Consider the following 72,089-nt stretch of genomic DNA (forward strand, 5'->3'; position numbering starts at 1 on the left):
GATGGCCCTGCTATGTTGGTAGATGACGCACAGCTGAAGGCCTTTGGGTATGACCTATGGGTTGGGCATCATGCCCAGTTACATTTGCATGGGAGGGCACTGAAGCCTTGGCCTCACTCATCAGCTCAAGGCTAGGTTTTTAGTGGGTGTCCACAAACATTGCCAATGAGAATGAAGGGCAATTATTGCTCCAAATTAATGTGTGTTTCTTTATTTCAATAATTTCTAGAACTCTTCCAGTGCTTGGGGGTACCACTGCCAGCCACCATCACTTTTTAATGACAAGACTAACTGGAACACTTGGAATAGAAGTAGCCCTTGCTTCTTCCTTCACAGGTCAAAGCCTAGAGCATCCTGGCTGCCCAAACTCCATCCATTCACCCCATGACAGCTCCTTCCCTTCTCTCTGTGACTTGTTTTACTGGGTAGTTTCAATTGCATATCCACAACCCTTTGATTTACTACAGTTTAAAAAGGAAAGGAAAGGAAAAGAAAAAAAAAAAGAAAAGGAAAGGAAAGGAAGAAGCAAACCTTTAAATTGCTTCCTGGGAGGCAGGACAGTCACTAAAATTATTGAACCCCTAGAGATAGGGTGCCTTTCCTGATGATTAACAATGTTGAGCATATTTCCACATGTTTGTTATTCATAAATATTATCTTCAATATCTTCTTTGATAAAGTGCTCAGGTTTTTTGTTTTTTTAACTCCATCCCCAATCCTTTTTAAATTTTATTTTGGGACAGGGACTCATTAAGTTGCCCAGGCTGGCATCAAACTTGTGATCCTCCTGCCTCAACTTCCTGAGTAGCTGGGATTACAGATGTGCACCACTAAGACCAGCCCTTGCCCATTTTTGATTGAGCTTTAAGTCCTATTAAATTGTAAGGAGTACATATTATCATGTTATAAGTTTTTTTTTTTTTTAAACAGCATGTTGAGATATAATCCACATACCATACAGTTACCCATTAAAAGTGAGCAATTCAGTGTAATTTACAGAGTTGTACAACCATTGGCACAATTAATTTTAGAACATTTCATCCCCCCAAAAAGAATTCCCCCCCATCCTCTAGCTGTCAACCTTTTTTTTTTTTTTTTTGGTATTGGGGATTGAATCCAGGGCCACTTAATCACTGAGCTACATCCCCAGCCCTTTTTTGTATTTTATTTAGAGACAGGGTCTCACTGAGTTACTTAAAGCTTCACTAAGATGCTGAAGCTGGCTTTGAACTTGTGATTCTACTGTCTCAGCCTCCCAAGCCTCTGGGATTACAGGCATGCACTATCATACCCAGCTATCAACCCACTTTCTGCCCCTGCTGCCACCATCCCTAGGCAACTACTAATCTACTTTCCATGTATACAGATTTGCCTGGCCTGGACATTTCATATAAATGGTGTAGTAGTCTTTCATGTCTGGATTTTTTTTTTCATTCAGCATACTGTTTTCAAGGTTCATCCATGTAGCTTGCATCAGACTTCAGTTTTTAAAATTACAGAATAATATTCCATTGTACCGACACATCACAGCTTATCCACCCATTCTTCAGTTGATGGGTATAGGGTTGTTTTGACTTTCTGGTTATTATGAGTAATACCCCCATGAATATTTTTACAAGTTTTTATGTGCACATAATGTTTCATTTCCTCGTGGAATTTCTGGATCATATAGCAGCTCTCTGTTTAGCATTTTTAAGGAACTGCCAGGCTATTTATCAAAATAGCCACATCATTTTACATAAGCAGTAAGGGTTCAAATAGTCACTCATCTGTACCAACTCTTGCTATTATGTATCTTTTTTATTATTGCCATGTTAATGGGTAGAAAGTGATACCTTGTAGCTATAAAGTATCCTTTGAAGTACAATTTTTGTATTTTGAAGATCTTTTTTTTTCTTTTATAGGTTGTGCTTTTGTGTTGTATTTAAGAAATTGTGGACAAAATCCAAATTCCCTATGTATTTATTTTCTTTTTCCTGGAAGGGGTACAGTTTTAGCTCTCAAATATATGTATGTGTTCCATTTTGAGTTGACTTTTCTGTAATATATGAGGTTTTGCACATGGCTATCTAATTGTTTCAGAATCATTTATTACCTTGGTGAAAATCAAATGGAGGTTTATTCTAGTACTTTTATTTTCAAATTGTTTTAATCTAGTACAAGTTTTGCTCCAATACTGAGTCAATGGCTTTGGGGATTCACCTTGGGGATTCACCCCCAAGAAAAATTCACCTTTCAGGTGAATGGTTCTTTCCCTCACCTGTAAAATGGGGCTATGGAGCTCCTGTTGAGGATTCAGTAAGACGCTCCTTGTAAAGGGCTTAGTGCAGTGTCTGACACTTGGAATGTCGCTAAATCTGATGTTCATTTATCAGTGCTCACTCACCCAAGTTATCATTGACAATTCCCTGGGCTGATTATTTTCTTCCTTGAAAAAAAATTTTTTTTCCTCCTAGTGTCAGGTATGACACTCAGTTCTCCAATTGTCTTCTGTTGAATTTCTCTGTACATCTTTTGCTATTTAGACTTATTTTACAGGGGCACTCATCTAAGCTCATGGCCTAAAATTTTGTTTCTAAACTGAATATTCCCAAATTATATCTCTTGACTGGGACTTGACTTTGAATGACAACTTGTATATCCTGGTGTCTACTTACCATCTCCATGTGAATGTTTTGCTGATCTTTGCCCTTTTTTTTCCTCAGACTCATTCTCTCTCCTTCCCCTGCTCTATTCTGTGTTTCTGAAGGTGAAAGGGTCTGACCCTCAATGGCAGTGGCAGCTCCTCCTCCTCCTCCTCCCCTCCTCCTCCTCCTCCTCCTCTTCCTCCTCCTCCTCTTCCTCCTCCTCCTTCTTCTTCAACAGCCTTGCTCAATATCACAGAGCAAGTATTCTTCTTTTAGTTGTTGATATGTATTTATTTACTATATATGGTGCTGAGAATTGAATCCAGTACCTCACACATGCCAGGCAAGTGCGTGGCCACTAAACCACAATCCGAGCCCCTGGCTGCACTTCTTACACTCTTGCAGCAGTCAGCTTTAAGCTGTATTTGCTCTCTAGGAAAGACTAATGGGAGATTGGCGGGCAGAAGGAAAGGAAAGCATGGTATTTCTGGCTTCCCTCTTTTGTCCTTGAGTAGTGCATCTGGCAGAGGCAGCAGCTCAACTTTTGGTTTCTAATGACAGTATCTCCTTACCCTAGTCCTTCCACTGTTGCTAATAATCTTTGCAAAGCCTGCCCAAACTCTGGCTTCCCAGCCATTCCATTACCTATGTAACCATTTCCTGTGCTTGGAAAGCCTCAAGTGATTTCTTTTTCTGCTGTGGCTTCAGCTGGTAGAGTTCTCTAACAGGCATCTCAAAATCAACACATTTGAAACAAACTCTTGCATTAATTCTCAAGCTGCTCTTCTTGCACTTTGTCCATTTAAATTTATGGCACCCTATCTTAGTCATTGGAGTAGAGCCATCTTTGGCACTTTTCTTTTTCTCATACCAATTGCTATCCAATCTACTAGCAATCCTGTTGGCTTGTGGAGCATTTCTCTCCACCTCCACTGCCATCACCACCCTTGTCTAAGCCACAATATGTGCACATCATTTTCTTCCTCTTTTAAAAAATCTTTAATAATAATAAAAATAAGATGTACAGAAAGACTACTTGGTAATCTGAGCTAATGTGGAGTGTATGATTTGTTTTTATTTATAGAGTTCATGTACTCCATCCCAGAGTGTTCTGTCCCCATCATCACGTGGCTCCCAACATATTCTTTCCTGTTTGTTCTCCTGTGTCACTTAATCAGAGTCCCTTATTACTGCATATAGCATCTTTTTAGATTATTATTATCTCTTTACCTTATTTTATTATTCTTCATGGCACTTACCACCACCTTATCCATTATATAATTATTTATTCATGGTGTTTCTTCCCATTAAGATATAGGTGGGAACTTTGGCTGCTATACCACGTTTTAACAATGCCTGGCATTTAGTAGGTCCTCAATAAAACTTTCATCGAATGAAATTAGTAAACAAGATGTGCACAAATCATTTTCTTCCTCTTTTCAGAAATCTTTAATAATAAAAAAATAAGATGTACAGAAAGACTATTTGGTAATCTGAGCTAATATGAAGTGTATAATTTATTTGTAGCGTCCACGAACTCCATACCGGGTGTAATGGGTGCCAGCCCTGTAGGAGTTCCCGTGGCGGAGCAGGGGACAGCGGCTGAGAGACCTGGCTGGCACAGCCCGCGGGTAGAGCTGGGGAGGGGTGGGGCCTGGCGACCCACACGCGGCCGCCCCTTCTGCTCAACCTCTCACGGCGCATGCTCCTCTGGGGCCAGGCTCCTCGGCCGCTCGGAAGCGACCCGCCAGGGCCAGGGCGGAGTCGCCGGGGCACTTCCCGGTGACTGGCTGCTCTGGTTGGCTGTGCTAATAGCCTGAGCGGGTACCCGCCTTCCCACCAGGACCACCTCGTTCCCGGCGCCTGCAAGGAGACACTGCGACCAGGAACAGCGGCCCGGGACGACTGCACCGGGTGAGTGCCGACCCCAGCTGTGCGGGGTGTGTGCGATTGCGGGTCCACGTGGGGGTTGGCGGCTGCCTGCGTCCACGGGCCTGGAGACGGGGTTCAACGGCCCCGGGTACTGTGTCCCCGCGCGCCTGGGGCTCCCTGTTTGGCCCTCGGTGCATCTTAACCTGAGATGCCTGCGGGTTCCTTTTCTGCGGCGGGTGAGGCATCCCCCCCCCCCCCCCCAGCAATCTGAATTAGGGGCTTTCCGGAGTGGCTCACTGGTCCTTGGGCTCGCTCCAATTTCCTGCACAGGCCGGGGTCTCCGGTCAGAGAATTTGCCCAGGTCCCCTATTCTGCGGACACAGCTGAAATGCCTGATGGCCAGCCCTCCTTCCTCCTAATCCTTTCCTCCCCTTATCTCCCCCAGGTAGCCTGCCCTATGGCTCTTAATTTGGTAGCCAATTGAGTGGTCAAAAGCAGACTTGAGCATCAGTCCTGGTTAAAATTCCAGCGATACTGCTGTTTGACCAATGGGCACTTTGTTTCCTATGCTGGTGTGACCCGAAGTTTCCTGAAAAGTGGACTTAAGGGTACTGCCATGGGGGTGTTAACTGGCGAGGCAGCCAAAGCTCTGTTTAAGGTCTGACGCACTGCAACAGCTTAGCAGTTATTGTGTTGCTGCTCTTACTAGAGAAGTAAATGACAAGTTGTATTGGGGTCTTTTCTTTTGCCGTGAACCGTTGGACCGCCACATCCCATCATTCAAAACCTATATTGTGCATATAATATGTGCTTGACATTTGGCTTGAGTCCTGGGGATACAAAGATAAATCAACTTTAATCTCTGCCCTCTTGCCTGGGGTGAAATGAAGGCAGGCTAGCGGGCAATTAACTGATTATTACAAAGTAAAAGGAACTGAGATAAAGGTGCTAGGAACCCATAGTAGCACCCGGAGTTCAATCTAGAGGATTTTTTGTTTGTTTATTTTTTTTTCCTCTTTGAACTCAAACAATCTCTTCCTTGATTATAATTGCTCATTTAGAATGTTGAGAAATTAAGTGTTGTGGTGGGAAGAAAACTAACTGGGAGACACTGCATTGGAATAAACTTCAGCTGTCACTGTATGGAATGTCCCCTGGTTTGCTGGTCCAGATTCTTTAGAAAAGATGCTATGTGGACAGCAGCTGCTGCCAGAAATCTTCTTTATTTTAAATTCTGGTAATACTTTTTTTTTTCTTCTTTTCATTCTACTGCTTAATGTGTAGTTGTAATAGAATGGGGAGGTCATATTTATGATAAAAGGTAGCCCCGGGATTAACAGCCCTTCCTAACTGCATAAAGAAAGATACACTTGTAATTAAAAGCAGTGGGCTTGTGTGTCAATGTAGACTCAAGATGTAACATTCCTTCCTAGAATTTCAGGGTTCCCTATTGCTCAGAAAAATAACTCTAGGAGGAATTGCATTAGCAGAAGGGAATCAATTCACTTTTGCAATCTCCTAAGAACCAGTTTCTTAAGACTTGTGGAATATTTGATTTAAACACAAGTCTTTTGAGGTATTATTGACACACAATAGCAGGGCATATTTAAATTGTAGAAGTTTTTAGTTTTCACAAAGGCATTACCCTGTGATCCCATCAATAAATGGGATCTAAAATGTTCCTTGTGTACTCTCTTGGTAAAAATCCCTCCCTCCTGCCCCTGTTCTCCCCAGGTATTGGTCTGCTTTCTTTCAGTACAGATTAGATTTTATTTTCCAAAATTTATATATATGGTATCAAACAATATTTATTTTCTTTCTGTCTTTCTCTTTCTTTTTGGGGGTCTTTTTTATGTAGCATAATTATTTTGGCCACATTTTTGTGTATTTATTCCTTTATATTGTTAAGTAGTATTCATATTCCATAATTTGTTTATCCATTTGGAACATTTATGTTTTTCTAGTTTGGGGCTACTAACACACAAGCTGCTGTAAACATTTATGTACAAGTTTTTGTATGGGCATATGCGTGTAGGTCTTTGTAAGTGATTGTATTTATTTTTTAAAAATGTAGGAAGTCTGGGCCTAGTCCCAACATTTCCTCTAACCATTGGGGAATCCTTAAGAGAATCAATCCCTTCACCTTTACCACCCCCTAGTCTTTGCTATGCTGTCATTTTGAGTCAGAAACTAGGATGAGCTTTGTTGATGGTTGCAGAGTTTCAGGAAAAAGAGGAGCTGGCTCACTCCTTTGTTCTCTGAAGACTCTCTTGTCTTTCGTTTTCACTTTTTCTCTCTTGAATGACAAATTTGAATCCTAACATAATTTGGGGGCAAGAACAGAAGTGAGTAGATAATGGGAGGCAAGAGCTAATGGTGACCAAACTTAAAAACATTTAAATCACAAACAGACAGAGAAAGGTGGAAAATCAATAGTTTCCAGAATTTTCATGGCACGCCTTTTTTCTCATCCTGTCTGCTTCTAAGTTCTGCCTCCTGCTGTCTCTCTCTCTAGGAACAATTTAACTTTGTGGTGAGGAGGCAAGTGATTGTGCCGGGTTCCAAAGGGGATTGTGCCGGGTTATCTGGGGATGACATGCTGGAAGGGTTTTTTGTTGTTGTTGTTTATTTGTTTTTTTAAATATATTTTTTAGTTGTCAGTGGATCTTTATTTTTATTTTTTATTTATATGTGGTGCTGAAAATCAAACCCAGCACGCCACACGTGCCAGGCAAGTGCTCTACCACTGAGCCCTGTGTTTTTTGTTTTTTTTTTTTTAGTAAAAAAGACGTCGCCCTTTCTCCTTCCAGATACAGCTACAGTCATTTGCCTCATATTTATCTTTTACTTGCCCTAAACCTGGTTCAGAATGTTCTCTGAGAACCTCGATCTACCAGCACATTTTTGTGTAGTAAAATTTGGGCAAGTAACAATTAATTTTTTAAAAATACAGAGTGAAAATGCAGTTTTTGTGGTTGGTGGCCTGTTTCGTCCTTGGGATCCTGTATTCTGAGGGGCCCAGAGGGAAGGTGGCAGCTGTGGATCCTGAAGCAAACATGAATATAGTAAGTTTCTCAAAGTCACATACTTTTTAAATGCGACTTATGGTAACTGTTATTTCCTTAAATCCAGTCATGAGAACACAACGACATGAGACCACAACTGTAATGTCTTTATAACTCATTATATTTTTCTCTGAATCTTAGATTCTGTTTGCTAGACTGTTTCCAACAGGTGATATTTAGTTAATGAACCTAATGACTGTTGGAAGTTTCACAGCACCTATTGCAAGAACATAATTTCTGAGTGCTAGTTTTAGAATATATTGAAAAAAAGATCATTGTATAGAATGTTCAGGGAACATACTTAAATATAAAAGTCAAAGTATCTGAAAAAAATTTATTAGAAGAAATAAGCAAAAATAATCCTTTGATTATTTAATGCATTTCAAAGTTTTTAATCTTAAGAAACCATCAAATCTGGAAAAGCCTCATTTTGGCATAAAATATTGGAAAAATACAGGCTAAAGTAAACAGCAACTTTAATATAGAAAATGCAGTGATCCAACTGGAGAATCAGGTAACCTTAGAGACTGAGAAAAATTCATAGTAACCAAGAGAGTATGGCCCTATAATAATAGGGTCCCAAGGTTAAGTTAAGTTCTTATCCCAATACTTTTCTTTTACTTCCCTTTCTTTTAACAAATTCCTTCCCATAAGAATGATAAAATTAAATTCTTCCAAGTACTTATGGCAGAGAGGATAATAAGTACTTTTTATTACATTAATCTGTTAATTCATCTATATTCCATTAAACTACTGTGCCCTTTACAACTTTCCTTATGGAAAAGTGAATTTGATCGTAATTTTAGTTAAAATTTTATTTAAAAATTATTTGTTTTTTCAGCTTTTTTCCCCCTACTGCACCTTGATACTCTAGTGTAATTTTTTAGTTCATTGATAAAAGTGGATTAATTGTTTTATTCCTAGGATTAGAACTCTTAAAACAAGGAGATGTTAGCTGGTGTATTTATAAAAGAAAGGCAAAGAGTATTTATTTGTACCTTGTAATCCGGATGGAAACAATGAGGCCCAAAGCTGTGGTGAAATTTAGATAGCTTTGTGTAGAACATGCTAGAACGATGAAACTGAAGCTGAGCCCAACACCTGTGGCCATGAGAATTTACTCTTATGATGGAATTTTGACTTTAGAGTGAGCAGACTCATATGTGGGTAACAATTGATTTCTTAAATAAAGCCTGGGATATGTCGTTGATATATTGTCTTCTCCTTTGCCTGTTAATGTGGGAGATTGCCTCAGATTCTGTCCATAGAATGCTCTTTGTCCTTTTTCTTACCAGAGTGAAATCATCACTTACTGGGGATTCCCTGCTGAGGAACACCTAGTTGAGACAGAAGATGGGTATATTCTGTGCCTTTACCGAATCCCTCATGGGAGGAAGAATCATTTTGACAAAGGTATGGGTGTTTTCTGAAGCAAGATAGAAGAGCTCTTAAAAGTAATAACATTGCTGGAATTTGGCTTTAGTGTCAGTAACCAAGTTCAGATTTAACTGGGTGAGTTTTAGGCCAAAGTATTAAATGTATCATATTTATTTAATGCATAAAAAATGATTTTTAAAGAAGTAAAGATGACTCAACTAATTTCATATTTTGCTTAAAGGTTCATAGATCAAAGTCCTTTGAGGATATAATGAAATGTCTCCTTTCTTTGTCTTATAAGGAAGCATCTTATTTAATGAAATATTTTGAGTATTAAGTAGAATGAATTCACATAGTTCAAAAATCAAAGAGAATAAAAAGACACACAGTGAAATACCTCGCTCCTATCTCATTCCTCATTTCTCAATTTTTTATGTATGTTTCTGAAATCTCTTTAACATTTTCTGTTTATAAAAATTTTCTTTAGAAATGAGGGTTTAGATTAAATAGGTAACTGTCTCTTCTTTGACAGAAGTTTTATGTGGGGAGGCACATTCTTTACCTCATTGTCTTCCCAAATTGTTAAAATAAACTTAAAAGCCTTTTGTGTTAACATGAGCTTTGTGTCTCTATGTGCTTTGTTTATTCTTAATCTAATATTATTTACCTATTTTTTCCTCCCATAAATTCTAGCTAGAATAAGGTATTTAATAATGCTTAAGTGACTGTGAATAAATGTAATGTTCTTTTTGAAATTCAATTTCTTACTCTCAAAAATTTTTAGAGTTTGTTGCTACAGGGTATTAAGCTTTCTTTTTATAAATGTGGTAAAGAACCACATTTATAAAATGATGAACTGCAGTGGGGGCTTCTTATTTTCCCCTGCTCGGAACACACAAAGCATAAATTTTATGCCAGAGTGAGCATATGATCTTGGTTTTCATCCCTTTTTTATTTCCCTTTAAAGAACAATCCCCTATACTAATATTCATATCCCATATGAAGAAAATATATATGGATTTTTCCCCTCTTAAAATTATCTGACAAATATAACGTAAGTCATTGTTAAAAAGTGTAGAAACTTCAGTCAAACACACTGAGAGAATGTATTTCCTCTTGTCTTTCTGTGTCCACCTCCTGGCTTTTCTTTCTATCCACACAGGACTCTCTGCCCAAGGTGTATGTATCACACTTGCAGGTGAAGGCGTGGTGCCCTGGAAAACAAATAAAGCAAACATGAGTCTTGATAGAAAGGAAGGAAGAAGTGTCAGGTGATCTTAGTGCCAGAGTCGGGTCTGCCCCTGACTGCTCATGTGCTTCACCTCTGTGTGTCTGGGAGTCCTCCTCTGTAACAACAGTTGATTGACTGGGATGATCTCACAGTTCCTATTTAATTGTTATCACCCTCTGGTTCTCTGGGTTATATTTTTTTACTCTTTTTTTGTGGGGGTAGGGGTGTTGGTAAATGGGGAAGTCGGTTTTCAGAATAGGGAACATAGGCCAAAAGTGCTCTAAGCTAAGTGTGGCCATAGCATTAGATCCCCATCTTCTTTCTCTTTTCTGATGAGGTCCCCCCTCCCCAACAAAGGATCACTGACTTGGATATCACGCTTGCTGTGAGCTAAACTCAAAAGGAACTTTTCAAGGAAATCTGTGATGAAGAACTCAGTTCTCTAAAGGAATGTTGATCTTCCTAAGAACTGAATAGGTACTTTTGAGATTTGCTGGCCCAAGACAAAACTTGGGGCAGAGGCTCTTACTGTCTTTCATGTCTATTCAAGAGCAGTGTTTCTAGTGTTGTTTCTTTGGTTCATTAAAAAGCAAAATAGACAAAAAACAAAGCAAAACCCAAAAAAACCCATAAGTTTCTTAGACCCAAAACAGAACTCTTCTATTGCATGTCACTTCTGACTTCCTGTTAATAGCACCATTACCCTTCCAAAGACCTAGATTGGAAACTGCAGAATCATTCTCGATGACCATCTTTAAGCAGCTGTCAGGTCCTCTCTGAGCCACCCATGCTACATCTCATCAGTTCATCACTTTCTTGCTTTTCCTGACCACACCTTAAGTTCTTGTTGCCATTTAACTGGGCGCCCCTAAATAAGCTCAGAAGCCGAGAGAGGCCCAAGTGACTTCCATTTTCAAGTCCCCATATATTAAAGCAAAGAAAGAATTTCAAAATGGAAATGTGGAAATTTAGTATGATTTAAGAAATGAATGCTTTTAATATCCACAGAATAATGCTACACATCTGTACTATTTACAAGTAATTATAAGATATGTTAAAACATTATTCACTTTTTGGGACCCCATTCTTTGTGGCACATGAGTTTTCAGCTAAATGGTGAACATTTTTCAATTCTGTTATGGACTCCTCTGGTAGTGGGCATATCCTCACCCTGTTCTCATCTATCTTACATGGCTTTATAGGATGAAGTTACTTAAAACCCAACTATAATTATGTGTTTTTGCTAAGTGACAGTCTTCAGGGATCTAGTGGGTGAAGACACACACCTTTCTTTTATTTTTTTATTTTTATTTTTTTTATAATTTGTATTGTTGGTTGTTCAAAACATTACATAGTTCTTGATATATCATATTTCACAATTTGATTCAAGTGGGTTATGAGCTCCCATTTTTACCCCATATACAGATTGCAGAATCACATCAGTTACACATCCATTGATTTACATATTGCCATACTAGTGTCTGTTGTATTCTGCTGCCTTTCCTATCCTCTACTATCCCCCCTCCCCTCCCCTCCCCTCCCCTCTTCTCTCTCAGCCCCCTCTACTGACATTCGTTTGTCCCCCTTGTATTATTTTTCCCCTTCCCCTCACTTCCTCTTGTATGTACTTTTGTATAACTCTGAGGATCTCCTTCCATTTCCATGCATTTTCCCTTCTCTCTCCCTTTCCCTCCCACCTCTCATCCCTGTTTAATGTTAATCTTCTTCTCATGCTCTTCGACCCTACTCTGTTCTTAGTTACTCTCCTTATATCAAAGAAGACATTTGGCATTTGTTTTTTAGGGATTGGCTAGCTTCACTTAGCATAATCTGCTCTAATGCCATCCATTTCCCTGTAAATTCTATGATTTTGTCATTTTTTAATGCAGAGTAATACTCCATTGTGTATAAATGCCACATTATTTTTATCCATTCATCCATTGAAGGGCATCTAGGTTGGTTCCACAGTCTAGCTATTGTGAATTGTGCTGCTATGAACATCGATGTAGCAGTGTCCCTGTAGCATGCTCTTTTTAGGTCTTTAGGGAATAGACCGAGAAGGGGAATAGCTGGGTCAAATGGTGGCTCCATTCCCAGCTTTCCAAGAAATCTCCATACTGCTTTCCAAATTGGCTGCACCAATTTGCAGTCCCACCAGCAATGTACAAGTGTACCCTTTTCCCCACATCCTCGCCAGCACTTGTTGTTGTTTGACTTCATAATGGCTGCCAATCTAACTGGAGTGAGATGGTATCTTAGGGTGGTTTTGATTTGCATTTCTCTGACTGTTAGAGATGGTGAGCATTTTTTCATGTACTTGTTGATTGACTGTATGTCCTCCTCTGAGAAGTGTCTGTTCAGGTCCTTGGCCCATTTGTTGATTGGGTTGTTTGTTCTCTTATTGTCTAATTTTTTGAGTTCTTTGTATACTCTGGATATTAGGGCTCTATCTGAAGACACACCTTTCTTAATATTCTTCCTGGCCATTATCTGTAACTTTCACCTCCATCCTATGTGGTGGTGGTCCTTGGTTGGCTACTTGGAGTATTTGTGGGTTGTTTTCCACTGTTTGCTATTTGCTAATTCCTTAAAGGAACTGAAATTCAGAAATTAATCATTTATGAGGAAGTGATTCTATTTTCCATCTGCTCAGCCTATTTTAGAAAGTCATAGGACTAAAAAAATCTCAGATTTCTGCTTGGGTGCTCTGATTTAGAGAGCTTCTGGTTTTAACATACTCCCCTGGTAGATCTGAACGTATCTAGACCTTTGTGTTCTAGGACAGCAACCTCACTTTGTTGAGTGAGACAGCCAGGCTCAAAAGGCAAAAGAGATTTGTCTCAGGTCAAAGGGTAATCTGTCTTCCAGTCTGACTACAAATTCAGAGTTCCTTAATTTGAGAATGAAGCCTTATGTAATCAGTATTGAGCAAGTTGATCCCATGATAGTCATAATATGTATTTTATTTGGCTAAAACAAGTAAATGCTGGTTGAATATTCATCTAGGACCGAATATTAAGGAAGGAATATTTCTTAACCCATTAGACCCTTGCATTGTTTATTTTTAATTGGAGCATTAAAAATAAAATACATTAAACAGTAACAGGGACATGGATTACTCATTTCCTAATTGGGAAATCAGCCAATCAAAGAAAGCACCAGAATGGCACATGTGTCTCTGAGAAGTTATGTATCTGATGGCCCAGTGGGTGAAGTGGCATTCTGGACACTAAGGACCTGGAGTAACTACGGCAGCATGCAGGAACAGGCCTCTCAACTATGGCCTATGCAGACTCTTCAGGGGTTGTCCATTGAGCTTTTTGGGTCATCCATGAAAATCCACAGCATGGCTTATGAGTTAAGTTTTTGGAAGGGAAGGCCATCACCCTGTGTTTTGCTTTGCTTGTTTATTTTAGGATGCTGGATGGTTTCTGGATTTTTTCCTTCCTTGCAGAAACTCTTCCCTCCTAAAGAATCCATTTTTTAAAAATAAATTCTCTAATAAACTACATGTAGGCCTTGATTATCTGGTGTGTAATTCCTTGCCTGCAGGGGCATTGAACAGATGTGAGTTCATTAATTAGTGCCTGAGCTTGGTGACTAGAGTTGAGCTCATGCCCAGGCTCACCAGGGCCTCTGATGTGCATTGGATAGGGATGTGAATTCAGATCTTTTGCCTAATGGGGAAATATACCTCGGTGTCAGCTGCACTGTTTGTCTCATATACCCAGGTTGGGGCTGGAATATCAGAGGGTCAGGGTAGAACAGAAGACTGTATGCTCCTCCCTCCCCCAGCCCTCTTCTTCTTCCTGGCCAAGTGCTAAATGTCACTTGTCAGGAGGATTTCCCCAGCTGCTCAAACCAGGTCAAGCCCTTGGGCTACATATTCTGAGTTCTCTGTGTTCCTTTCATATTAGTTAAGACAATAAACTCAGATAGGCAATCAATAATGTCTATAATCTTTGTCTTCCCTAATAGACTATGAGCTCGTGGAGGCTGAAGTCTTTTCTGACTAATTTGCTTGTTAATTGGTCCAACCCAAGGCCTCATCTGTGCATGAACCCTCTTGCAGCCTTCCTGGGATTGGATAGAACAAAGTATTGAGACTTCATAGTATCATTGCTCTAGGCCACATTTGGATTAAGGATTCTCTACCTCTAAGCTCCAAATAATTTGTGGGTTTATTATGGTGAATAAAACTGGGGAAGCTATATTGCCTCATGGTTAAGTATGATTACATTAAAACTTATTAATTAATATGAGTACATTAAAACTGTCAGCCCTTGGCTTGAATTTTGGTTCTACTACCTTAACTAGCTGTGTGACTTAGTAGCTCCTTACTTTGGGTTAATGAAAGTCTATTCTTCCCCCACTTTTTTTGTGGTGCTGGAGAACTAATCAAGAGCCTCATGCCTTCTAGGCATATCCTATACCTGTCAGAGTGGCCCAGGGACTTGGGGTTGGTCCAGAGCCGAAGGTCTATCTTGCTGAGTATTAAACTTTTCTGAATTGCTTAGTGGTATGGACCATCCTGGGAAGTATAAAATGAGGGACAATACTGATTTTGTATCACTCAGTATGAAGTAGTGGGAATGTGTGTATACCTTATCCAAAGTTCTTGTTGCCATTTTTTTCTAGAACTTGCCTTTGCAGAGAAAGAAGGCTCCCTCTTGTGAGATATGCAGGCTTCTCTCAAATTAGCAAGGAGCTAGGCTGACCCTCTGGGGTGGGGGAACCAGTAAGCCTTGGCTGTCAGGCTGGGGAGAGCCTTATGGTCCTGGGGCAAGGCAAAGACTTAGCTCCTCAGACACACCCAAGAAATCAGCTTGAAAGGTAGAATTCTGGGCTTTATTTGAGAACCTTAGGGATGGACCTCAGGGAACTGAATGGTTTACAAGCTCCCCAGGATAGTTTGATGAGCAGCCAGGTTTAGGAGTCACTGGGTAGACCCTGAATAAATGCATATCCATAAAATACTGCAAGCAATTTCATAAAGGAGTTTGGGGATTCTCTGAAACCCATACATGGGAATGTTAGAACTTAAGAACTCTAAGGTAGATGGAAGCAAGGCTAAAAGGATGCTTGAAATTAATCTTGAAAATAATCATATCCCTCCCAGCCTCACCTTCCCTAAGGAGTCTATCAGTGAGTGGTGAAAGTCAAGCACGAGAGCCATGCTGCTTTCTGTGGTATCCTGGCTCCCTATTGCTGACCCTGGGGCTGTGGCCAGCTTCCTTAGCTGCACTTTGCCTCAGAGTCCTCATATGAAAAATGAGGATAAGGGCTAGTTGCTGACTACATTAGAGTTCTGTGACTGCTTTAACAAATTACCACTAACAGTGTGGCTTAAAACAGCAGTCCCCACCCCACCCCTGCCCCCAGTGTGGAGATTGAATGCTGGTGTGCTTTACCACTGAGCTACTTTCCCAGCCCTTTTTATTTTTTTAGTTTGAGACAGAGTCTCCGTAAGTTGTGAGATTCTTGCTAAATTGGCCAGGCTAGTCACGAACTTGAAATCCCCTCCTGAGTAGCTGGGACTTCAGCCATATGCCACTGTGCCGGGTATCAGTTTTTTTTGTTTTTGTTTGTTTGTTTTATTCTACAGTTCTAAAGGTTAGGGTATTGGCAGGGTGCTGTTTCTTCTAGAGCCTCCAGAGGAAGATGGGTTTTCATTGCCTTCTCCAGCTTCCAGAGGCTACCTGCATTCCTTGGCTCCCAGGCCCTTGCTCCATCTTCAAAGCCAGAAGTCTGCACCTTGCAATCCCTCTTTCCTTCCAGCCCTGTCTCCCTTTGATAAGGACCCTTGTGGTTACATTGGGCCTACCTGGATAATACATGGAGATAGCCCCATCTCAAGATCCTTACCGTATCTGCAAAATCCCTTTTGCCATCTAAGGGAATATATTCTCATGTTTGGGGAATTAGGATGTGGCCATCTTTGGGAGTCCATTATTCTACTCATATCAGCTCAGCTGTTAGGTGACTTATGTGAGATAATGCATATAAAGTGACTTATCTGAGATAATACAAATAAAGGTAATACATATAACACATGATTGACCCTTGCTGTAATTATGATTATATCTCCACTTCATCTTATCTTTCCTCACTGTGCTTGTGTTCTAATGATGTTTACTTCATTTATATATTTTTATTATCAGGGACTGTTATTTCTTGAGCTTTTCCATGAATACCCATACTTCAGAGAAGTTAAGGAAGTCTTATAGGGTTTCATGGCTGGTGAGAACCTAGGGCTGATTCATGCTAACACCCTCAACTTTGGCCTCCTTCCTCCTTGTTCTGGGTTCTTCCCCAGGCAAGGCTGTTTTTTCACAAATGTTTTAGATGGAAGTGGAGTCCATCAGGACTCAGTGTCATGGCAGAGAAGGTCATTGCCTTAGAGGGGAGAGGAACTTCCCTACCCACCAGGTCATCTTCCTCCTGTGGAACCACATTCAGTTTCAGAGCCCAAGTAATCCTTCCTCACTTCCATCCATGTCACGGCCTCATCAAGTGAGTAGCACTGTGATGAATCACTACCATGCTGCTTCTCTTAGCCACCCTGGTGCTGCTTAGGCCACCATGATGAGATCACTGGCCCCAGCTCTCCTAGAGCCAACTGCACTTTAATGATGAGTGAATTTTTGTGATTGTTATTGTCACTTATTTAGAAGTTTGTAATTTCAAAATACCTTCTCTCTCTCTCTCTCTCTCTCTCTCTCTTTCTTTCCTTCAGTGAGGATTTGGGTCTTCCTCACTGAAGGCAGGGAGCCTGCCCATAAGGTTCCGTGTCCACCACAGTGCTTTGAGGATAGAACTTTCATAGCAAACTTCATTTTATTAATGTGGCATTAAGACGGACGTTTAAAGGGAAAGAAATAAATAAAGCAACTGTTTTATTTGCTTTCTATTGTCTTCACCCAGGAAGAATGTCAGATGTGTGGACCTGAGAGTGCAGAGGCCTGCAATTTTGTGATTAGTAAATCTTAGGAGTCATTTGGAATGTTGGTTTGGAGTCCTATTATTTTAACTACACGGGGGAGTAGCACCCCTATGCTATCACAGATCCAGGGCATGTCACTGATGTTGTCATGGATGTGAACAATGCCTCCTGGAGCTGACTACCAAGACCACCTTACATCAAAGGAACTATCATTTAAAAACAATTTATTAATTGCCAAATACTGTTGGCCTTCCATATTTATAGGGTTTGCATCCGTGGATTCAGCCAACCAAAGATTGTGTCTATACTTAACACAGTTATTTTTCATTATTCCCTAAACAATACAACGAAACAACTATTTACAAAGTATTTACATTGTATTAGGTATTATAAGTTATCTAGAGCTAATTTAAAGTGTGTAGGAAGATATATGTTAGGTTATATGTGTACCCTGTGCTATTGTATATAAGGGACTTAAATGTCCACAGTTTTTGGCATCTGCCCAAGAAGTCCTGGATCCAATATGCAGTAGACACCCAGGAACCACTACATATATTAGGACATGAGCAGAAGTAAAAATGTTCCAAGTCACTTTCAGTCTTGTCATCCTGACGAATCATCCTTATTTTTCCTTGATATTTTAAACTCCTTCTCATAGACCTATGTTATTTTTGCATAGCTGTAGTTAGTCTGTAATTTTGTATCTTTTTTGTATCTTGTCTCTTTTTTTTTTTTCTTTTAATGTTGTTATAAGCTTCTCTGTGCCATCACAGTCCCTGTCATTGTTGATGGCTTAATGATTGCACCATGTGGATTGCAATTAATTATTCAACTGCTTGACAATTAGCTTATTTCCAGTGATTCACTGTTATAAAAGATGAGCAGAAGCAAAGGGAGCTCCCATTTGTTAATTTTGACCTCTGTATCAGTCCCTGTGCTTGACAATGACCTCATTTATTCCTGTTAATTATTTATGGAACATAGACTGGTTAAGCAGATTAGCAATATGAACTGATGTATTTGAACTCTTCCTGTGTGTCAGACACTTTGCCAAGAACTTCTCATATAGTATCTATATCTCATTCTCCCTAGAAGGTACATATTAACATTTCAGTTGGCAGGGATGACCTACGTTTCAAGGAATGTTTAAATACCTTGCCTAATGTACTATATTAGAACTGGGAAAGGACAGATTTGAACCCAGGTTTGTTTGATTCTAAAATTCACAGTCAATTCTGTGAGGTTGATGTTTTTCCCCTCCTGCTTTTCTTCTCTGCTGTGTCCCCAGTGCTGGCACGTGGTTGGTGATGAAAAAAAGTTTGTATGAGGAGTGACTGAATGGCCTCAGCACCATAAATGGGTTGAAGTCAGGTTTATTTTGCTCCCAAGTCTATGCTGTCTCAGTTACCAATGAGTAGAAAATAAATTCATATGAGCACACATTTGTGAATTGATATGCCTGTGATTTTTTTTCCTATTTAACTCTTTTATTCATTTTACTTAAAGATTTTTTTGTATTGGATTTTTTAATAGTTTTAGAAAAGTTTTAGGTTCACCACAAAATTAAGTAGTAGAATGCTATAACCAAGGACATTTGGTTACTTCCAAATTTTGGAAATTATGAATAAAATTATTATAAACAGCAATATACAGAGACTTCCCATTGCCTCCTGCTCCCATACATGCATAGCCTGCCTTTTTATGAATATCCCCCAATTGAATATATGTTACAGTTGATGAGCCTATATTGTTTCATCATTATTACCCAAAGTCCATAGTTTACATTAGGTGCTCTCTTGGAGTTGTACATTCCAAGGGGTTGGACAAATGTATAATGACATTTATCTACTACTATAGTATTGTTCAGAGTTTCACTGTTCCCCCAATTCTCTTTGTTCTGCTTATTCATCCCTCACTTCCCTTCCCCAACACTTGTGAGCCACATCCCCAGCCCTTTTTTGTATTTTATTTAGAGAATTGCTTATGACCTTGTTGAGTTGCTGAGGCTGGCTTTGAATTCAGGATCCCTAGCCTCAGCCTCTGGAGGCACTGGGATTACAGAGTTCATTTCCTTTTAGGACTGGTTAAGACTTCACTGTCCATATACAACACATTTGCATCTACTTACTGAAGGACATCTTGGTGACTTTCAAATTTTAGCAACTATGAATAAAGCTACTGTAAACATCCACATGCTGAATTTTGTGTGGAAATAAGTTTTCAAATCCCTTGGGTAAAATCCCAAGAACCATGACTGCAGAATTGCAAGGTAAGGGCTGGGGTTGTGGCTCAGTGGCAGAGAGCTTGCCTAGCACATGTGAGGCACTCAGTTCAATCCTCAGCACCACATAAAAATTAAGTAAATTAAATAAAGGTATTGTGTCCATATCCAACTAAAAAATATTTTTTAAAAAAGAATTGTATGGTAAGTTATATTTAGTTTTTGTAATACACTGCCAAACTCATTTCCCATGTGGTTGTACCATTTTACATTTCTACCAGCAATGATGAGAGTTCTTGTTCCTCCACATTTGTACCAGCAATTGGTATTATCAGAGTTTTCAGATCTTGGCCATTCTAGTAGGTATACAGTGGTATCTCATTGTTGCCAGTGTGATTTTTTTCTCTTGCTTTATTTTGTTAGCTATCATTGTGAGAAACATAATTACTGCAGCAAACTGTAGAAACATTTTGTATGTTCTTAAAAATGTATTCAAATTTTCTTTGATAATTAAGTCAGTGTGCTTTGTTACCAGACTTGCAAAAAATAGTTCATTTTGCTGCTACCTTGTCAGCCCTATATATTTTTTTAAATCCTTATTAATGTTATATAGGAGTACGTTAATACTTCAGTGTTTTAATTTCTTTCTTTATTTGATTTGAGATCTTTCAGCAATAACCTGTTTGGCAAAGAATGGTATTTGTTTTGAAGTTGGGGCTACTACTTCTTAAAAATGAATGTCTTTCAGGTCCCAAACCAGTTGTGTTTCTGCAGCATGGCTTGCTGGCAGATGCCAGTAATTGGATCACAAACCTTGCTGACAACAGCCTGGGCTTCATTCTTGCTGATGCTGGTTTTGACGTGTGGATGGGGAACAGCAGGGGAAACACCTGGTCTCGGAAACACAAAACTCTCTCACCGTCTCAGGATGAATTCTGGGCCTTCAGGTATGTTTGAGTTGATTTTGATGTGGATCTCTTCCCTTCAGGTTCTTATAGAAGAAGCACAGGAAACTCAGCAGAAGAGCCTGATAGATGAGTCACTCTGAAATTGTATGAGAGGGAACACTGATGTCTCTTGAAAGGTTTTAGACCTTGCCAGGAATTTAATAAGTAGCAGTTAGGTAAAGTATAAGTAAATGATTAGGTTAAGCATTCAGTTCATGGCTCAGGAAGGTGAGGCAGGAGGATCTCGAGTTCAAAGCCAGCCTTAGCAAAAATAAGGTACTAAACAACTCAATGAGACCCTGACTCCAAATAAAATACCAAGAAAGGGCTGGGGATGGGGCTCAGTGGTTGAGTGCCCTGGGGTTCAATCTCTAGTATAAGATTGATAAATAAACAAATAAATAAATAAACAAACAGATAGATAGATAAATAAATAAATAAGAATTTGATTCATTTAGGAATTCTGATGTTATTTTGGCATTCTTGGTGGTGTGGGAACTGCTGGGTAAATGTCTCCCCATAATCTTTCTCTATTCTCTATAAACACATACCCCAGATGTTTCCTGTCTTCAGAAATCCTCCTCTTCTCTCTCTTACTTCCAGCTCTACTAATTAGTTGCTGTATGACACTGGGTATGTTGCAAGATCCCTCTATGACTGCTTCCTTATTTGTAAAATTGGGATAATAAATACCTATCTCATAAAGTTATTGTGGGCTTAAAGGAGAACATACCAGGAAAGAACCCTCCATGGGGCCTGGCACATTGTTATGTCTGTGGTAGCAGTTGGTCCATCTATCCCTGACATGCATGCACACACACATACCTCATGTTTAGGTTCAGGGCTATCTTGGTGTATCAGGTTAAGAGAAACTTGGCACTCTGGATATCTTCAGACTTGCTTCTCATTTCTAAAACTGGAGCGTCCTTAAGGACATGAAACATAAGAATGAGAGCTTTTACCCAAAGGTGTATATACATATGTTTATTGTGATACTATTTGTAATAGTGAAAAATTGAAAACTACTTGCATGCATGTCATCAGTAGTGAATGGAATGACTGAACAAATAGAGTGTGGTATACTAACATAATAGGATGAGATTAAATAACTGAAACTCTAGGCACCAATGTGGATGAAGCCAGATACAGAAGAGTAAATACTACATAATCTCATTTTTAGAAAAAGTCTACAATGGGTGCAACAAACTTGTGTGTGGGAGACCAACCTTGTACATGACTGAGTCACTCCCTGGCTGGGTGATTGAGGCTTCAGGCAGTAAATGCCGCTAGATGCCCCGCCCTTCTTGGGTTCAAGGGAGTGTGCCTTCTTACAGCCCCATGGGTGTAGCTATGCTCACCTGTTCCTTTGTAATATTACCCCTTGCCCTGTTTAGGATAGAATGTTCCATGGAAACACCCTTTTGTGTGTCCCCTTATCTTACTGTACCCTTAGGTATGGACTACCTAGATGTCAGTCAACCTGCTGACAGCAGACATCATGAAGATAGACTCAGCTCCCTGAAACCTGACCCCTTGCCTCATTTGAATAGCTTCTCCTCAATAAAAGGGGTCAGTGCTTGTGTGTGTGTGTGTGTGTGTGTGTGTGTGTGTGTGTGTATGTGTTCTCTCTCTCTCTCTCTCTCTCTCTCTCTCTCTCTCTTTCTGCGGACCCTTAAGGTCAGAGGAGCTGTCACAGCAACCCCAAAGAAAAAGGTATTTCTGTCTCTTGTGTGGTTATTTCGTGCAGCCCAGTTAGCCCAGTTCCCCTGGAGTGACCCCCGAGTGTTTTAGCCATGAACAAATCCCGGCAGTGTTGTGAAATATTAGGATAATAGTAACCTTTGGAGGCACTAATGGAGGGGAGTCCAAGGGGGCTCTGTGGTCCTGGTGATGGTCAGTTTCCTGAACTCAGTGCTTGTTTACTTAGCTGTATTCAGTTTGTGATATTTCCTCAAACTTCATGTTTACTTGTGTGCTGATCTATTTTGTCTACTTTTTCAATGTAAGAATTTCTATTTTGGATTATAGTTTCGATGAGATGGCAAAATATGACCTACCAGCTTCAATTAACTTCATTCTGAATAAAACTGGCCAAGAAAATGTGTATTATGTGGGTCATTCTCAAGGCACCACAATAGGTATGTATATAATAAAGATTAGAAATTGATATATCTTTATTTTAAGACATTTACATTTATATATTTATGTTTGTTTTTAAACATGAAATATAAAAATAATATAATAATAAATATAAAAGTAATAAATATAATTATATTTATAATAAATATAAAAAATATATTTATATTTGTCATGTTTATTTATTATATCATAATAAATATATCAATTATATTTATAATAAATATATAAGTTATATTTATAATAATAACAATAAATATAAAAGTAATGTTGGTTTAAATGCACTTGTTTTTTTTTTTTTTAATGCCAAGCAGAAATCATGAATAGGGCAAGGAATTTGGGTAATATTCTATGGAAATTCAGACTTTAATATAAATCACCAAATATAGTATATTAATCTGTTAAAATAAAAAAAAATTAATGCAAGCCACATCCTATTATGTTAAGCAATATACAATGTGAAAGGGGAGGAAAAAGAAAGTTTCCTAAAGTTAGAGACTTCAAAAAGTAATCAAGAAAATATGCTAACTTTTAAAGTTAATTGAAGGGTTGGGGGCTAGCTCAGTGATAGAGAGGTTCCCTAGCATGTGCAAGGCCCTGTGCTCAGTCCCCAGCACTGCATAAATATGTAAATAGATAGATAAATAAATAAATAAGTAATATAACTACCTACAAGGGTGACAGGTTATACTTCAGAAATAAGCAGTTTTAAAAGCCATATGCATCTTTTATTTATGCTGACTGTAAAAGTAATATGATTTATTATAAAGAAAAATTAAAAATTTTACCAAGTTGAAAGAAGATACAGATTACCCATAATTCTGACAGGTTAATTTCCCTAATAAGGGCCTAAGGTCCTATCCCATAATTTATTTAGTTGTCCCTTTTAGTGTGCACTGTGACTAATACCTTTATGTTCACATCACATGGTCTCCTTAGGATACACTCCTGGGAGGAGAATTACTATTTGGAAGGTATGAATACTTTTAACATGTCACTGTATATGGTTCAGTCATCTCACTCTCAGAAAAATGGAGCTTCACATTCTTTGTTTTATTTCTTCTTTTATGACTAGTTTACTTATATCCTGTGCCCTGCTATTTTCTTTTTCTTTTTTTTTTTAGAGAGAGAGAGAGAATTTTTTAATATTTATTTTTTAGTTTTCGGCGGACACAACATCTTTGTATGTGGTGCTGAGGATCGAACCCTGGCCGCACGCATGCCAGGCGAGCGCGCTACCGCTTGAGCCACATCCCCAGCCCCAGTACCCTGCTATTTTCTAAAGTGACATTTGGGGGCCAAGTGGCAAGAGGTGACCTGAGACAGGGCTAAAAGATATCTTAAAACTAAGAAACTCTAGATGTTTGTGCTCCTTTCGAGTCACCCTTGGTGTCTTTAATGTGACTGTGAATTGGGGATGGAGGGAGGTGGTGGGGAATGGAGGTGGCGGATGGAACCATACAAATAGTCTTCTAGTTCATATGTTTAAAGGGAGAGGGAAGATCGTCCATTCTTCTAGCCTGGATTTCTTCCCATGCATGTCCAGGTTGAGATTTGAAACAAGCAGTTAAAAATGCTGTATTTCTAGTTTAATGGAATTCAGCCCTTACACACACGAAGGCTTTTTGCCTCCTGAGGGCAGACTTGCTTGCATGGGCCACGTGAATCCTTCTTGTCTTTCCCGAGAAGGAAGTCCCAGAAGGTAAACTTTCTATCTTCCTTTTGTTCCAACAGGTTTTATAGCATTTTCACAGAACCCTGAACTGGCCAAAAGGATTAAAGTGTTTTTTGCATTGGCTCCTGTGGTCTTAACTCATTTCTGTGAGAGCCCTCTATCCAAATTAGGAAAATTGCCAGATGTTCTCTTTAAGGTAATTGGGCCCCCTCCCCCCAGATTTCCTCTTCAGAGTTGAAGAATGCTGCCACTGGAGGGGCCTTCTGTGCCACCCTTCTCTGTGTTTGTTATTTGAGAAGTGGGCTTTTCTCTCTCCCTTCACCCCTACCTCCCAGGAAGGGGAGCCCAGGGAGCTATATCATTGACTGTGCTACAGTCACCTGTGCTCCTGGTTAGCAGATTAGCAAGCCCTAGGTAGGTACGCTTTATGACATTTTTGCAGTGACAAAAACTGCCCGATGACTATACTCAAAAGACCTAAAAACTGCATACTACAGGGACACAGCCACATCAATGTTTATAGCAGCACAATTCACAATAGCTAAACTGTGGAGCCAACCTAGATGGATGAATGAATAAAAAAAAAAATGTGGCATTTATACACAATGGAATATTACTCAGCACTAAAAAAATAACAAGATCATGGCATTTGCAGGGAAATGGATGGCATTAGAGCAGATTATGCTAAGTGAAGTTAGCCAATCCCTAAAAAACAAATGCTGAATGTGTTCTCTGATATAAGGGAGGTGACTCAAAATGGGGTAGGGAGGAAGAGCATGAGAAGAAAATTACCTCTTAGATAGGGAAGAGAGGTGGGAGGGAAAGGGAGGGAGAAGGGGAATTGCATGGAAGAGGGAAGGAGACCTCCTTTGTTATACAGAATTCAGGTATGATGATGTGAGGGAAAAAAAAAAGAAGTGTCACATTAGATTGGGTAGAGAGATGTGATGGGAGGAGAGGGGATGGGAAGGGGGGGATAGGAAGGACAGCAGAATAAAATAGACATTATTATTGCTGTGGGTATATACGTGACTGTATGACCAATGTGATTCTGCAACCTGTACACTCAGAAAAATGAGAAATTATATCCCATCTGATTCAAATGTATGATATGTCAAGATCATTGTACTGTCATGTATAACTAATTAAAACAAATTAAAAAAAGAACTTGTGTCATATTAAAAACTGTGTCAATGAAAAAAAAAAAAACAAAAAAACAAAACTGCCCGATGGCACAGTTCTCAGGACGTATTGTTAAGTGAAACATGACTACTTAAAATCTATTGTAACATAGCTCACAGGCCATTTAAGACTTTCACAGGGAATACAGGCTATATTCTGATCTCAAAACCCAATACTAACACTGCATCATGATTATGCAGATGAGATGTTGCCCCTCTGACCAAATTTGCATTTAGTGCCTTGGGTAGTTGAAGCTTTGATTTTCATTAAAAGCAGTTCAGAAGTTACATGTAAAGAGCTCCTCAATTACTAAACCTTCTCCATGTGCCTTCCTCAGAATTAAGTAAAATCCTCTCTGGAGGCCTTTTCCTATAGACTTCACATGTAAAGTTGTACACGTAAGAGATGTGCCAAGAGAGATATATGGCTGTTTTAAGGTAAATGGTATCCAACTATATAGATTGTTCTGCATGTAATATGTTCCCCCCCCCTTGGAGAGCTATTATGTTAAATCACTTTCTTTTTAACTGCTGCATAATATGTTTTGGATTAAAGGGAACTATTTTACTGGACTTACATGGTAGATGTAATTTGCTATTGTCAAATCTTTTTGCTGTTTTTTGGGAACATCCACAGAGTGAATTTGGAGAAATGAAATTGCCGTGTCATAGGAATATATGTTTTTAATTTAATTTAATCTTTGGAGATTATGATTTAGTAATTTTGTGAAAATACAAACTCATTCCCCTTTGTAACCCCCATTTCACCTTGGAGATGGTGTTTTGTAAAATCTGGAGCAGGACTCAGGGTTCAGTGTTTTTATAAACACCTTCTATGATTCCTGATGCAAGCAAATTGGTCTAATAACCACTGTTTTAAACAATAGTGCTTTATATTATACTGAGAGAGTAAAAAATGAATGAATAGATATACAAAAACCTTTGAATAAAACCTATGAATTAGCTGTTCCGAAAAATACATGTTGCTTTCATGAAAGTAGAGTAATCCTTTTTCAAATATAAAGGATAAATTATAAAGATATCAAATTGATAAAGCAGGTCTACAAATGTATAAAGGAACATTTTTTTTTTCTTTATCTGCATATACTTCCTGTAGGCATATAATTTTCAGTGAAGTCTGCCACAGTAGTGCCTGGTCCTTTGTCAGTTAAAAGGAAAGCTGGGTTTGTATGATTTAGGTCAGTGATGAATCACCCTGTTAACTTGTGATTAGTAGAGACTTTCAAAACTATGTGCAATTGTTGCATGTGACCATTATGGGGACTTAAAGCCAGGAGTTTTAAAAATTACGGCTTTTCACACTTCATGACTGTGAAGTCTCTATATGTGGTGTTTACTTCTGGTTAACCCCAGTTAATTCCAACATAGTTAGTCTGGAGAAGGGGAATATTCACAAAGACCTGATACCTGTCTTCACATATTGGTTATCTTATAGAAGACTAACTTGACAGATCATAGGCTGTCAATCCTTGACCAAATTTGCTAGAAGAAAAGTTGAATATGGCCCCATAAAATGTTATAAATTTAAATTATGAGATATTCACATAGCAATCTTGATAACTTTTTTTTTTTTTTTTTTAAAGGGGATGAAAAAAGGAAGTTGTTCTCCACACTCCCCTATGGATTAGTGATAAGTCAGAAAAAGTAGTGGCTACAAGTAGCAGTGAGGCTGAGCCTAAGTGCTCCACAGTTCAACATTCCCTCCTCTTCAACTCTCAGGCCATTTTTCATTGACAGTTTCCCTCACTTGTATTGGCATGCTTTGCCTTGTACTCTGTTGCTAGGTCCATGAGGATGAATCTGTTTTGGGCCTCCTCTAGTGTTAATTTGCTGGCCATCGTTGGCATTCCTTGGCTTGAAGAAGCAGCATCCCGATTTCTGCTTCTGTCTCCATTTGGCATTTTCTCTGCGTGCATGTCTACCTCTGTGTCCAGATTGCCCCTTTCTGCATTTAGGCCTACCTTAACGACCTCATTTTAACTTGACTCCTCTATCAAGCAAGACCCTTTCTCCAAGTAAGGTCGTTCTGAGATACTGACCATTAAGACTCCAACATCTAGGGAAACATAATTCAACCCTTAAAATCGCCTCTGGAGGCATTTGAGTTTCCCATTCCTATGAGTTTCTCCAACTGGCATACAGGAGTAAGAGTATAAAGGGGACAGATTCCAGTTCAATATAAGGAAGATCTTTTTCCTATTTCCTGTTTTCTGTATATGAAGATCTGCCTTGAGAATGTCATGACTGTTCTGTTGGAATTTGTACAGATTCGGTGACCTTTGGAGACTGTTGAATAGAGGATTTGTCACTATTTAAGTTATAATATTTGTAAGTTATTCTAATGATTCATTTCTCTTTGAAAACACAATAGGCATGGGACTGGGGTTATAGCTCAGGGGTTGGCAAACTTCTTTTGCAAAGAGACAGATAGTAAATATATTTGGCTTTGTGGGCAATATGGTGTTTGTTGTAAACCCCACACGCTGTTGTATTGAGAAAGCAGCCAGAAACAGTACATAAAGAAACATTGTGCTTGTGTGACAATAAAACTTTACTTATAAAAACAGGCAATGCTGGGGAAAGGTGTAAGGGGAAGTAATTGTTTAATGGGAAGAGAGTTTCAGGCTAGGAAACACTTTTTCAAAAATTCTGGAGATGGATAGTAATGATAGTTGTATAGCAATGTGAATGTAGTTAATGCCATTGAATTGAACATTTAAAATGATTAAAATTTTATGTGTATATATATATATATATATATATATATATATATATATATATATACTGAGAGAGTAAAAAATGAATGAATATACTGGTGTTTTTAAATATGTTTTATAGTTTTTAATGTTGCATTCTGAAAATAGTTTTATATATAAAATAAAAATATCTTAAAAAACCCAACAAGCTGTGGACTGGATTTGGCCCATATCAGATTAGATAAACGCATACCTAGCAGACATTGCTGATCAACTACAGCCTCAACTATTTCTCAGAGGTCACCAAGGATCCATCAGAGACAATGAAACCCATTTGGGGGTAGCCTTAGATGACTGGCCAAAGCCCTTTTACCTTTGTAAAAGTCTGTTGTAAATTTATTTAACTTCTGCCTCTGGGTTTCGCTTTGAGAATTTAAATGCACATCTGTAACACATCTGATTTTGGCTAGGCAACTTTTTGCATAAATACCCTGGTTTGAATGTCAGCTGGTTGCCATTTTGCTCCTGAGACCACATGAAAGGATTGCAGTGTGTCTGTACTTTCTGAGTTGGGTTGTGGAAGCTTGTATACCAGATAAAATGCTAAGATATTCTTGGGTTTCTTTTTATTTTGTAGGAAATATTTGGACACAAAGAATTTCTTCCCCAGAATGAAGTTTTGAAGTGGCTGGGTACCCACGTTTGCACCCATGTCATTTTGAAGGAGCTTTGTGGAAATATCTTTTTTCTTGTGTGTGGATTTAATGAGAAGAATTTGAATATGGTATGTTATGTCGATGATAAAACTTGCGTTAAATTTTCAGTGATGGTATCTGAATGTGCTCATTTGTATTAAGTAATGTGGAAGATGCAGGAATGACCTTAGCAGCTCTGAAGTATCTTTGGTATAAGAGGCTTTAGAATCAAATTCCACAAGTGCTAATAGTATTGCTGCTGTCCTCAGGCCAGCTGTCATATGGAGACTATTGAATAGAGGATTTGTCACTATTAAAGTTATAATATTTATAAGTTATTCTAATGATTCATTTCTCTTTAAAAACATAATAGGCATGGGACTGAGGTTATAGCTCAATGGTAGAGTGCTTGCCTTGCACACGAAAGGCACTGGGTTCGATCCTCAGCACCACATAAAAATAAATAAAATAAATAAAGTAAAGGTATTGTGTCCATCTTTTTTTTTTTTAAAGAGAGAGAGAGAGAAGGAGAGAGAATTTTTATTATTTATTTTTTAGTATTCAATGGATACAACATCTTTATTTTATTTTTATGTGGTGCTGAGAATTGAACCCAGCACCCTGCCATGCCAGGGGAGCGCGTTACCGCTTGAGCCACATCCCCAGCTCCAATATTGTGTCCATCTTTTAAAAAATCTTAAAAAAAAAAAAAAAAACCACAATAGGCATTCTTAAATTTGGAGTGTTCAGGGACTGGGGTTGTAGCTCAGCGGTAGAGTGCTCACCTAGCATGTGCGAGGCCTGGGTTCGATCCTCAGCACCACATAAAAGTAAATAAATAAAGGTATTGTGTTCAACTACAACTAAAAAATAAATATTTTTAAAAAAATTTAGAGTGTTCATTTCCAAGCACACAGTGCACACATTCATTCACATATTCGTGTATATATATATTTATTCACTTGTTTCATAAAATATAAACTCTTGGCCAGCAATATACTGGTGTTTTTAAATATGTTTTATAGTTTTTAATGTTGCATTCTGAAAATAGTTTTAAAATTCCTAGAATGAAAGCTCTAGGGAATTTTTAAAAGTGATTTTGATTTTTGTTTTTCTGACTAAAAAAAAAAAAGATTGTTGTTTAAAATCTTGGAAATTCAGGAAAGCATGAAGAAAAAAGTTAAACGACCTATGATCTCCACTTGCACAGCTTCACACTTACCTATTGTTGTATTTTGTTTGTGAATAATCTGTGTATGTGGTTGATCAAATGGGACTTATTTACACTCAAAATTTTTTCCATATATTTGAGATTATGGCTTTGTAATTTTTAATGCTTTGAGGAGAAAAATATGTTCATTATCAATGTTGCCTTGATGCTATTTTTATTCTTTAATTCATCTTTTATATTTTGCAGTCAAGAGTGGATGTGTATGCAGCACATGATCCCGCTGGAACTTCTGTGCAGAACATGTTACACTGGGGCCAGGTAAGCATTCCAGGAGAGCAGGTGGGGTCATGTGAAGTCCGTGTTGGAAAGGCTGGGGATTCCTGGAAGCATCTCTCTGCAAACCTTTCTCAAAGACAAAAACCACCTGCTTACAAATCTGATCTGGTATCCTTGCCCACGGTTGAAGGGCCTTGCTATTCTATTGGTGTTGCTTGTGTTAGCCTCTGTGAGACAGATCATGTTATGTAGTGATTTCCCTAACAGCTTTTGGAGTTGACTTTTTTCTTTTTCCTCCCATTCCTTTCCCTGTTGTTTATTTGCATCTCAGATTTATGTATTTTCTTCTTTCCTTCTTCCTCCTTCTTCTCTTTATTTGTTTTTCATTGAGTCTAAGATTTATTGTATTTCTGCATTACTTTATAAAACATAATAGTAGGGCAGCTTTGGAGATAGACACTGCAATTTCAACATTGACCTAAGGACACAATATGACTTCCGTGGAAAAACCAGAGTTAAGACAATCATGGATGTGTGTGGAGGCCATTAACTTTAAAGATAAAGTTTTGATCATTTTATTGCATAAGTAATACATATTTGTTCTAGAAAATTTAGAAACTGTATTTAAACAAAAAATAAAAATTATCTTGAAAATAGACTTATTACATAACCCCACTCAGATAAGAAAAATGCATTTAGAGATGTGAAATGTCTCTGCATTCTGCTCTATACCTCTTGCTGCATATCATTTCTAAAAGAAGAAGCTAGAAATAGTAAAAGTAGAAATAGATTTTCTCCTTAGTATTTTACAATTTGTTCTTTTTCTATCTGACAATATGTTAGGGACTCATTTCCACCTCTGGATATATTTTTGACATATTTTTTCCCCAGATAACTTTAAAAATATGGAACAATTTATTGTTTAAGCTCTAAACCCAGATGCTGTAAATGATGATAATTTCCAAGCACCTTAAGTAATTTCCAAGCACCTGGTAGTCACTGCTTGCACCGGAATTGCTGAATTGTTTTAAAAAGTACACCTTTTATTTTTATTTGTTCATTTATATATTTATTTGAGACAGGGTCTCAGTATGTTGCCAGGTTTTTCTTGAACTCATGTGTGCAACTGATCTTCCCTCTTTAGTCTCCCAAGCAGTTGGAACTACAGGCACCACTGGCCTAGCTAGACAGTAGACCTCTTAATAAAATATGGCTTAAAGAAATAACAAGACTTGGGTTTGTAGAACTGGCTACAATTTAGGCTTAAAAAAAAAAATAGAAAGATTCTTGTGTTCCATCCCCAGAGATTCTAATTCATTTGGACTGGAGAATCTGCACTTACATTTTATTTTAACAGCTTTATTGAGGTACAAGTGACAGCATATTTAAAGGGTGCCCTTTGATACATTTCGGCATAGGTGCACACCTGTGAAGTCATCACCTTAATCAAGATAGTGAACGCCAGGGTTGCCTCACAAAAATTCCCTCAGGCTGTTTTAGTCAGCCTTTTGTTGCTGTGACCCAAAGACCTGACCAGAACTAAAAGTGGAGGAAACAAGAGGAGAATAAGAGGAGGAAAAGTTTGTTTTGGCTCAGGATTTCACAGGTTCAGTCCACGGAGGGCGGGCTCCACAGCTCTGGGCACAAGGTGAGGCGGAATATCATGGTGGGAGGCTGTGGCAGAAGGAAGCAGCTCAGGACCTGGCAAACGGGAAGCAGAGAGAGAGAGCTCTACCCACCAGGGACAAAATATATACCCTAAAGGCACACTCGCCGTGACCTACTTCTCCAGCCACATCCTACCTACCTGCCTACAGTTACCTACAGTTACCACCCAGTTAATTCATATCGGTGAGATTATTAATTACTATTATTATTAATTATTTTGAGATTTGTCCATGTTGTGTTTATCAGTAGGTCATTTCTTTTTTATTCCGGAGGCTCAGTAGACCAGTCCTTTTTATTTCTGAATATCAGTATTTTTTAAAACTCTGCCTGGCAGATTCTTCTCCCCAACCAGGTTTGGGAGTCGCTGACTGGGGACATTACCGATGCTTTGGCCTCCTTCCTCAGTTGTCCCAGGAGCCCTGTCTGTTGGGAGTATGTTTTTAAACACTTACTAACATGAACACCCCACCTCCATCCCCACCTCATCTCTAAAGGTCTAGGACCTGGCCTGAGGCTCATTCTAGTGACTGGAGGCTGACTGTTACATGTCAGAGTTGGCCATGGCTTAGAGGAGGGTCCCCCAGGATGCATGTTGTTCCTTCTGGCAGCACACCTGTATCACTTAAGCAATGCCCTAGATCTTCAAAAGCCCTCCAGTTCACAGCTGATCTTCTTTCGGGCCCCTGCTCTCCTCCTTAGTCACATTTCTGTTTATAATCACTTTTTTCCTTCACATATACTGACACCAAAATTCCCTTACATTTTCAAACATGATTACGTATCCATTATTAATGGATACACCTCAAAAAGTCCCAGGTTTTGTCACCTTAGGAGTTAGTGTGCTCCTTGAGATGCATGGAGGGTGACTGAGCCCAGCTGAAGGCAGGTCTGAGCTACTTCCCAGCTTAGTGACTGCCAGCAGCCCACATGTGATATGCTGAATGGATCAGCAAAGTCAGTGACCACCAGATCCTGGCTTTTAGGTGTCCTTGGAACGTGGAAACCACAGCTGTCCCAAGACAGCTCTGTGTATACAACACGGTGGCCTTGCTTCACCTTCTGTGTCCCAGGCCTTTTGCGGTTAGTGTGGTTGGATTGGCTGCAATCAGGCTTCTGCTCTTGTTCCATCCCCTTTTACTAAGCAGCCAGTCCAGGTCAAAGGCTGTAGGCTGAGGTCCACAGCACTGAATGCAGGCCCGGTTGTGACCTTGTTGTGGTTTTCAGTTTAAACTACACTGGAGTGTGCCTCTAGAACATTTCCAAACTCCAGGTTCACTGCAGAAGGCAGCCTGGCCCTCTGCCTTCTGCTCACTCTGCCCTTGTCAGGACAAGAGCTGCTTTGTACAGCTGTTTCATAGTGATCTCTCCTTAGTTCCCTATCCTCCAGGCTGTTGGCCTGAGGTAGCCTTGGTGCCTGCTGGGTGAGGCTCCATTGAGGGTGGGCAGGGCCTGGGTGCTGGCAGGCTGGAGGCTAGAGTCCCAGTGTGGAGTGTGAAGGTTCCTGTGGTGTAAGATCGGGGATGCCTTTTAAAGTCATTTTATTGATTGTACATTCAGAAGTTTACTTTTTGTTTAAATAATTTGCATTCACTTATTAACAATCTAAAAACTAATTATTTCCTAGGCTTTTAAATCTAGTTTACAGTTCTTCCTGTTTTCTTCTTAATCCTAATGAATTTCAGAGATCATCTAAGCCAAGCTTCTTGTTATTATCTTCCACCCTCTCATATCAGTCCAGAGCCCAGGTATTTGCTTGTTGGAAGAAGGCCAGTCCTAACTTATCTTTAAAGTATTGGTAACAACTTATTCAGGATGCCAATAAAAATGCAGATTCTGGGGCCTATCCTAGACCTGTTGAGAATCTGAATTTCTTAAGATGTGCCCCTGGGATCTTCATTTTAATAAATACCTTAGACCATTTTGAGGTTCTCTATTGTTTGAAACATTGCATACAAAGAAGAAAAGCCAAAGTGTACATTTGATTGGCTTTTTAAAACCACCATAAACATTTAGTATACTTTTTATTTATTCTATAAGCAATATATATTTTATGAAATTTAGAACATACATGAGTGTGAGAAAAAAATTGTATTTCTACTACCAAGCAATAGCCACTCCTAATATTTTGATATAATCATAGTGTTTTTTTTTAAAATCATTTCCATTACAAAAGCAGGATCATACTGAATGTGCTTTTTAGTAATTTTCATTTAGTTAAAATAGCATTGTATTTGTTAGATACAGGCTTAATTGCTTTATCAGAAACCTTAATATATAGCCGGAAATGAATAGTTTGTTTCTTTCTCATAACACAATTCAAAGAACATGGGACAGGCTGGGAGAGGGAGGTGTGCGTATCTCCCTGAGGTCATGCAGGTCCTGGCTGCAGCTTTGCTACCCTCAGGATACAAACCTTCTCTGTGGGTTGAAGATGAGTCACTGCCATGTCTGTCCCAGCCCACAGGGAGGTGGGAGAGAGGAGGCCCAGGGCAGGTGGCTCTGCCTGAGGGAGATTGCTGAGAAGTAAGAGGCTCAGCCACCATGTGGCTGTTCACAGGGGGATGCAGATGTGGTTTCTAACCTGGCTGCCATATGCTTCAAGAAATCTTTAGGGATTCCATTACTGAAAGGAAGAAGATAAGAATGGGTACCGGGGAAAAATTAGTCTCTTCTATAATTAAAAATGCCTTTCCAGGTCATAACTGATTTTAAAAGTATTTGTAATGGACAGTTTTCTGTTGTGTGAATTTTATTTTTTGCTATGGTAGTATTTTTGCAATAGTGAAACATACTGGGAAGAATATTCTTGTATATGAATCTATTTTATTCATCAGGAATTTTATTTTCTTAGGATGACACATTCATAGGAGTAGACTTGGTGGTGGGAAGGTACACATTTCTTTAAGATTTCTTATGTGGTATACTTTAGAGAAGTTTAGCCATTATTATTATTAATTATTAATTAAAACCTAAAACTCATATTTACATGTCATTTAAAAGCTGTTTTAATACTATAAATATTGTGAACATTTCCTTCTGATTTTTATCTACATGGGATTATCACAGAAGTACGACCATAGTGTATAATCAATTTTAAGACTTTTTTGTCTTAGTATTATTTGTGGAATTTGTTTATAAGCTGTTTTCTGTTTATATTTTTTATATTTGTAACATTACATACTGTTTTTGAATGTTGATGTAACATATATCTATAATTGAGCTTTAGTTTATTTTCAGGTTGTTTGTTACTGTAAGTAATCTTCACACTTCCCTCCTTTGGAGTTGCCTTTTCAAGTGGTTGACTTGAAGTGCTAAGTGACTCTGAGGTCAAAAGTCAGGTTTAGAAGGTCAGTCAGAGCTGTGAGCAAGTTTTCCCTCTGTATTTTATACTCACACTTGGTGCTGTGTACAAATGCTGAAAGACATGTGTGAGGAGGTGGTAAACTGCTGTCTTGAGTACCATGGCAGAACAGTTTGCGTTGCTGAATCAGAGACAGGGGATAGATGCATTCCCAGATACTATAAATCCATAAAATATGCCACAGTTATTTAGTGTCTGTCATTTTAAATAGCAAAATTCAAATGCTAACCATTTCTCCTGTAGCAATCTCCTGTAGTATTCAAATTCACACTCTTTTATTACATCAAGCAATAGAATTTTTTTTTTTACAATTGATAAGAACTGAAGCTTCACATAAATCAAAAGCATTTCTGACAAAGAATGTCTGCATTTTTTTTTGCTAGGCGCCACCATGTGGCCAAAACTTGTAGTTTCCAATTTATTTGACTTGGAAATTTTGGCTTTAATTCTCGAGGAAGTATGAATTTTGTATTCATTCAAACTTCATAAATAAATGACTTTTTTGTTAATATCTAGCATTCTTTTCTAAATATGCATACATCAAATTTCATATAAAATATTATTTCATAGTTGTAGTATTCCCAACTTAGAATGTTATCATTTTGTGATTATAGTGGTACCAGATATTAGGAAAAAGTCCTAAGTCAATAATATTATTAAAACATTAAGTAATATAATAGACAAGTAGGGTGGATATACATGCAGAAAATATGATTCTCTTTGTATGTATACAAGCAGGCATCTCTTTAACAGGTATACATACATTCTGAGAAATGTGTCATTGCACAATTTCATCATTGTGCAAGCATCATAGAGTGTACTTACACAAACCAACATGGTTATAATGTAGCTTGGTGATAGAATCTTATAGGAGTACCATCATATGCAGCCCATGATTGAAATAGCATTATGTGATGCCCATGCATTTATCTATATATCCAAGTAAAATCCTGAACTCTTTGAAAAAGTCCAAAATACAAATTTCAGTGGAAAGCATTCATATAAATAAAAGTTCAACTAACAGGAACAGCTGTCTTTCCCGTGTAATCCACAGCTATGTGTACAACTGCTTTCTCGTGTCATGTAGCAGCTATTTTCCAACATTGAGTGGGAAACTGAGTCATGTAGTAAATAGAACAAAACGGTTCCATTTTGTTTCAAAGAACAATTTGGAAGTGAAGAGTGAATCTGGATTTTGGTATAAAATTGTTTCTGAGGACATAAGGTTAACTCTAGCAACCTATAATGTTTTCTCAAACTTTTACGTGAGATAATTTTTTTTCCAAATTCTCTTTTAGTTTGTTAAATTCCAAAAGTTTCAAGCCTTTGACTGGGGAAGCAGTGCCAAGAATTATTTTCATTACAACCAGGTAAAGTTTTCAGTTTTTTAATTGAAATGGGCCCTGAAGACTCGTCTGGGAACCAGCCTGTGTTACCAGATTCTGGTTGGCTTGGGTGCCATAGGTCATGCACAGGAGAGATGACATTTGTTTTCCTTCAGACCACTCCAGAATGACCCAGGCTTTACAGTTGGGCTTTTTCTCACTGTCCTTTCGCTGGCTCTAAACAAGAACCATCACTACCATGTGTTATTCACAGTGGCCATGAACACAGATCAGGGAGCAGGATTCCCAGGTCCATTACCTGCTAGCTGTAGGGCCTCGGCCATATTAGATTGCTATGTATCTTCCCTGAATTAATATAATTCCTATTTTTTTAATGCTAAATGTACCAGTACTAAAGTGTACTATGTTTTACCTGTGTTTTTCATATTTGATTCTCATAACAACTTAGTGACATAGACATGATGGTGTCCGACTTAAAGATGAGGAAACTGAGGCTTAGAGAATTTCTATGATTCATTCCACACCAAAAAGGAGAAAGGAGGAGGATATGACTCCAAAGCTCTTTCAGAACCAGTTGGTTCTCCTGCTTCACATCTATTCCCTGCGAAAAATAGTACCTTCCTCAGTGGGAATTAAAGTCATTACTGTGCTCAAGGTCCACATCTTGTATTCTTTCATGGTGGGTTGAATTTGTTGTTGTTCTGATAATGGCCACCTGAAAAGTATACTGAAAATGATTTTCAAAATCTGGTTTCTTATTCTCAGATCAGACTTAGTAGATAGAGTTTAATGGAGACGGTTTATTGTGATTTTGAAAATGATCACAAAATACTAAAGCACTCCATGGTTCTGTTTTGTTTCATTTTTCTTTTCTTTTCTTTTTTTTTTCATTGTAGAGTTACCCTCCCTTGTACAATGTGAAAGACATGCTTGTGCCCACTGCAGTGTGGAGCGGAGGTCAAGACTGGCTTGCAGACGACAAAGATGTCAAAATCTTACTGACTCAGATCACCAACTTGGTGTACCACAAGCGCATTCCCGAGTGGGAACATCTTGACTTTATCTGGGGCCTGGATGCCCCTTGGCAGCTGTATAGTGAAATTATCAATCTGATGAGGAAGTACCAGTGAAATGCAGACTTGAGATGTGTGTCATCGAGTCTCGAGAAAATGTGTTTGCTTCATTGCCTAAAATACTGGTTTTCCTTTCTCAGGTCTTTTATATTTTTATATGCAAGAAAATTATGACTCTGAAGATGCTCAATTCTCTCAAGTTAGGAATAAAATACCCTGAGTATATTTTGTTTAATTATGGCTGAACCTGAAGCTAGTGTCTCAACCCTAGTGTTGTCTTTTTTTTTTTTTTTACAAATATCACTGACATATGAAAAGAAACCATTATGTTTCTCCTTACAGTTTAAAATCTATTATGTTTTTATTCTTATTCAGGACAAATTAACACATATGTTTGGAAATTTTAAACTGTATTGGTTGATGTTAAATAATCTGTCACTGATTTAAACGCAGGTGTGAAAGCATCCAGTTTTCATCTTCTTGCCTTAAAGTGCTCTCCAGTCCAATGGGCTTGTATTAGGGGATCCAAATGACACTTTTTCATTTTTTTTAATGCATTAGGTACCTAGTCAAACCCACTGATATCCCCGCTGTGCCAGTAATAAATATTCTGTAATAAGTTTCATCCAACATAAATGACAAATGTTTATCAAATGCTTAGATTGTTCAGCTCAAGCAAAAATAGTTGGCCAGAGCCTTCAGAAACAGATTGCACTGTTTTAAAAGTCTGTGTTATAAATAGCTTGAAGACTGGAACCCTCAAATGTTTTTGTTCATGAACTCCTGATGATGTGGCAGGCCATAATTCTACTTGTCAAGGAAGGAAAGTCCTGTGAAGAGGCATGACCACTACTTTTTCCCGACATTAACCAACTCTGAACCGACTGCTGCAGCTCAGTGAGGACATCCCATCTGTGTGAAGCTGAAGTCCTGTGGCCTCTGAAGGAAATATCCTCATTCATTTTCACTCAAGTGAAAAATTAATGTGGACATTTTCAGTTTCAAGTTTAGCTCAGGAATTCACTTCGCTTGTTGAGTTTTGTTTGTGTAATAGTCATTTGTAATAAGCCTGCTCTGCATCACAGTGTCAGGAAGCCCATATGTATCTTCTTTGCTTTGTTTCCTTATCATGCTGTGGGATGGACAGAGGGCCTGGCTTGCAGATGATCTGATATAGTCACAGTAGCTACAGTAACAATTCTTGCTATGTTGGCTAATACATACAGGCAAACTAACACTGCTTGTAACATTTACCAGGCCCTATTTGAACTTTTCAATAAAACTCAGTGAGCCTCATGGGCCTGAAGGATTTTGTGTGTGACATGTTTCCCTTTCTTTAATGGCCATTCTATTCTTCCCCTTTCTTTGGCCAGGATTCACGCTTTTCTTTCTCATCTCCCCATCCTCTGTCCCCTTCATGAATGTCACTGATATAGTCCATGAATGTTTGTTCCTCTCCATGGGGAGGAGGGAGGGATCTCCAGCCTAAGGAGGCCTAGAAGACGGTCTGGAACCATTGGCTCAGATGTTGTCCTGTGTGGTCCCTGTTAATGAGGCTGTGGTTTAGTCAGCTTTTGTGTTGCTGTGGCTAAAAACTTGACAAAAAAATTATATTATTTTGACTCACAGTTTCAGAGGTTCAGTCCATGATCATCCAACTCCATAAACTCTGGGCTGAAGATGAGGAAGAACATTTATGGTGGAATGGCGCGTGGCAGACAAAACCTGCTCAGGACACGGCAAATAAAAAGCAGAAAGAGCTCTGCTCAGCAGGGACAAATTATATACCCTAAAGCCATGCTCCAGTGACCTACCTTTTCTAGCCACTCCACACCTACCTATGGTTACCACCCAGTTAATCCAGATCCATGGATTAATCCATTGATTAGGTCACAACTCTTCGAATCCAACTATTCCACCTCTGAACAATTCTTACGTTGTCTCACACATGGGCTTTTGGGGGACACCTCATATCTAAACCATCACAGGCTGTGAGTGGAGAGTAGGCAGTGTGAACTCCATCTGCAGGCAGTGGCTGGCTGCAGGTAGCACTGTGGATTCTAAGACTGTCTACCCAATGCTCTCCTTGAACAAATGAGGCAACAGAGGCCGGTAGAGACAGCTCACACCCTCGGGCCCCCAAAACACAGATTCAAGGCCCAGTGCAATCTCCACTACTCCGTGAACCTGGGGGCAGAACATATATCTTATTCATCTCTGTACTCAGAGTCCAACAAAGAGCCCAGAGTATAAGAGTCAATAGATGCATGTGTACTGACAAGTGTGTGGAAACAGAGGACTAAATGAAGATCATTTAGCCAAGTTGAGTTAGATGCGCAAATGACACCTGAAAGGGTCTAAGGACTGACACAGAATTATTGTGTTTTTTCATGGCAGCTGCACAAGAGTGGGCGTCCCCAGGAGGATGCCACCTGCCTTGCTGGCCACGAATCTCTCCAGCAGCCCTTCTTTCTTCTTTAGCCAAACTAACTGATTTGGCCAATAATATAGAGTTTCCCTACTGGGTAGAGCTGAAAAGAAGGGGACAGTGACTGGGTGTTGTTGTTTTCTGTTTTCACCAGTTAGTGGGGATAGCTTTCCAGAATGGCTTTAGTTCATGGATGACTTGGTTTCTCCAGCAGTGGTTGCCACCATGGGGTGGGGGTGGGGGTGGGGCTCCCAGAGATTCCCTTGAGAATTGTGATCAATCAAGTTCTCCCATAACGACAGACTGAGGAATGAACAGGGATGCATTCCAAAGCCTGCTCTTCACCTGTCTTTTTTTTTTTTTTTTTTTTTCATCTTCTTTCCAAACTTTGCATTGGAATTTTTCCAAAGCAGAGTAGCTGGACCAGTCTAAAGGTGAAGATGGCACAGCTGTTCTTGCTCCGTATGGGTTACAATGCTCATTTGCCTCTTACCCTGGATGTGGTGACATAAACCCCTTGTGGCCTTCTCATCCTGGCCACATTCATATAGTTTTGTTTCATCATTAGCTCAGATTTGTATCATCAACCACCAGGAGTTCTGTGATAGTTTGGTGGGGGTTCCAGTTCTGTTCTTTGTCAACTAGCTTTGATGCACCTTCTGTTGAGCAGAACACAAACATCTGCCCCGCCTCTAGGCCAAGGAGAAGACGGGTTAATATTCTGCCAACTGAAACCCTTTCTAAGGTACCGTGTACACATGGGAAAATGAACAGATTCCAAGGGAATCAGAATTGAGAATAGAAAAAACAACAAAAAAACAAACTTTTTTTATTGGCCACAAGATGGCACTCTTGGCTTTTCTCACATATCTTTCCAACCCCCCCAACCCCTGCTCCACTTTACACCTTTGCAGCTTTAGGAGGTCGGTAATTTGATGATGGGTAAAGCCAGCTACAGCTGTGGTCATTTCTACTCAGGATTATGACTACTTTATGCCTAATGGAGAACATCTGAAAAATATTCTCAAGGAATAACTGTCCTCCAAATGTGAACTGAAAATAAAAATGTGCCTATTAAGTGAATAAGTGGTCAGAACGTTAGACATGAGTAGTGGGTGGATGGCAGTGGAGGAGGCTTTAACCTATCCTAACACTTATTAAGCACTAAAATTTAGTGTATTATTTTCAAGTAATGAAGAAGATTATTTCATGTTTGTGGCTATTAAAGGCATTAATTTGTTAAATGCAAACTTTTAAAACTGTACGGTAATTGAATCTTTTGCCATGACTTATTTATTCATTTATTTATTTTTACACTTGGAGAGATTTCCAAAAGTGGAGCCATTATGATCTCTTGTGGCACCTGAAAGGCAACACTGGGTTTGTAATTATTCCAATGAAAAGAAAAAATTGCCAGTTGTTCATTCAAGAATATTTATTGAAATGTGCTAGGTGCAGATGTCAAGTTCAATTCTAAACTGAGCTAGTAAAACTTTTTTCTGCTAAATTCTTTAGGAATTACTAAAAATAAAAGTTCGCATTTTATGGTATGCCTTCACTTTTTAAAGCTTTCGCATAAGGCTTTGATCACCGTAACAAGCCCTTGGATGTGTGGAGCGAGTGCTGTTTTCTCTATAAACCATAGTATGCCTTTTATTAGAGATGATTTTTTATGTTTTAAATGTTTTTGAGAGGTTGATGAGAGTTCCAACAATATCAGTGCAAGTCCCAATTTATATGCCACATGATCGATCAGTTCTGTGCATCAGTATCTGGGTTAATAAGTACATCAAGCAGCATCTCAAGGGAGCTGGCATTCCTTATGTTCTTCATCAACATACTTACTGTTTTTTGTATGGCTCACTAATGTTTTCTGAATCTTTTGTAAATTGACAAATAAAAGTAACTTTGGTGCCCCCTTCCAACACCAGACTCCTCCTGTAGATACTAAGCTTAGAACTGACACCAACTTCCACTTCCACTCTTGATTTGGCTGTAATTTACTATTAACCCTATCAAGTTTTGACTTTTCTGAGACTGGGTCTTAATCTTTAGCCTTTAAAATTCAGGATTAGACTTTGATCTTTGAGGTTAGTCTACCTATGTAAGTCTAACATTACTACATATTTCTGATATTCAGGAATATTGTTTTAATTACATAGCTGCCAAAACAGTCTCGCTTCATTTTGGGAGGAAAAAAATCATAAATGTCATTAAAAAAAAGAGATGATGTGACTAATAACAGGGTTTTCTGACTTTGTGTTCTTTATTTGTTGCGTGTGTGTGTGTGTGTAGGGGGGGAGGACACTATACAAAGTTTTTTGGAGAGTTGGAAAAAAATATCTTTGAGAGTGTGTTAAATATGCATAGATTTGATTGCTGTACTATCAGAAAAGTGTTTGACTCCTATGGTAACTAGAGAAGAAAGGATTCCTGTTTCCCAACCCCAACAGAGAGTGCATGCCAAGATAAAAATAATACACAGAAAGTAATGATCAACTAGAGAATTACAATAAATAGTGTTGCCAAAGTCCTTATGGTATCTGAATTTAAAAAACACCCTTTTGTGTGGAAAACTGCCCTGTAGGTGAACAGACCCAAATTACATCAATTAACACTCTGGAAAAGAATGATTCTACTTTTTTAGCCTCAATTTTGAATGGATATCTTTAAAAATGTGCACTTAGTACCTTTTGAACATTCATTACATAGAAGATATAGTGTTTGCAGCTGAGGGTATAGCTCAGTGGCAGAGTACTTGCTTAACATGTATCAGGCCCTGATTCAGCATCCCCCACCCTATACACAAAGATAAGATTGGCATTGTGGGGGAAAAGTCCTAGAAGATATATATCCTGGGCTCTAAAAAGACCTGTTCCCTTAGCAAGCTATTAAATTTTTGTGCAAATAGAGAATGTTTAAAGGTACAAGCTTGCCAAATTCAAGAGTGCTTTTAGTCAACCCTATATATGTATCAGTTTTATTCTGGTCCATTACAACTAATTACTTTTGATCACCTGAAATATTATGCCTATTTTTTTCAGCACCCTTCACAACATGAGTAGACAGTTATCACAATTTTACCTGATCAATTTCCCTGAGATGATTGCTTCTGTATACTACACACAAACTTCTGTCCTGGTGGGCTGTATGTGCAGGCACAGCTGCTATGCTTCAAAGCGCCACAAGGTAAGGTGGGTGAGTTGGGATACAGCAGTCTGAAGCCCTGGCTTCCAGGTCTTGTTTTGGAGGGCTTAATATAATCTGCACTTGGAGACTATTTTAACAGGGCAGAGGACAGAACCACGAAAGCAGGAAAGGAATGGGATGGTTGGGCTGGGGGCTCAAAGGAGGTGTCCTGACAGCAAATTTAAAAGCTAAATTCAAATTAAGCAAACCTGCCAATGCCACCCATCTTAAAAAATCTCCAAGGGCATCTGAAGCATCCAAGCATGGTAGATGGGACTACAAGAAAAGAACAAGGTGTGCTAAAAGGAAATTTGAGGGTAATTTTAGATGAGGATAAATTTGAGTGATATTTACAATTCATTTGTAATTCTGAGAAAGTGAGCGGTGGTAGTCCCTTTGGGGCACTGAAGGGCACAGGAATGAAGGAAAAAAAGGGTTCGTCCTTTGAATTGCTGCATCAAGGGCAGGACCATGTCTACCAGGAATGAAAAAAGAGAAAAGTTCCTAAATTGGCTTCAAAGTGAATGGGGAAGGGGTATATGGAGAAGGAGTCTATCAGCATTTAATTGGAAGAAATCTGGCAGCAGGGAGGCCAGAGGCCTACCTTCAACTTGTTTTCTGCTACCATATAGATCTCAGAACAGCATCAGAAAATCTGTCCTCATTCCTTTTTGCATTGGCTGTCAAGAAACTCAAAGCTGCTTCTGAGACTATCAATGGCAAAAAATGCAAGCAGGATATAATAATAGTCTTAAGGGCACTCTGGACTTTAAAACAAAAAAATAAATAAATAAAGAATAAAAATTAAAAAAAAAAGTTACTGAAGAGTCAGAGTCTACTGTCTAGGGGCTCTAGAGAATGGATATCTAAGGACCACCACATTCCATCAGTAGAATTTCTGAGATATGTGCTTCTTGGAAGGTTTTGAATTATGAATTGATCTATTATAAATATATATGTCCTATGTACAAAAATATATTAAAAGGCCTATTCTTTGTCATATGTATATATAAATTCTCTATATTATAGATCTAAAGCTCGTTTGTTGGTCTATATGTTCATACCACTTATTATTTGCTCATAACAAATGGCTTTATATATTTTTCTTTCTCTTTTTGTAATCTTACTTGATTTTAATTTCAAACATCTCAATTATTCTTTAGGTAAAATGTGGAGTACAAATTTAATATGTGTCTTATTTTGTGTGTTTACTGTATGTTAGCACTGTGGTTTTGCTGCTATAAGCCCACAAAAATAATATTGCCTACTTCTTGGAAGAGGGGGAGCCCAGCTCTTGAGGATTGAATGAACTCATTTCTAATAAAACACTTAGCCAATGTCAAGCATCTAGTAGGCAAACGTTACATGGTAGACATTATTATTTTTCTATTTAACGCTCACAATAGGCTGCAAACATGACAGCTATTATTATTTCCCTTTCGGGTGGATAAGAAAATGCAAGCTTCGGCCCCAAACACATAGACAAAAGAAGGAAAAACTGGAATGGGGAGTGGTTTTTGTCCAAAAGTTCTATCCACTAGGGGTCCCTTGTGTCTTGAGTAAGTCACCTAAATTAAAAGCGAAGGTTGGTTTCTTTACTGTTCGCAGGATCTCTCCAGAACTCTCCTAGTACTGACCTCCTGCTCAGTTCCTGGCCCTGAGACTCAAGTTCGTGGCTGAGAAACCCACGGGATAGAGACCAGTCGGTAGTTTGCTTTCTGGGAGTGGAGTGATTTGGAGAAGGGAGGTGCGGGGCTGCGTAAAAGTTGGTGCAGAGGATCCAGCCAATGGTAGAACAGGGGAGGTAAGGGATCCTCTGTACTTTCCGCAGCCTTCTCGGGAAGCTTCAGGATCTCGCAAATAATTCCCTTGCAAATCAAAGTAGGTGGTTCACTTTTTCAGTAACTTCTGCCCCATACTGAGATGCAATGGCATCTTAGCCCTATCTGTGCAGGCTCTGGGTGTTAAACCAAGCATCCCCCCACCGCCTGCTTCCCCGCCTCCCAACGCAAGTGAAGGCTTGCAGTCGCAGCCCTCGCCCTAGACTGCTGTGCTTCCTGCTCCCGGTCACTGGTCTTGGATGCGCTGGACGCGGCGCCACGAGTGTCTGCACTTGCAGGCTCAGAATCTTCCCGGCAAGTCTGCATACGGTGGGTTGAGCCGGGAGGGAAAGTTCCTTTTGGGAGTCGCTGGAATCAACGGAATTTCCCATCCCTCCACGTGTCCTATATGATATCCAGCGTCAGTTACCCGCGAACAGCCAAGAATTCGAGGTCCCCTCTACATAGCAATTCTTTTGCCTTTCGCTGCCGTGTAGACCGTTATAGAGTGAGCACAAAGAAGGCTCGGACTGCGCAAGGTACGACTCTTTAAAGAGTTTCTTTTTTCTTTTTCTTTTTAAAAGAAGTTATGCTTTCGTCTTGATGGAAACATATATGCAGTTTTATATGTGCATTAAAAAAAATACAAGTTGAGTGGCCAAAAATTCATGGAAACTCAACGCTGTAGATTAGATTTGTACATTATATTGAGTGTAAGTTGCATGCCAATTGAAAAATGAATGGGAACATAATTCTTCATGCATATTAAAAGTTACTGACTTACAAGCATGTATAAAAGCCATTAGAGGCAGCTGTGATTGAGTGTATTCGTAGCAACTAAGCATCTCTGCGGGTTCTTTATTCAAGTTCCGTGCAGCCTGGAAAAGGAGTGAAAAGGCTGCTGACATCACTCGGGGGCGGGGCCGCCAGTCTTAAGAAAAGTCGCGCGGCTGCAGCTGCCAGGCACAGCTTCAACATGAGCTGCCACAACAGCTCCGAACTCCAGGTGCTTTGCAGCTCCAGCCAGCTATTCCTGCAGCCCCTCTGGGACCGCCTGAAGACCTGGGAGGCCCTCATCCAGTCGCCCTTCTTCCCGGTCCTCTTCTCAGTCATCACCTATGTGGGCTTCTGCCTCCCCTTCGTGGTGCTGGACGTCCTGAACCCCTGGGTTCCATCTCTGCGCCGCTACAAGATTCACCCCGACTTTTCGCCGTCAGCCCGGCAGTTGCTGCCCTGCCTGCGACAGACTCTCTACCAGCACGTGGTGTTCGTGTTCCCCTTAACGCTGCTACACTGGGCCCACAGCCCCAAGCTCCTGCCACCCGAAGCCCCCCAGCTGCTTGAGCTAGTGAGCCACATCGTGTTCTGCCTGTTGCTCTTCGACGGTGAATTCTTTGTGTGGCACGTGCTGCACCACAGAGTGCCCTGGCTGTACCGCACCTTTCACAAGGTGCACCACCAGAACTCGTCCTCGTTTGCTCTGGCCACGCAGTACATGAGCGTCTGGGAGTTGTTTTCCTTGGGCTTCTTTGACTTGGTGAACATCAAGCTCCTCAAGTGCCACCCTCTCACCGTCCTCATCTTCCATGTTGTCAACATCTGGCTGTCAGTGGAGGACCACTCAGGCTATGACTTTCCGTGGTCCACTCACAGACTGGTGCCTTTCGGGTGGTATGGAGGAGTGGCGCATCACGATCTGCATCACTCTCAGTTTAATTGCAACTTTGCCCCTTACTTCACACACTGGGACAAATTACTGGGTACCTTTCGCCCTGCACCTCTGCCAGCTTGGTGGAATTGTGGCTGTGGTGGGTGCCCCTCCTAACCGTGACTGCTCTGCATCTCACACTCGAATCAGAAGAAATATACCTGAGCTATTTAAAAAAAAAAAAAAAAACTTAACTTATTAACTGATGAAAACTGTTATAGACAAAATCTGATGTATTTTTGCAATCTGACAAAGTAATTTATATAATATATGTATATAATACAATTGTATTCTTGGTGTCAAATTCTAGCTCACTTCAATAACCTTGATTGCTGACATAAATTAGACAGTTATCATGGGCATACTTAAAGCCCGTGATTTGTTTATGGAACAAGGACTTATGTTTAAAAGTGTCTTAGAACTGGGATAAAGTTGCATCTTTATGGAGTAGACTCTATTCATAAACATGTGCCTGCTGGTCAGTGACTTAAGATTATAGTACTTTTTGTATTTTTAATAGAATTGTATATTTATATTGAAAGAAATGTTATTTGTGCTTAAAAAGTGAGAAAGAAATAAGTAAACCAAATAAGTACTGGCTTCTGTTTCACTGACATTTTGATGAAAAATAACTAAACAGGGAAGGGAGAGCTGGGATGCCAAATGCTTCAGAGCCTACCATGGAAAGAGAGGAACCTGGTGGTGGGTGTTTTGTGGGGAAGGGGGTTAGAAGAAAGAAGGAGGCAGGAGAAGGGGGGGCTCTCTGTTTTGATCTAGATATTTCACATAAAGAAAAACACTCATTCTGAATATTTTCCAGGCAATTTCTGCACAGCAGGCAAACAATACAATTACTCTATAAAGTTTTACAGAGCAATTAACACTGGGCAATCATTGATTTATTTCAAGTTGGGTGTGTAGAAGGACTTACAGCATTAGAGGAGTGCTTTTCTTTGCAAAATTGGTAGTGTATTACGTTCATTAGAGTAGCTGAGCCATCCAACAAGGGATTTTGAGTAAGCCCTCCTTTTCAGGAATCCATCCTTAGCTAGTGCATTTTTATAATAATCATCAAAACATTGCCTCTGCAATCTGGAATTTTTGCATTTTCCTTTTATTAGATTAAGGCAGACGTGCAAAATCAGAGCTCTGTCTTAAAAAAAGATCCTTGAGGTCTTTGGTTTCTCATATGTAAAAAGGAGATGGTGTTCCAGATGTTCTAGCAGATTACTTGTGTTAGCAAATGTCCTTATTTCTGGTCACATACCTGTCACCAGTCAAGCAACCCATCTTGATGCTGCTTAATTATTTTAATGTTAATTTTGAACTATAGTTCATAAAAGGTAAAGTTAAAAACAAAGATAATTTAAACAGAAATCCATAAAGAAGGGTAACTTTTCATGTAATTCTTGACTTATTATATGTGAACTGAACTATTGTATATAAAGGTTAAAAAAAAAATCCATCTAAAGACCAGATTTCCACCATCTACCAATGAGATTCCTGAGAAATCTTCCAAATGAATGGCAGTATACAGCTGGAATATACCTGGTCTCTCTGTTGACATTCTCGTGTTTCCTCAAGTGTGTTCCTTTGTTTTCTTGACCAAAGCTACCTCCTCCTCAGGACCATGCTTGAACTAAAAGATGACATGATTTAGAAAAGTGAAATCTGCAGAAAGAGGAAGTGAGAAGTGAGGGGCAAATGTTACACTGGAGGTAGTACATTGTGAATGGAGAAAGAAACAGGCAGGAGTGGAATATGTGGTGCAGCTAGTTATTGTGAACATCCAAAAGCTGCTCCATAAATCTTGGAAAATGACACTTGGTCACAACTCTCTCTCAGTGAACTTTTAAAAATGTGCCATGCTGTCTTACCATATAAGGAAACTTTAGATTTGAGGCAAATTGGACACATGGAAAGTATTAGGATTTAGAAAAACTTTCTCAAAATTGTTTCTCAAAATTGTGTTCAATGGTCAATGCCTTGTAAGGTGGAACTGGGGAAGTTGGAGAATGAGCAATTTTTTTTTTTCAGATAGTCTGAGAGCCTAATAGTAATTATAGATAGTTCATATTGGCTTGTACTTTAACCCATTCCTTCACTTGCTCTTTGCAGTATAACCAGAAGGGATGAAGGATAGTTGATATCATCACCATATCATCACTACCATCATCATCAATGTCATCTTCATCAATGTTAAGGATGAAATACTGATACCTGCATATGTCACATTCCTTTTCTAAGTAATCCTAGGAGTTGGAGCCAATTCTCCCAAACTTAGGTCTCATAGTGTTTACTATATCTCTCTTCTGATGTGTATAAGACTTTTCACAACTTCCAGAGAGATGCAAACCCTGCAATGCCAACAAATGGCCTCTTTCTGCTCTTCCTTCTTGGTCAGTACTGCAAAAACACAGTGTTCCCCTGACCCACTACTATGATGCTGGTGCAGGCCTGGGGGTTGCAGGAGAAGCTGGGAAAGGTAGATACAGGTCAGTCTAAGCAGGAAACAGGTTAAGGACTCCATTTTCAGCAATCCTCATTGATCCTGGGTCAAGAGGACAAATGCTGAAGCCAGATTACCTGGGAGGAATCTGGGTTCTGAAACTTACTAGCTGAGTGACTTTGAACATTTATTTAACCTTTCTGTGCCTCAGTTTCTTCATCAGTAAAATGTGGATTATCATGGGATGTCCCTCACAGAGTTGATGTGAGGGGTTTTTGAGCTATTCGATGTCAAGGGGTGGGTGGAGGTCTTGGCTGTAGTGTTTGCTGTGATTGATACTACACCATGTGAGTAACAGAACTGCCGCAGGATGAGACTTTCTGCCCACAAACATGCTTGTGCTCTCCCATCTCATAGGGAACCAAATGAAGTTGAGGTTTTGATCCTGCTTCCACCCCAAGCCGTTTCTTTAGTTATCCTTTCAAGGCAAAGGTTTTGGAAAGAGACAGAAGTCTATGTTTGTCTCATTCTATTTCCTCACTTCTGAGTCATCCCATCCCCACCTCTTCCTGAAACTCTTACTCTGGGTTCACTATCTATATTCCTAATTATCAGATCCGGGGATTTTTTTTCCTTTTTAGTTTTCCATCTCCTGTTTTTTTTGTGTGTGTGTGTTTGTTCTTGTAAAATAGCCTGATTTTTCCTTAATTTTTTATTAGTACATTATAATCATACATGATAGTGGGATTTGTTGTTATATATTCATACATGCACACAATATAACAAAATGATCTCTCTTCTTTTTAAAATATTATTTTAGTTGTTGATAGACTTTTATTTTATGTATTTATATGTGGTGCTGAGAATCTAACCCAGTGCCACATGCATGCCAGGCAAGCGCGCTACCGTCGAGCCACAGCCCCAGTCCCCACTGGTCTCCCTTCTATTTTCATGAGATCCCCTCCCACCTTTTGTCCCCCCTTTTTCCTCTCTAGCTTCCACATATGAGAGAAGACATATGACCCTTTACTTTCAAAGTTCAGCTTATTTCACTTAATAATCAGCCTCATCTTAGAACGTGGTTCTTGCTTGGTTTCAGTGAGGTTTCTCTAAATCTTTTCCTTCCTAATTCTCCAGAAGCTGCTTCTTTTTCTTCTTCTTTTTTTATGGTGGTTCTATGGATTGAACCTAGGGATTATGCATGCTAGGTAAGTGCTCTACCATGTTTCCTCTCCCTTTGATGGCTCCTCACTCAACATTACAGGAAGACAAGCCTCAAGGTACTAGTATTTTTATTTAAAAAAATCTGTATTGTGTGTCATGTGTGTTCTTCCAACCATCTCTTAATGTACTATGTAATCTCCCATTGCATTGCATTAGAGTACATATGCAAAATGTGTGCACACATAATATGTACACAAACCATGCATATGTGCATATATACATGACATATGTATAATATTATATATATGATATATGCACACACTGTGCAGAAAAACTGTATGGATGTCTGCACACTGTTATATACGTATTTATATGCTATATGTATGCACATTATACATATATACAGGCAGTATATATGTATACATGTACACTCCTATATGCACACTATATATGTATACATATTCAAACATGCTATGTGTAGATATTATATATTGTCTATATATTGTGTATATGTGCACATGGTTCATTGTTGCATGAATTTTGGAAGCATTAGAAACAAAGCTTCACTGATAATCATATCTTCCTTCATTTCTTGTTCATATCCATTTACCATCACTAATCCATCCCAGTTTTTTACTCAGGCTATGCTCACAACTTATAATCTTTGTTCTAGGGAAGGTAACAGTCTCCTGGGAAAGAAAACCAGGCGAGCAAATCATCTAATCTAACATTACTGACCAGTGCTGTGATGGGGATGTTAATAGTTATTATAAAAGCCCAAAGAAAATGGGCCATTGGAGCTAAGTCATGAAGGATTTGCCTGGGTTCACCAGGCAGGACAAAGGCACACCTGGAAAAGATAGAGCATGGCTAAATCAGAGACAGAACGAAAAACTTGGTATTCTTGAAATCTGAGAGTAAGCTCAGAGCACTGAATGAACCAGAAAGGAATTTCAGGGCACATGTCTAGCGAGGCAGTGAGGGCCTGGGTTTGGGTCCCAGCTATAAGCATTTGTTGTCTTGCCTCTTGACAAACCATTGAAACTGCATGGGACTCTTTGCTCTCCTGCCTATGTCATAGGGGTTTCGAGAGACCATATGTAAACAGGTTTGAAGTAAACATTAGAACTTGCTATAATTTGTTGATTTTTAAAGAATAGGTGAATGAGTGTGTTGAAAATGGAATTTGAATAATGGAGATGGCGGCAGGTGCTGCGCAAGCTTTAAGCAAAGGAGTAAAGTGATTATATCTAGTTTAAGACAATAACTGGCAACAGAAAGTAGTGAATGTTATTTCTGTTCACAGGCCATGGCAAGTTCTGTCTGGATTTTAAGCTGGCTCCACTGCTTATTAACTTTATGACTTCGAGCAAGTCACTTAATCTCTCTAAGTTTCCTCATCTGTAGAGGGGATCATAGTACCTACCCTTAGAATTGTAGTGAGGAATAGGGAAAACAACATTTAGAGAACTTGGCACAATGCCTTACATATGACAAGCTCCCTGTAGAGACTAGCACTTTGTTACAAGTTGTTAGAAAAGTGTTATGATTACAGATGAGAGGTAATGAGCCTGTCACTGAGCAAGTGTGGTTAGGGTGGAGAGGAAGGATTGGATTTATCCTCTATTATAAAAGTCTTTTTTTTTTATTATGAAAGTAATGTATGCACCTGGTAAGATGTTAAACACTAGAAAACAATGAAAAGTAAAAAGTTAGCTTCCATTCACATTCTATTAACTTAGTTCCACTGCAGATACGATCCCTCAACCCTTTCTTGGGTACCAAACCAAAAAAAGTCCAGTTTCTCTCTCTTCTCCTTTCAAGCTGGCATGTATTAAATGGTTTCTAAATTAAAAAAAAAAAAAAAAAACTAGTGTGAATGAAATTGTTTACATGAAACCTCACAGGCATTTTCACCCTCTAAATATTTTTACTCATTTCCTTTTTCTATACCTCTTGATCACTGGGTGAAACCAGAGGCTCTGGGGTTCCCTCTCTTCCTTGGCTTCCGCAGCAGGCTTGCTGGCTCTGAATCTGAAATGGCAGCCAAAGGAAAAGCAAGGCTTTCCTTGCTCCTTTTAGCTGGAATTTTTCCTGGTGTTCTTCTGCTGCTGATGGCACTTCATTGGTGGCTTTTACAGTAACTTCATACCCTGCTTTCCACTGAAGCAATGACCTTCATTACTGGAGAGCATTTCTCTAAAAGAGGCATGCCTGATAAATCTTGGATTCCTTCAAGGATGTCACACTTGGAAAGTGCTCCATAAGTGTCTCTGGAGTGGACACCCTAGGATTGAGCCTGAATAGCTTGGGGTTGAGCTGTTTGATGACCTGTTTGCAGGGAATCATTGTATGGCTCTGAATATCAGTTTCCTTCTCTGCGAGATGGGTGGAGGGTGGTATAACCATAACTGGATGTACCTACTTCCTAATGCTGCTACAGATCCAGTGAGACAGATAAGTAGGAAGCTGAATGGATGAAAGTAGGCTCTGTGTGCTGATTGTGACAAGGTGGACCTTAAGCACTTTTGAACAGAGGAAGGTGCTCCAGCTCATCTCTCACTCCACCCTTGCCATAAGGATGCTTTACTACTTTCTGTCCAACTGGCTCCATTCCAGCCTCCTTTTATTGTATTCCCTGGCCATTTCTTCCCTGTTGAATCTCAGGAGAGTCTGGAAGGTGGGCTTGCACTAATGGAAGTGGGGGCAGCACATCAGAGGGACTAGAGTTAGAGGAAGCTGGCCCCAGGTAGCACAGCCTGAAGAAGTACGCTGTGCTGTAGTTTTATCCAAGTCGAACTCAGCGTCAGCCTGAGACTCACCAGCAGGGGGCTCTTCTCTCTTTCTATGGCAAGGACTAACTCCAAGCCAAGAGCAGCAGCTGACTAGATAAATAGAATCTGACAGCAAAGAGTTTCTGAAAGAAGAAGCCTCCTTGGAGTTGGATGCTATCTCTAAAATATCACTCTGCACTATGCAGTTTACTGTTAGCTGGAGAAAGGAAGGAGCTGCTCATCCTTGGTCATGGGTTGGATGCTCTTCAGACCCAGCATTGCTGAAAGAAGACAGCTCACTTGCTGACACTGTTGAGTTAGGAGATTCCACTAATGCTAAGCCTGAGACATCACTGTATAGTTTCCCTCTTTCATAAATAAGGAAATTGAGGTTCAGAGATGAGAAGTGACTTTCCCTGGGTCAAACAGCTGGGCTAGGACTCAAAGACCTATGCTCTTCCTGTTCCTCCTTGCTGCTTCCCTCCCATCTTCTGAGTCCTTAGAGCCATTGTGCCATCTCTTGTTGCATGTCAAAAATGCAGTTATGGAACATTACATAGACATTGTTGTGGTCTATATTCTTTGCTAATCATTTGCATAAACTGCCAATTCGTAGGAACTTGAGTTGAATGTTGCACATTCTGCTAAAAATCTATCCTTGATGAGTAAGTGATGTGAACTTTTAATCCTGAAAAACTCCATTTAAAAAATATCTAGGAAATGAATTTTTAAAAAATCTAAGAAAACATCCATACAATGGGATACAACTAAACAATGAACAGGAATGAATTATAAATACATGCAACACTAAAAATGAACCTTAAAAAAATCTGACAGAGCAGTACATGTTATGTGGTGCCATTTATATAACACTCCAGAAAAATCTAAGCAAAGCCATGGTGACAAAAAGTAGATCAGAGCCAGGTGCAGTGGCACACACCTGGAATCCCAGTGGCTGAGGCAGGAGGTTAGAGAGTTCAAAGCCAGTCTCAGCAAAAGTGAGGCATGAAGCAACTCAGTGAGACCCTGTCTCTAAATAAAATACAAAATAGGGTTGAGAATGTGGCTCAGTGGTTGAGTGCCCCTGAGTTCAATCCTTGGTACCCCACCAAAAAAGAAATAGATCAGTGGTTGTTTGGGAAGGGTCGGCAAACCACAGATTTCCAGGGGCACAGGAAGTGTTTAGGGATGATGGATGTGCATGCTATCTTGATTGTGGTGATGGCTTCTCTGAAGACACCCTGCCCTGCCACACATAGATTGGGTCCCAGCTGCTGTGACTGTACTATTCGATGCTTCTGTTGCAGCCACAGCTTTCTGAACCTGGATTGAAAACATGATCCACAAGGGAATAATTAGATTATCTCCTGAGAATTTAGGATACGTATACAAGGGAGGCAAAGTGATGGTTTGTGGGTAACACCTATTCCATGTGAATGGGAATGCAAAGATTGCTCATTTGTAGTACCAAAGGAGCATGAACAGGTTTTCAGGGAGGAGAAATGAGAGGTCAACTTCTCTGGCAAGAAAGCGAGGGAGAGTTCTGAAATCAGTTGGCTGCCTTGGTTTCTGGAAGCTCAAGGCCCAAGTTCCAGGCCCTAAACCTGCTGTCTTTTCTGCCTTTGGATTTTATGACTTTCCTCAATAAATTCACCTTCTTGGGGCTGGGGATGTGGCTCAAGCGGTAGCGTGCTCGCCTGGCATACGTGTGGCCCGGGTTCGATCCTCAGCACCACATACAAACAAAGATGTTGTGCCCGCCAAAAACTAAAAAATAAATATTAAAAATTTTCTCTCTCTCTACAAAAAAAAATTCACCTTCTTGCTGGTCAAACATCCTCTTGGATCTTGCTTTCCAGAGAAAATTGTTTAAAACACGAAGGCTCTGTGGTGTCTCTGTGCCTTCATGTTGAAGGAGGTGCAAACAAGTCTAGAAGGTCTTGGATGGTCATCATCAGTGGACAGCCAATAACCATGTCCTCAGTGCTGGCCACAGCCTGTGGTGCCCCATAGGCCAGGTAAGCAAACTGACTACATGTGATTGTTAAGGCCAACGTGAAGCACAAGGTGAGTGCTCTGATATTCTTTAGTGGCAGTAAACTCCATCTTGACCATCTAATCCCCAAGGTGGGCAAGAGCTGTTCTTTGATAGAAACTTGAATCCAGAATTGATTTCATATTTTTGCTAAGGCATCCCACATTCCATCAAAATGACTTTGAATCAAAGCCTGCTTGGAAGCCCAAATCTTACCCAAATCCCATTCTTCTCACAGAGGACACATATCTAACTCCCTAACAGACATTTTATGGGTGATGGATCCTGCAGTGTTTCGGTTCTCCATGGGTTTGAGTTCTCAGTTAATGTTAGTAACTTGATAACACAGCCCAATGGCCTCTGTGGGCAAATTTCCCATTCGATGTATCATGATGCTTGTTTCTGTCTGTCTCTTGCTGTGTCTCTTTTGCCACTTTTCCTTTCATTTTTGCTTTGTCCTGTTCTGTGGATGACATGTACCTACTATGTACCAGATGCCAACTCATTTTAAATTTAGTAACTCATTTACCTCCTTACAGCAACGCATGAGTGGCACAGAGAGGTTCAGAAATACGCCTCCTCTCTCAGCTAGGAAGTAGCAGAGCTGGGATACACACCAGGCAGATTGGCTCCAGAACACACCTTTTTTCATGATCATGATCTGCTGTTCCACAGCAGCTTAGCTTGTCTTTGTCATATCTCCTTAAATTCATAGAAAAATTAGTCAAAATTTGCATAGGAGATTTTTGACTGGCTTTTTCTTTGAGAACTCGTTTCTCCTGCAAGGAAAAAATGAGTTCTTATAAGCAGGGGTGACACTTCATAAAAGGAAGCTGTAGACACATTCAATGGGGTATTCCATAGGCAGCTATTTCCATTGAGCTGATTCTGGGCTTGCTCAGGGGAATGTTTTGAGATAGAGCAGGAGGGTCACCCCAGCTAGCATTCACTGATGGAAGTGAGAATAGGATCACAAATGAAGTAAGTTTGCAAAGAAAGTTCTGCGCTTGATACAGGTGTGGCATACATTATTCTGGTGGGGTGAGTGGGGAGCCTCCTGAGGGGCAATGAAGAGGGAATTGAAAAAGGCCCAAGGTAAGAGTCCCAAGAGTGAGTCCTGGTAGCTGAGCAGCCAGCCAGGAACTATGGGCTGGTTGTCTAGAGTCAGGGCTTCTTTCTAGAACTATGGGCTGGTTGTCTAGAGTCAGGGCTTCTTTCTAGTTTGACCCTCTAGTTTGGCCTCCAGTGGAGGTTTTTCTTTGACCAAGTCACCTGCATGTGACTAGCACATTGGGCCACCTAGAACTACTCTGTTGCCTCCATGTCCTAAGGCCTAACACTTCAATTCAGCCCACACTTTAATAAGCACTTATAATGTGATCATAAAGAACAAAGGTGATAATAGTAATGGTTATTATATACTAATTGCTTATTGTGGCCCAGGCACAAAGCCAAATGCTTGGCACAGGTGATTTCTTTTCCTTCTTAAAACAACCCCATTTTTAGAACCAACAAACTGCTTGGATTAAGTAATACTTTCATCATCTAATCTCAAAGATCCACTCCAAACATTAAACGAATGAACTAATTAATTTCAGATTACGTTAATGCTATGAAGAAAATGAGACAGAATTATATGGAGGTAGGAGGAGGGTTTCTGAAGATGGGAGATAATATTGGCAAATAAGACTTGAAGGACAAGAGGGTATCCGCCAGGTGTTATATGCTGTGTCCTTATTTCCATTCCATATACAAGAATGAAGTAATAAGTAAATTGCCCAAGATTAAATAGCTCTATGGGAAGAGCCGGGACCCATGCTGGCCTTCCCTGTTGCTGATGCCCTTTCTCAGGCCCTGTCATGCCGTTTTAGCTGCCACTCCTTCATCTAAGAACTCTCCCTTGCTTCTGCAATTCCAGGCCCTCTCCTCTTATCCATTTCTCTCTGTCCTCTGATTTTCCCAGTTAAAGCTCATTAGCTGGTTGTTAAGGCAGGTTTTATCCTTAGTTAAAGATCATTTTCTAAAATAAATATGGCCTTAGCAGTTACCACGAGGCTGCGTGCCACTGCAGTTTGTCTGCAGGATGTCCTTGAGATTTAAAAGTGTCCATCTTTTGAAGACCCCAGCCAGCAGAATAATGATGAAAGTCAAACTCTGACCGGCTGGAATCCAGAGTGAAGAAAAATGCAGATAAAGAAGGTGCACAAATCGAAGTTTTACCTTTTTCTTTTCAACCTAGTTCCCTTTTATTCCTTTCGCCTTCTTTCTTGCTCCAGCTAGAAGGCTAGAACTCTCCAGTGAAATATTAAATGGATATAATGAGAGACTATCCTTGCTTTATTCTAGATCTTAAAGGGAAAGCATTTATTATGTCAACATTAACTATAATGTTGTTTCTGAATTTTGTGTGTATCCCTTTCATCAGATTGAAGAATTCGCCTTTATTCTATAGTCTTAGGGCTTTATTTGAAACATGATATACAGATATTCTCTTCAATTCTGTGGGCTATCTTTTCACTTTTCTGATAGTGTCTGTTGATGCACAAAAGCTTTAATTTTTGTTGTAATTCTAGTTATCTATATTTTTTCCTTTTGTTGCTGGTACTTCTTATGTCATATTTCAGAGCCATTACCTAATCTAATTCATAAGGATTTATCAGTTTATTTTCTTCTGGGGATTTTATAACTTAAGTTCTTATATATACATGCCTTTGATACTTTTGAGTTATTTTTTGTGTGTATGGGGTGAGGTGAGGGTCCAGCTTCATCTTTTTGCATGTGAGTATCCAGTGATCCAGCAGAATCTGTATAAAGGACTTCTTTTCCCCATTGACTGGTCTTGGAATTCTTGTCAAAATCAACTGACCATTGCCATGAGAATTTGCTTCCAGAATCTTAATTGTGTTACACTGATCTAGATGTCCATCCATATTTAAGTACCACAATATTTTAAGTACTGTATCTTTGTAGCAAATTTTGAAATCGGGAATTGTGAGTCCCACAGCTTTGTTACTCTTTTTCAAGTCTGTTTTCCCTATTCAGGGTTCCTTGAAATTCCATATGAATTTAAGGTTTGGCCTCTACATTTCTACAAAGGAAATTTTTGGAATTTGGAAAGGAATTGATTTGAATATGTTGATCAGTTTAGAGTATTTCCATCTTAACAGTATTAAAACTTCAAACCCAGGAACACAATATGTCATTCCACTTGTTTAAGGGTTTCTCTTAACTTCTTTCTGCAGTGTTTTTGTTTTTGTACTGGGAATTGAACACAGGGGCGCTTTACCTTTGAGCTGTATTCCCAGTTCTTTATATTTTTCTCTTGAGACAGGATCTCACTAAGTTGCTTAGGGTCTTGCTAAATTGCTGAGACTGGCCTTGAACTTGCAATCCTCCTATCTCAGCCTCCTGAGTTGCTGGTATTATAGGTGTGAGCCATCACACCCAGCTCAACAATGTTTTGTAGTCCTCAATGTACAATCTTGCACTTTTTTGGTTAAATTTATTCCTAATTGGGACTGGAGTTGTAGCTTAGTGGTAGAGTGCTTGCTTACCATGTGTGAGGAACTGGGTTTGATCATCAGCACCACATAAAAATAAATAAATAAAATAAAGGTATTGTGTCCATCTACAAATAAAAATATATTAAAAAATATTTCTAATTATCTTATTTTTATGCAATTATAAATTGAATTATTTCATAATTTCATTTGGCATGTTCATTGCTTATATATTGGAATGCAAATAATTTTTGCATAGTGATCTTTCAGCTTTGCTGAATTCAATGATTACCTCTAATTTTTTTTTGTGTGTATGGGTGTGTGCAGATTCTTTAAGGTTTTCTGTATAGCTGATCTTGTTATCTATGAATACTTACTTCTTTCCTAACCTCAATGCCCTTATTTCTTGCCTATTTCCCTGGCTGGAACTTCAACTACAATGTTGAGCAGAAGTGATGAGAGCCAAGATTCTTTCGCAAGCTTTCGGTCTTTCACCATTACAGTGATGTTGTCTATAGATTTTCATGCTCTTTATCAAATTGAAGAAGATTCCACTCTTCCTAATTTGTTGAGTGTTTTATCATGAAAGGGTATTGGATTTTTGTCAAGTGTTTCTCTGCATTTTCATTTTATGATGACCATGTAGGCTGGGCAGTATGGTTATGCCTGTAATCCCAGAGACTCAGGAGGCTGAGTCAGGAGGATCAAGATTTAGAAGCTAATACATCTAGATAGGGAAAAGGGGTGGGAGGGAAAGGGAGGGAGAAGGGGAATTGCATGGATGTTGGAAGGAGACCCTCATCATTGTACAAAATACATGAATGATGATGTGAATTTGGTGTCAACATATCTTGTATACAGAGATATGATAAATTGTGGTATAAAGGTATATTAATTGTAATGCAAAAATAATAATAATAAGAGCTCATGTAAAAATAAATAAATAAACAACAACAACAACAAAGATTTAGAAGCTAGCCTCAGCAACTTAGCAAGGTACTTAGCAACTCAGCAAGACCCTGTATCTAAATAAAATACAAAAAAGTGCTGTGACCCAGTGGTTAAGTGTCACTGAGTTCAGTCTCCTATACCAATAAATAAGTAAATAAATAAGATCATGTAGGTTTTTTTCGCCCCTTTATTCCATTAATGTGGTATATTACATCGATTGATCTTGATCCATACAGGAATTAAAACTACTTGGTGATGGTATATTATGTTTTTAATATGATGCTGGATTTGGTTTATCAGCATTTTGTTGTGGATAATCACATATTCATAAAGGATATTGATCTGCATTTTTCTTTTTCTGTATTGTTTTTATGTTGCTTTGATAACAGGGTAATAATGTTGTCTAAAAATGCAGTCAGGAAGCATTCCATCCTCATCCATTTTTTGGAAAAGTTTGAGAGGGATTTGTGTCAATTTTTGAAATATTTGGTAGAATTCACCTATGAAGCTATTTCCACCCAGGCTTTTCTTGTTGGGAGATTTTTTTGGATTAGCAATTCATTATCTGTACTTGCTAAAGATATATTCAGACTTTATTTCTTCTTGAGTTGTTTTTGGCAGTTTGTGTGTTTCTAGGAATTTGTCCATTTCATCTAGGTTATTTAACATGCTGCTTTACAATTGTCCATAGTATTCTATAAGTTTCATATATTCTGTAAGATTGGTTATAATGTCTCAATTGTCATTTTCTATTTTACTTGCATTTTTCTCTCTCTCTCTCTCTTTCTCTGTGTCTCTCTTTCTCTGTCAGTTTAGCTTATAATGTTTTGATTTTGTGGATATTTTCAATCTATTTTTGGTTTTATTTATTTTCTCTATCATTTTTTTATTCATTTGTCTCCATCCTAGTATTTCTTATTTCTTCACTTCTGTCAGATTTTTGTCTTTCTCTAGAGTCTGAAGATGATGTTAAGTTATTGATTTGAAATCTTTCTTCTTTTAAAACACAGGCATTTACATTTCTAAATTTCCCTCTGAGCACAATTTTGCTGTATTATATAAATTTTGGCATGGTGTGTTTTTGTTTTTGGATCATCTCAAATAATATTTAAATTCCATATGATCTCTTCTTTGACCTATTAATTATTTAGAAACATGTTATTTAATTTTCACATATTTCTGAATTTTCTCATATTCTTTTTGTTATTGGTTTCTAATGTAATTTATATATGGACAGAAAAGATACTTTGTATAATTTTAAGATATTTTTTTCTTCCCTGCAGTACTAGGAATGGAACCCAGAGGTTATCTGTTTTTGTTTGCTTTTTTGCTGCTCTGACTAAAAGACCTGAGGAGGTCTGGCTCTCTTTTGGATACTGCCTTTAAATAGGATGGTTTAATGCATTAGAGGAGGATAAGTTTATCTGGGGGCTCATGGTTCTAGAAATCTTAGTCCATAGATGGTTCACTCCATTTCTCAGAGCCTGAAATAAGGCAAGACATCATGGAGAAAGTGTGTGGTAGAGGAAAGCAGATGGGGACATGATACTAGGAAGCAGAGAGAGAGAGAGAGCTCCACTCAACAAGGACAAAATATACACTCCAAAGGCACACCCGCAGGGACCACTTCCTCCAAACACACCCTTCCTGCCTATAGCTACCACCTAGTTAACTCCTATCAGGGGATTAATGCATTGAGTAGGTTAAGGCTCTCAAAACCCAATCATCTTACCTCTAAACTTTCCTGCTTTGTCTCATACATGAGCTTTTGGGGTCACCTAATATTGAAATTATAACATGATCTCTCACAAAGCTACAACCCCAGCTTTTTAAATTTTTTGAGAAACGATCTCACTAAGTTGCCCAGGCTGGACTCAAACTTGTGATCCTCCTGCCTCAGCCTCCTAAGTAGTTGGAATTATAGTTGTGCACTACAACACCTGGCAATTTCAGTCTTCTGAGTTTCATTGAAAAATGTTTCATGTCCTAAATTTGGCCTATACTAAAGAGTATTCCCTGCATCTTTGAGAAGAATTTAATTTTCTTAAAGGAAGTATTCTATAGAACCCTTGTAACTCTATTTGTTTTTTAATTCCATTTTTTTCTTCTTTTATTTATTTATTTGTGTGTCTCTGTGTGTGTGTTACTGGGGATTGGATCTAGGGCTTCATTCATGCTAGGCATCTGCTCTACCACTGAACTAAACCCCCAGCCCTTTTCCTTCTTTCTTTTTTTATTATTATTATTATTATTATTATTATTATTATTAGTGTAGGTTCTTGCTAAATTGCTCAGGCTGGCTTTGAACTTGCAATCTTCCTGCCTCAGTCTCCTGAATAGCTGGCATTATAGGTGTGTGCTGCCAGCACCCAGCTAGTAGTTGCTCCTCCTCCTCCTCCTCCTTCTCCTCCTCCTCTTCCTCCTCCTCCTCTTCTTCTTCCTCCTCCTCCTCTTCTTCTTCCTCCTTCTCCTCTTCCTCCTCCTCCTCTTCTTCTTCCTCCTCCTCATCTTCCTCCTCCTCCTCTCCCCCCCCCCTCCTCCTTCTTCTTCTTCTTCATATCTATTATTTTCTTGCTGATCTTCTCCCTGTTTTGTCCACTATTCAAAGTGGGGTATTGAAATGTTTCTTCCTTCAGTTTTGTCTGTTTTTGCTTCATGCATAGCAAAGCTGTGTGGTAGAGTCACATATGTTAATAATCACTGTATCTTTTTGATGGATTGATCTCTATCATAATATTTTACAATATTTTCTTAATGTCTGTTTTGTTTGACATTAATTTATCCACTCTGGCTCTCTTTTGGATACTGATTACATGGAGTATCTTTTTTCATCCTTTCACTTTCAACCTATTTGTGTCTTTGAATCTAAAGTGAGTTTCTTGTATGTAGCATATAGTTGGATTGTTTTTTAAATCCATTCTGCCTATTTCTGCCTTTTAATCGGATGGTTTAATTCATTAACATTTAATGTAATTGCCAATATGGAACCATTTACTTCTGCAATTTGCTATTTTTTCACATGCTATGTATTTATTTCTGGTCATCAGTGTCTCCATTATTACTTTTTTTGTGTGTGTGAGATATTTTCTAATATGTCCTCTAAATTTCCTTCCATTTATTTTACTATACAAATTTGAGGGGTTTTTTCCTTAGAATTTGTTTGTAGGTTTTGGATCGTTTTAAATGAATGGATACTGTTTTATGGAATAAGATACCATCTATCTTGGAACATGTTTCATACATACTTACATTAGTCAGCTTGTGCTGATCTTACAAAATACCATAGACTAGGGGCTGGGGTTGTGGTTCAGCAGTAGAGTGCTCGCCTAGCACATGCAAGTCCCTGGGTTCGAACCCCAGCACTACATATAAATAAGTAAAATAAAGATATTGTGTCCAACTACAACTAAAAAATAAATATTAAAAAATACCATAGACTAGATGGCTTAAACAACAGACATTTATTTCTCATAATTATGGTGGCTGAAAAATTTAAAATCAAGGTGTTGGCCAATTCAGTTCCTGGTGAAGGGTCTCTTTCCTCCCACATGGTAAAGACAGGACCAACTGGTCTCTCTTCCTCTTCTTATAGGGACATTATTCTCATAGATGCCCCACCCTTACAATCTCATCTAAACCTAATTACCTTCCAAAGGTCCACCTCTAAACACTAACCACACTGGGGGATAGGGCTTCAAAGTGGGGGCCCTGCAAACATTCAGCTCATAACAATACTTTAAAAGGATATGTAGTCTCTTGTTAGGTGGAGTGTTCTGTTAATTGTCAGTTATGTCAAGTTGATTGAAGTGTTATCTGTGTCTCCTGTACCTTTAGTTATTTTATTTCTTCTTGTCCTATCAATTATTGAAAGATTATTTTGAATTCTCTGATTATAGTTGTTTATGTGTCTGTTTCTCCGTTTAGCTCCACTGGTTTTTGCTTCATGCATTTGAACTCTGTTTTAAGGTATATAAACATTTAGGATTATTTGTACCCCTTATTTACTGAGTAACTACCATGTAACTACCTGCTTTCCAAACATAAGCTTCATTCTTAGATGAATGGATAAAGAGAAAAATGGAATATGTATACAATGGAGTTTTATTTAGCCATAAAGAATGAATTTATGTCATTTGCAGTAAAATAAATGGAACTTGAGTATATTATGTTAAGCAAAATAAGTCAAACTCAGAATGTCAAGGGTTGTATGCTTTCTTTCCTGTGAAGAAGGTTAGGAGAAAAAAAGGGAAAGAAAGGTGTGTATGTAGGGGAAGGATCTTATGAAAATTAAAGGGAAACCAGTAGAGGAAAAGGATCAGGGGAAGGTGGGAGGGAAGGAAAGGGGACATATTGGGGAATAATATTGCCAATTTATACTGTTATATTGTGTGCATGGATGATTATATAACAACAAATCTCACGATATGTACTTACATAATTATAATGCAGCAATCAAAATATGGAAAACAAACAAATAAAAACCTCCTTCAATTGAAAAGCTTATTCAATAATTTCTATTTCATTCTTAGAGAGGAGAAACAACTGAAGCGCATTTGTCTGTTTTTTATTTGTAGATGAACACAATACCTTTATTTTATTTGTTTCTTTTTATGAGGTGCTGAGGATCAAACCCAGTGCCTCACTCATGCTAGGCAAGTCCTCTACCTCTGAGCTATAACCATAGCCTTGAAGCACAGGTTTTTATAACAGGTTAGAAACCCAATCAGTCAGATTGTAGTGTCCTCAATTTTAATTAATGAGTTATTTTAGGTGTGGAGGAGGAATCTGAACTTGGGGCAGGGTTAGGGATGAGAAATTCAGTCAGACTGCAAGCTCTCTTAATAATTTGGCCTTTTGTTTTAGTAGTTGATGAACTGGTTCAAATCATGGCATTCCATGCTGTTATGGTTTAGATGTAGGTGTCCCCCAAAAGCTCATGTGTGAGACAATGCAAGAAAGTTTAGAGGTGAAATGATTGGGTTGTGAGAACCTTAACCTAATCAGTGAATTAATCCCCTAGTGTGGATTAACTAGATGGTAACCGCAAGCAGGTAGGATGTGGCTGGAGGAGGTGGGCACTGGGGGCGGGTCTTTGGGTGTGTATTTTGTTTGTGGTAAGTGGAGACTGTCTCTCTCTGCTTTCTGGTGTGATGTGTTGAAGTGCTTCCCTCCACCACACTCTTCCACCATGACGTCCTGCCTCACCTTGAGCCCTGAGGAATGGAGCCGAGTCTCCGTGGACTGGCACCTCTGAAACTGTGAGTCCCCAAAATAAACTCTTCTTCCTTAAATTGTTCTTGTCAGATCTTTTAGTCACAGCAGCAAAACACCTTAATAAAACACACACATACCTAACTATCAGATGGAAATGAACACCTTTTCTCTCAAGATAGAGGCAATTTAGGTTGGAGATATTATTTAAATGACAACATTTATTTTTTTCTCTTTCCTGGTAGGTCTGTGTGGCTTGAGATTCAATTTCTCTTTCTGTATCCCTGAGTTGTAGAAAAGCAGTTCCACAGTGGCTGATGAGAAAGAAAAGATGTGTCTTAAATAGACTTCACTGTGTCTGTGAAATCCATTGCCAAGGAGGCTTAGTTGTTAACCCCGATTGGCCAATAGAGATTCATTTCCATGCTTTCCCCAACCCAGACATGGGGCATCAGACTTATATTCAAAGAAATGGATTTGAGTTCTGGCTTTTCCATTTACTAATTCTGTAACTGTGAGGAACTTACATAATTAACATGTAAAATGGATTTCTAATAATACTGTTGAAAATGTCATTTTGATGTTAACACATGAAACATTAGTTAAATGTTTATGTTAAATGTGGAACCTTGTTATTATTATTTCTATCTTTTTAAAAAATTTTTTCTAGTTGTAGATGGACACAATACCTTTATTTGTTTATTTTTATGTGGTGCCGGAGAACGAACCCAGTGCCTCACACATGCTAGGCAATTGCTCTACCACTGAGCCCCAGCCCCAGCTCCCATTATTTCTCTTTAAGAATAAAGGACACCTGCTTCCATCTATACAGCTTGGTAGCCCTGGTGTGTCTAAGGTTTATTCATGGAATCTGGACGATTTTGCTGACAACCACGCTCTCACCCCAGCATTCCTCTTTTCAGTCATTCTTGAAGGTGTTTTCCATGCTTTTGTAATTCTGAGTAATGACCTGGGAGAATCTGGCCACATCACCTCTCAGCAAGTGGCATGACTTTCTTGGCATGTTGGTGATAGCTCTGCCTGCGTTTTTTACTGTTCTTCAAGTATTTACCTCCCACATGCTCCTGCATGTCTGACATCTCCAAAAAATCTCTATAAAAGAAATGGCCTAGCTGGATTTGGCAGTCTGATGCCAAAACACAGGTAATAAGTGAGCTACTCTCTGAGTTCAACTTGGGAGATTGTCTTTATGTACCAGGGTTCGTTCAAATCACTACAAGTCTTAGGGTCAGTCTCCCATGAAATAAACCTTTTCATGTTTCATTCCCCAGAAACTGCAACTTAATATTACTCTGTGCCTTTAGCTGTGAGACATGTCTTTTTCTATATATGAGAGGAAATACGAATTTAGGGATAAGTTGGAGGAGATGAGTGGTTTTCTATTGTGTGTGTTGCCCTCCTTTCAAGACCAGCTTCCTAAATGTTATGGTTCATACAGAACTTTCCCTCCAGGTAGCTAGTGCAAGGTGTTCATCAAAGGAAGCTGGAGGCAATAGGAACACTGTCAGTGGATCTGAGAAGGGTCTAGGATCTGGATTGTCCCCAGTGAATGATCTTAACAATCTTACAACTTCATTAACCGTTACAAAAATAGTATTATATTTCTCTTATATTTACAAAAGACTTTGCAAAATGCTTTCACAGTCAGGCACTTTCATATGTTATAACCTTGTGAAGTTGGATGGATAGATACTTTTATGTCTTACAAAAGAGAGATCTGAAATCTAAGGATAGAGATGTTGAACAAGATGTCCAAGCTCACAAAACAAGACAGTGAACTCCTTTTGAACTTTTTCTTCAAGGATGCCTACAGCAGCTGTGTGTCCATTTGGAGGTCATCGAGGCTTAGATCTTTTGCTTTCTCAAGTCCTAAACCTAGAAATTCCCTATAACAATGTGGAGAACATTTAAAACTTCTCCAAATTATTGTCAGGATTTTAGACTAATTCGAGGTGAGTGACTATTCCAGAAAAATAAACCTATGACTCCGTAAGCAGCTATAGCCTGAAATAGTCCTTTCTATAACCCTTTATCTCAGCTACAAGGGCAGCACAAACAGCAAATGGACAAAACACCATTTGTTGTCTATTAAGAACTGCTTCAACAAGAACTACCCCCCACAGCTGGGGCCATTGCACAGGGGTTGAGCACTTGCCTAGCATGTGTGAGGCACTGGGTTCAATCCATAACTTCACATAAAAATAAATAAAAATAAAGGCATTTTGTCCATCTACAACTATGAAGAAGAAAAAAAAAGAACTACCCACCAAAGCAAGCAGATGAACACACTCCAATGTAAACGTATGGACCCAGAGTTACAGGGAACTAGAATGCAAACTGCCCAGGGTAATGAATGTCACTCAGCCAGATTAAGTTGATGTATTTCTCCTCAGGCACTTGGACATAACTACCTTCTGGGGGAAATCTGTGCTTACAATCCCTTCCATCAAGTGGTCTCCATTACTTCAGTCTTAATATGTGGTTTTCCAGGGAGCACAGGTCTTTTGAATGTGTCTAAATGTGTGGGTTGATAGAAGCATTTGTATTAATATACATGACTAATTGGTGATAAATAAAGAAGTCCTTCCTGATCTGTTTTAATACCTAGATTCTTGAGAACAATTGAGCAAATTTGCAGCTAAACCCTTCATGTGAAGGGCAAATGCATGTTTTTTGTTTTTCTAAATTCAGTAGAGGTTGTTACTGATCCACAGCTCAATGGAAATTAAGCAAAGAAATCAGCTTAGAGTAAGATAGGAGCAGGTTGGAACAAGAGAGCTCAGGAAATGGAGAATTAAAGTTGCGGCTTCAAATACCCATTTTGTGGCTTGATATGGTTCCAAAACAATTTCTTTTAAGTGTAACTCCAGGACAGTAGTTCTTTTAAAAGTTAATGATTCTACTGCCTCCAGCTCCTTTGAGGGCAAACAAACATCTTTATCAAAACTTAGCTAGTGGGAAAAGAGTTTATATCAAGTAAGCATCAATTTGAGGCATTGTCTCTGATTTATCCAAACAGAAAAAGAAGACAAGAAGGGGAGAGTTGAACTAATAGCAGTATGATAGAATTATATGTGGTTACTTATGAATATTTAATTTTCTTACACTGTATGCCTTGTTGCCTGACCCAAAACAAATGTAATTTAATTATAGTTTGTGAAGTACTTTTATCGTTGTCCAGACTTCTTTATTATAAGGCGATGCTTCTTCTGTCTTTTAGAATAAATAGTAGTGTACTATCAAAATAATGGGGCCCATGACTTGAGTGGATAGAAATGAATAAGCTGGGTTTTGTTTTTTCAAAATGGAAGTAATTTAGTTTTGCTCTCTCTATACATAAATGACTTTAAATCATTCATAATCAGTGACAATTTTTTTAAAAAAATTAATATTTTGGTGTGTTTTGCAGTGCTGAGATGTACTCAAGGCCTCACATTTGCTAGGCGAGCACTCTACCATTGAGCTACATCCAGCACTTTTTATTTGATTTGATTGTTATTATTATTATTTTAATATATTTTTGGTTGTAGATGGATACCTATAAATACCTTTATTTTCCTTATTTATATGTGGTGCTGAGGATCTAACCAGTGCCTCACATCTGCTAGACACAAGCATTCTACCTCCGAGCTATAATCTCGGCCCCTTTATTTTTATTTTACTTTATTTATTTATTTATTTTGGTAGCAGGTATTGAACTCAGGGGCCCTCAACCACTGAGCCACATCCCCAACCCTATTTTGTATTTTATTTAGAGACAGGGTCTCACTGAGTTGCTTAGCACCTTTCCATTGCTGAGGCTGGCTTTGAACTCAGTGATCCTCTTATCTCAGCTACAGGGAGAGCTGCTGGGACACAGGATCTTGCTATTACCAGGCTGACCTTGAATTTGTGATCCTCAGTCCCAGCCTCCCAAGTAGCTGGGATTATAGGCATGGGCGACTGTGCCCTGCTAAACATTTTTTTTAAATAAAAGAGCAAGGAAAATGGTGGTTTCTGTATTATATGTGTAAATAAATGTGTAAAGTAATAACCGGTATTGGAATTATTCATTTTAACTTTTATAATTATTAAATCGTATTGTTTCTTTGTGTGTGCAACTTTAATAAAAAATGGTTGAGATGTTAACAGTGTTCTTTGAAAGAATATCTAAAATGTTTATAAATGTTTGAAATATCACACAAAGACTGATTCTTAATTATTATAAAGTTTGTTTTTAAAAGAGTTGGAAGCTCTTTGTTGGAGATAAACATTTGAAAACATGTCTATTCTAGTTTGTTGTTTTATAAACTTTATTTCTTGTTTTCACTGAAATCTTATGTGGAAATGTAATGAAACATAAGTAGAGAAAATGATCTGTATGTATGGGTGACTGGGAGGTAGTCGTGAAGAGCCTACCTGATCCGTACCTGTGTCCCCTGGGGAACGAGCACTTAAAGTTCTAAGTAACACCTTTGTCTGTTACTTAGGTAACAGACAAACAAAGCTAAAAAGAGAACAACACCAGACTTGGAAATTTCTAGGATTCCTCTGCAGCAATTGCAAGGGGAGACTGGGAAGAAAGGATTAAAAATTAAAATGACTTTTTTGGGGGAAAACATCCTATTCATCCCAATATTGTTGATGACAAGCATAAAACCTGGTTCACAGGAGGTGCTAATTAATATTTGTTGAATGAACAATGCACTTTAAAAAATCTGCATTTGAGCCAGTGCAGTCACGGGTGGCACATACCTGTAATCCCTGCTGTTCAGGAGGCTAAGAAAGGAGGATCCAGAGTTCAAAAGTCAGTCTCAGCAATTTAGCAAGGCCCTAAGCAACTTAGTGAAACCCTGTCTCTAAATAAAATATATTTTAAAAAGGGCTGGGGGGGCCTTGGGCTGTAGCTCAGTGGCAGAGTGCTTGCCTTGGACGTGGGAGGCACTGGGTTCGATCCTCAGGACCACATAAAAAAAAATACACAAAGAAAATAAAGGCATGCTATCCATCTACAACTACAAAAAAAAAAAAAAAAACTTAAAAAGGGGGGGGGCTGGGGATGTAGCTCAGTGGTTAAGTACTACTGGGCTCAATCCCCAGTACCAAATTAATAATAATAATAATAATAATAATAATAATAATTATTATTATTATTATTATTATTATTGAAATAAAAATATGATTGACCTAAAGTGTCTAGAAGTGAAGGATCATGAGACCATAAGTCTATTTAAGGGAATGAATGTGGGTCTGACCTGTTGTCTTCATAATTTTGCTGGAGAGAAACTCCATTTGTTCTTTATTTAAAATTACTTTTTTATTTTTTATTTTAGTTGTAGATGGACACAATACCTTCATTTTATTTATTTATTTTTATGAGGATTGAACCCAGTGCCTCACACGTGCTAGGGAAGTACTCTACCACTGATCTATACCCCCAGCCCTCCATTTGTTCTTGATGAGGAATGAAATACATGTATAAGAATCCTAGTGGAAACTGTAAAAAGCATAGGTTCACAGGTTTTCCTGCAGAATTTCTGATTTAGTAGGTCTAGAGTAGGGATCAGGAGTTTTCATGTAAATGATTCATGAGTACAGTCTGAGAAACTCCAATGTACAAAGGTACAAATGAAAGGTGCCTGATGTTCTTTGAAGTGACAGGAGCACTTCCAGATTTGTGAACACTAGGGAAACCAGGAAACCCAGCATCAATCTCCAGGACATTCCTGTAGAGATTTCCAGAAAGGATGCTTACCTTTTGCAGACTCCCAGCTCACACCTTATGGTGGGGCTCACTGGGGAGGAGGCTCAGGAAGATGACCCTAATTGTAGCTGTAGTCCAGGTTTGCATTTTTAATACATTTCTTTTTTTAATAATTTTATTTTATTTATTCATTTATTTTTATGTGGGTGCTGAGGATCAAACCCAGGGCCTTGCATGTGCGAGGCAAGCACTCTACCGCTGAGCCATAACCCCAGTCCCATTTTTGGTATATTTTTATTAGAAGATTTGAACAGTAACCCCAAAGTATCAAGACATAATTGGAATGAAGTAAAAATAATATGAAAATAAAGACAGAACAACTCTTTCATAACAACATTCTTAGAGAAAGCCATCTCACTAGAAGAATCTATTCACATCTATTAGCAAGACATAATGGAAAAATGAAATTCCTTTGTGATTATGATATTTTCCTAGTTATTAAATATTATGACTACAAAGGCATGACCCCTTAGATGATCATAACAACTTATATTGTATATAATAAGTGTTTACAAAAGGCTATTCTTATCAATTAGTTCACAAAGAAGCTTTGAAAGTAGATAAGTCAGATTTTGATTTTAGAATATTAATTTTTTAAAAACAAAGAAATATCATCTTAAATGGTACTGTTTACATAATTAGTTCCAGATTCAAAACATTTTTTAAAATATATTGGAAGACTGTTGAAATAATATGTAGCAGATAAAAGCTTCTGAATGTAGTTTTGAAAGAGAGATCCGTCCCAAAATGTTCTGAACAGCTGGTGGTATCACTGTAGGAGGTAGAAATTAGTTCCACAACTTATTGGATTGGATCAGTTACAGTATGCTTATTTCAATAAATAAGACTGAGTAATCAGTCTTGCATCATTTTTCTTTTTAGTTGCATATATTTTGAGGTAGAGTATGATAATTTAATCCATGTAGGCTATGTGTAATAAGCAAATCAAGGTAATGAGCATTTCTTCTCCTTAAACATTTGTTTCTTTTTGTTGGAAAAGTTTGAACTCTTCTAGCTCTTTACAGGATATGTCATGAATTATGGGAAACTATAGTCACCCTACTGTAATGGAGGACTCTAGAACTTATTCCTCATTCCTCTTCCCAATGCTTCCTAGTTTCTAGGACTACTATTCTTCTCTTCACTTCTATGAAATCTTTTCTTTCTTTTTAGTTTCCTCATATAAATCAGAACATGCCGTGTTTGTTTTTCTGTGCATGACTTATTTCACTTAACATAATGTCCTCCAGTTCTAGCCATGTTGCCACAAATGATGGCATTTTATTCTTTTATGGCTGAATAACATTCTATTTTGTATATGTACCATATTTTCTTTATCCATTGATCCATCAATGGACATCTTAGTTGATTCCTCATTGTAGCTGATGTGAATAGTGCTACAATAAACATGGGTGTGCATGTTCCTCTTTGACATTCTGATTTCATGGATAAATACCCAGAGTGACTACTGGATCGGATGGTAGTTCAATTTCTAGGTTTTTTTTTTTTAATTT

The 72,089-nt window shown here is 38.8% G+C and overlaps 2 protein-coding genes across 2 annotated transcripts; both read left to right on the forward strand.

The window, feature by feature from the left end:
* Positions 1–4,378: 4,378 nt before the first annotated feature.
* LOC114096442 (lysosomal acid lipase/cholesteryl ester hydrolase) lies at positions 4,379–38,891 on the forward strand. Its single transcript, XM_027939948.2, has 10 exons — positions 4,379–4,541; positions 7,453–7,564; positions 8,860–8,977; positions 20,085–20,283; positions 22,312–22,421; positions 24,154–24,290; positions 28,630–28,776; positions 30,105–30,176; positions 36,462–36,533; positions 37,406–38,891. The coding sequence occupies exons 2-10, from the start codon at positions 7,460–7,462 to the stop codon at positions 37,637–37,639; spliced, it is 1,194 nt and encodes a 397-aa protein (XP_027795749.2). The 5' UTR covers positions 4,379–4,541; positions 7,453–7,459; the 3' UTR covers positions 37,640–38,891.
* Positions 38,892–45,995: 7,104 nt separating this feature from the next.
* On the forward strand, positions 45,996–46,844 carry Ch25h (cholesterol 25-hydroxylase). Its single transcript, XM_027939939.2, has one exon. The coding sequence runs from the start codon at positions 45,996–45,998 to the stop codon at positions 46,842–46,844; it is 849 nt and encodes a 282-aa protein (XP_027795740.1).
* Positions 46,845–72,089: the final 25,245 nt, after the last annotated feature.

Source organism: Marmota flaviventris, chromosome 4 (assembly GCF_047511675.1).
Source record: "Marmota flaviventris isolate mMarFla1 chromosome 4, mMarFla1.hap1, whole genome shotgun sequence".
Taxonomy (NCBI): Eukaryota; Metazoa; Chordata; class Mammalia; order Rodentia; family Sciuridae; genus Marmota; species Marmota flaviventris.

What these genes read in the sequence shown, in the direction of transcription:
- LOC114096442 (XM_027939948.2), top strand. Translation starts at nt 7,460, where the DNA reads ATGCAGTTTTTGTGGTTGGTGGCCTGTTTCGTCCTTGGGATCCTGTAT. An exon ending in TTCTCAAGGCACCACAATAG is followed by an intron (nt 22,422 to 24,153) that starts GTATGTATATAA and finishes TTGTTCCAACAG; the next exon opens with GTTTTATAGCATTTTCACAG. An exon ending in ATGAGAAGAATTTGAATATG is followed by an intron (nt 28,777 to 30,104) that starts GTATGTTATGTC and finishes TATATTTTGCAG; the next exon opens with TCAAGAGTGGATGTGTATGC.
- Ch25h (XM_027939939.2), top strand. Translation starts at nt 45,996, where the DNA reads ATGAGCTGCCACAACAGCTCCGAACTCCAGGTGCTTTGCAGCTCCAGC.